Source organism: Ammospiza caudacuta, chromosome Z, assembly GCF_027887145.1.
Source record: "Ammospiza caudacuta isolate bAmmCau1 chromosome Z, bAmmCau1.pri, whole genome shotgun sequence".
In the NCBI taxonomy this organism is placed as follows: Eukaryota; Metazoa; Chordata; class Aves; order Passeriformes; family Passerellidae; genus Ammospiza; species Ammospiza caudacuta.
Window position 1 is genome coordinate 59,512,429 of NC_080632.1, and position 72,089 is coordinate 59,584,517.

The 72,089-nt window shown below is 38.4% G+C and overlaps 1 protein-coding gene across 1 annotated transcript; it reads right to left on the bottom strand.

Annotated features, from left to right (window-relative positions):
* Positions 1–6,030: 6,030 nt before the first annotated feature.
* On the bottom strand, positions 6,031–43,941 carry TMEM161B (transmembrane protein 161B). Its single transcript, XM_058823560.1, has 12 exons — positions 43,875–43,941; positions 36,733–36,836; positions 32,166–32,246; positions 27,742–27,839; positions 25,932–26,070; positions 21,160–21,311; positions 20,585–20,645; positions 18,741–18,881; positions 15,557–15,670; positions 14,307–14,481; positions 12,166–12,262; positions 6,031–11,265 (listed from the first exon to the last, which is right to left on the bottom strand). Exons 1-12 carry the CDS (start codon positions 43,875–43,877, stop codon positions 10,988–10,990), a joined length of 1,443 nt encoding a protein of 480 aa, XP_058679543.1. The 5' UTR covers positions 43,878–43,941; the 3' UTR covers positions 6,031–10,987.
* Between the last annotated feature and the right edge of the window lie 28,148 nt (positions 43,942–72,089).

The following is a 72,089-nucleotide window of genomic DNA, read 5'->3' on the forward strand; positions in this document are numbered from 1 at the left end:
TAATAGTTTTGTAAATCTGTAATTACAGATCCATGTAGGACCATTTGTGCCTGGTGGACTTCTTTGTGGGAGACAATGACAAAGGTACAGGATGCAAAGAGAAATGGTAAGTATATACCTGGGCTGCCTGGCCCGCTGTGTCTGTGGAAGGACACAGCTGGCACCTTTGGAGATTGCTCCACTGAAAGCAACACTCCTCAGCTAAAAACTGTGGTCAATGGAGTTGAATTCAGCAGCATTTAGAAAATTAATTTTCATAGAAAGTTTTGCCTTTTAAGATATCATGGTCTTTAGACAGAGCAAAACTTTTGTATTACCTTACTTTATTTTCAAATTTCTATTACCTTTTTACTAGATGCCAGCAAAATTTTAAAATCTCTTACCACTAAAACTTTTTGAAAGCATTAAAAGCAGTTCAGTATAAAAAAAGGACAATGCATAGTCTGTGTTAAAGAAATTAGATTTGTGCCTTTAGTGTGGCAAGCCAGCCACAGTTGTGCCAATCCAAAAGTTAAAAAATTCCAATCCTAACAATAGAAATTGATTAAATAGTCATTTATTTGTTGATTTGTTACCCTAGTTTTCCTAGAAAAACACATTAAAAACAATACACACCACCTCATCCTGCAGTTTTACAGCATTAGTCCTACTTGTTCTGCAGTACACAACATCTACTCCAGCTTGCCCCTTGTGTTTTTAGTAACTCTCATTCCTCATATGGAGGATGATGTCTAGCAGCATGCATTGAAATGACAGATAACCACATTGTATTTTCCTGTGGAAAACAAATCCCTGTCCAGAACAACTGTTTTCATTTTGTAAATTGCAGCCCAAATTTCTTGATATATAACTCAGCTGATGGGGAGCCATGTCCCTTTTCTGTGAGCTCATGCTCTCTGTGGAATAGCAGCAACAGCTTAATCTCACTCCATGAAAAGAGGAAATGGCAATCCAGAAAATGTTAGGGCTGAGGATTTTTGTATTTTTCTCTTCTTGTCAGGCTGATACCTAGATTTCACTCAAAGAAAAAAACAGATTGTATGACCAAATCTTGAAGGTTTGTCCTACTCACAATATAAGCCAAATGAATAGGAAGCAAATGGACATTGCTGATGCTTGAAGACCAACCTAACTCCAACTAAGAGCCTGGATCCTTTTAGTTTCTGACAATGCACAAATTCTACACAGTATATTTCTATATACCTATAGAAATGACAACTTTGGGAAATCATACAAATTTTACACTTGTTAAAAAGCTGCTTTAAAATCTGACAGTTGAGAGGGATGAGAATTTGGTTATCCAGAACCACTCAAAGTAGCTTGTAAAGCTCAAAATTCAGAGAGAAAAATTCTTTATTTTCCTGTCTGCTTTAAAAAGAGACATATCATGCTCCCTTTTCATAAAAAGCTGACCTTCCCTCAGAGTCAACGGTGCTGCACCCCCTGGAAAGCAACACTTTAATCTCAACTTGAGAGTTATGTATAAAAAAAACTACTTTCTTTTAACATGGAATGGAGCATGAATACTCCTCTAAGAGGGTTTTCTGGTCTATTTCATGATTCACCAGGTAACAACCTATTAAGGATGCAAGCAACAATAATTGTGTTTCATATTCTTTGAAAAATTGTCAAAAAATCCAAATCAAACCACCTTCAACATTTTCAATCAACATCTTCAACATTTTCTCAGCCCTACCTAGAACAGACAGCACTGGACAGGTGCCAGATGCTTACCCTTTTTTCTGGAGGATACTTCCAGGCTTTCCTCTCCCACAGCACATACTCAGCTAAAATAAACATTTCAAAAATTTGAATACTCCCTGTGGAACTACACTGAATCATGCATGTTTGCATATGACAGCAGAGGTCAGCTGAAGACCTTTTAAGTCCTTTGAGTTGCAGAGAGTGGACCTGGTGGATTGAAAAGCAAGATTTCATGTGACCCCAAGGCTAGCTTTTATCCCAGAAGCATACTGCCAAACCTTTCACTGTTGTATTTTGGGCTAAACCATTCTACTGCAAAGTCCAGAGGACTGTCGATTCCAAAGGCAGCATGAAGCTTCAGGCTGCATGGAGAAAGCAGAAGGCTAAGCTGCCTTCTGAGACATAAGCAGATCTCCCACTATAGTTCTGGTCTTTCCTCTTAACTATCACTTTAACCATCACTAAAAACCATTTTTACACTTTCAGGAAGGGGTCCCACAGCTCAAATGCCTTGTAGACTTTCAAATTCCCCTCCCAAATGTCAACACTGGCTCTTCTCAACACCACACCACACTTGGCTTCTGCAACACAACTGATGGCTATTGCTGAAGGTGTCTTTGGGTTTAGGCTAAAGAAGGACGCTTCCTCAAGGATTTTTTTTGCAACTGTGGAACTATTTGAACAATTTTGGCATAATTCACCTGCATTTGTTTCACACATGGAAAGAAAATACATGCATAACCAAATCTGGTATTCCAAAAATCAAATTCAAGATGGTTACAAGTATTAAGATTATTACGTATACTCTTTCTTAGTGCTGCTATGATGAAACAAATAGGAGAGACAATGTAATGATTTTAAATACAATTCTTTTTATAAGAAGCAAACACAACCCCTTTCTAAGCCCTAGGAAGGGCAACAGTCAAGAAGGGTGACAAATCCTTTGAGTGTAAAACCCAGAATTTCCTCCACTTATCATGGTGTACAACCAATCTTTCTCTAGAAATGGTTCAAAAATATAAATACTTAAATACATAAAAATGGAAACACTCATACAAAATCTATAATGATTCTTTGTGATTAAACTGCCATCCACATGAATAAGACATTACCTGCATTTAGACTCAAAAAGTATTTATTCTGCTATACCCAAAAGAAGGAGGGAATAAATGGCCTACTCAATTACTTCTAAAAGAAGTAAAAAATTTACACTCATAGAAAAATTGATAAGAAGCCTGGTTATTACATGCTCTTTAGAGATTTTGCAAGCTGATAAAGAGTAGCATATATGACAAAAAGCAGGAAAAAAGCACACTGGTAGACAATAAAACATTTATTGATCTTTGGCTTTAGAAATTGTCTTATCTTGGATATGGGAAAACCTATGTAAAATAATGAGGTTTTTTAAATTCTTTACAGTGCACAAGTGCAAGGCATGCAGAGTACATGTAAGGATACTAAAATACTATAGGAACATTACTGCAGTAGACATTATATGTCCAACATGGGTTAACGCTTTACAAAGGCAAACAAGTTGATGGAGCCACTTGATAAACAGCATATATCAGTTTCTCTTAGATTTGCTGTGGTATTACCATGAGCAACTAATAGATATAAATTTGCATACATTTTATAATTTTATAATGTATGCATTATGAAAGCGGAGTTAAACTGTAACACTTCAACAAAATGAATAGGGAATAAGAAAGTTGCTTCAGTTTTCATTTTGTAAATTGCAGTAAAATTCAGTGAAATTTACCGTTGTTAAAGAAATTTAGGCATTTAAATGACAAACCAATTCTTATTATTTTCACATTAATATAAAATGACCAAGGCAAAACTATCTTCTTAAATGCTCTACAGTAAAAAATGTAATGTAACTTCTTAAAAGTGCTGTAAGGAAATATTTAGCAAGCTTACTGTAGCAGGTTTTCCCTAAGAGTGTACTATATACAGTACGGATTTCTACAGCCACTTTTTAGAGCTAAAAGCTCAACATACTGTGACAAGCCTTCCTCAGAAGAGGGCTTCCTTTGGTAGATTTGAATCAGCAACACCATCTCAACTTACAAGCACTTCACATGCAGAATGTATCATTAACGCAGGAGCAGGGCCCTGTTGTTTCCTCACTTTTTTAACCTCCTTGCTGAACCAGTCAGGTTCTACCTTCAGCTCTTGCATTCCTGAAGGTGGACAAGCAGTTTTAGAGTAAGGGTGGTTTCACTATTGAATACTCTTTAACAGAATTCTACAATATTTTACAAGGCTCAACTTTTGGAAGCTTGGTGTCAGTCAGCAGTATCACAATTGGTACTCTTTGTGCTCCAAATCCATAAGGATTCAGCGGCCTTCAATGTTGCTTTTCTGAGCCCAAGCAGGACTACTTACCTGGCTGAAATCACCCATGCGCCTGGGGTATAATTAGTGACACCCAGGTGTCACTACAGAACTTTGTAAGTCAAACCATTCCAAATCCTGAAAATACTTGCCCTCAGTCATAAAGAAACCAATGCAGAGGTGGCAGGTGGCAGAGGGAGGGGTGTTAATTTAAATTAGGGGTGTTCAATTATCAGTCATATATGGGCAAAATCGTTAGCTTACCACTTAAGTAAGAGGAATGGAAAAGATTTCTTCAAAATCTTATTTGTTTCCAATATGTAAATAGCAAAAAACCACACATGGATATTACATAAGCCAAAAACTGTATGAAAAAAATAATTTCATAGCAAACCCTATTTCAAAGGTTACCAGAATCACCCACAATTAGGCACTTTACAATGTACAAAAAGAATGCTGGAGGTTGTTTATTAGCTGTAGTAGTTGTACCCAAGTATTATCCACACCACTAAAAAAACCCAAATATAACCAAAAAACACTCCAAAGTGAGATTTTTCAACTTGTGCTGTGCTTTTCTGATCACAGATCCTGAAGAACATTTAAAAGCATAGAAGCCAATTTGGTTTTAAACAACAGGTAATGCAGCACCATATCCATTTAACGCAAACACCACTTGACACCATCCTCATTGTGAAGCATTACAGTGTTAGTACTTGTAAATCTGTAACTATAAAAATCATTTTAACAGTATTCTAGTAGTAAGAGGAAGCTAAAATTTACATATATAACACCAGAGTCTTCTCCATTTGGCAAATACTGAAATGAAGGTAGGGGAATCTTTTTGTCTTAGGTCTTTATTCTAGAGCAGAAAGTACTATGTGCTTTTCACTTAAAGACAAAAATAAATAAGACTATTAACTGATAAACAACATTGAGTTTGTGTGTTCCCAGTAACAATGAGACAAGTAGAAGATTTAAAGTAAATTATTTATAACTTGGAAGATGTTCCCTGTGCAAATGTGTAAAATGTCTACTTTATGAGAAATTTTAGGCTGAAATTATTAAATAGCATCTTTGCATTAATATTTCCTCACATAAATAGGAAGACTGAAACATTGGACAGCTTTCAGTATCTTCTATTACAGAATTTTTTTCCAAGTATAATCCTCCTAGAAAGCCTTACATACTGTTAACAATGGAACAAAGAAATGACCAAAGATAGGAAAAATAAAAACTGTTGGCATATCATGACATGGGTATGAACTGCAGTTATGAAATATAATTTTTGGTGCCTTTTTCTTTGTCCTATGCTTTTATGAAAAATACTGTGAATATGTATTCTGGAAGCTTAGAGCACATACGGGAAGCAGAGTTACTATGAACAGAAGAAGAGAGAATAAGTCTGACTTTAAGGAATTTTAAGCCAGGTTTTAAAAAATATATTGCAGCACAATAAAAGAATAATGGCTTACTACTAAGGAATTTGTAAAAAGCCATTCAAACTATTTTGAGATATGTATTTTATAGACAGCAGGGTCATTATGGATAGTATGTTGTTGTGAAAAAATGCTGCAAGTACAAATTCTAAGGGCTCCTGACTGATGTGTAATCACATGGAAAAAACCTGGTATTTACAGGCTATTAATACTTCAGCCTAAGCAACAAGCTTTAAAAAAAATAGCATAGAAGTTTTTGACTTCTAGTTGCAGGCACTGATATTAATTTTAAAAAATGAAAATATGAGCCATGGTATTAGGATTAGAAATAATTTCCAATAAAAACACCATTGAAATCAAAGGTATAAAAATACATATACACTGGCATGCAAAAACAACATTCAGTGCAATATTACTCTCCTGGCAGTCCACAGTGAGAGAATGGAAAAAGTTAAGTGCAGCATATACAGATGTCAGTAAAATCAGCCTGGAACATGTTGGCTTCATGATCTCACCTAGGAGGAAGACCTTTCAATCTAGTACTCAGGAATGCAAATGAGACACGCCATATACTTCATCATACAGTACATGACTGTATGTGCTGCACAAGTCACAAAGCATGGCAGGCCTTCCTAGAAAAGCAGTTGCACAAAAATCACTCTGAAGCAGACACCAATCTGTATCAGCCTGCTTGGTGAGATCAGACATCTGGCTTCTAAGCATCTGTTGCCTAGATGCCCTTTAGAGTAGGTATCTGCGAGGTCAAAATATTGCTTTCTTTACCATTTGGGATTCAGGCTGTAGATGCTAAAAATAACAGTCTTACTCATAATTCACATGTAATATTTTATTTGAGATACAAGTAAACTGCTGCTGCCTTCCTCCATTAAGATTTTGCTCAGGCATACAGATTCCTCCAAGAGAACACAGAGTATTCTTTGGCCTTGTTTTGTGCAATGTCTCCATTTTGTCTGGGTACTCAATTCTTGAAATTTTAGTTGAAGTGTCTAGGAACTTTCTAGTGACAACATTAACTGTGGGGTTAAGTCTGAGTGCAGAGGTGCTGTGTGGAACAAATTAATGTGCAAAATGTGTCATGAGAAAAATCATGAAGCATAGTATTTAAAAACTGATCAAAATTATCTCCGTGAAAAGCACAGCTATTTGAGAATACAGAAACATAAGGCCTTTTACCTTGGAGGACCTTCCAACAGCTTTAATATCAGATGTGCTCAATTTTCTATTTGATATATCCCAAATGTCTATTACCACTTAGGTGTAGTTACTATAAGGAAGCACAGCTCTTTGAATTGTTCCTTGGAAGTTAGCTGAAATTTCCTTACTTGCTAACCCTACACATAGTGAGGTGATGCTGCCTAAATGTTGTGTTGATGTCTTGGTAGCATTTTTGTTCTTAAAACAAATTTGACTTTACAATCCAGGGAAGAATGCATTTCTGTTTAAACACCTTGCAGTACTTGTGACCCAAATGAGAAGAACAGCTGCAACAGAAATTAATTTTCTGCAAGTATCTTCTGTACAAGGATGTTCTCTTGTACTGATGCTACTATTTAATCTGTGGATCCTTTATGCAAGCGAATTCTGGAGGAGGGAAAGACTGTGCAGCTAAGAAAACCTCAAAAACTGGCATAACCTATAGTTTGAGAAGGAATTAAAAGAGGACAAGTGTAGCCTGAGAGTGTCACCTACAAAGTGTAAGAATAGGCTTTCTATAGTCTATTCTCCTGTTCTTAATCAATGTCTCTTAGCTCAGAAATAGCCCAAGTGTTATGTTTGGACCTCCCTGAACTTGCTGGAAGACTTGGATTTTTTGCTGTCTTAACCCTTTTTCTAAAGGGACCCACATAATAAAAGTGCAGAGTTTAAACAAATATCAACAAGTTTGTTCATATTGCAGATGGAATTTTAAGTTATTTGAAATATTTAAAGGAACTAATCCTTCAAAAATAGATAAATTTAAACTAAACAGAAGTCAAAATACAATCTTGAATTAGTTTAGCCTACTTGGTTCTGAGAAGGGAACACAGGGACAGTGCTGTAGATCAGCAATGGAAGCCACATCACTAAGAGAGGAAAAGAGATCAGAATTTAAGAAGAAACAGACATGGACTCTTTACCACAGGAACATTTCCTTCTAAAATCTCTCAGAAACTAAGGGAGATCTCACTGTGGCCTCCCAGTACTCAAAGAAGGCTTATAAAAAAGAGGAAGAATGACTTTTTGCACAGGCAGGAAGTTATAGGACAAGGGGGAACACTTCTAAACTAGAAGAGGGGAGATTTAGATTAGGTATTAGATGGAGACTCTTGCCTATGAGGGTGGTGAGGCATTAGATAAGGTTAGCCAGAGAAGCTATGGCTGCCCATCTCTGGAGGTGTTCGAGGCCATGTTTGATGAGGCTTGAAGCAACCTGGTCCGGTGAAAAGTGATCCATTCCAGATTCATTCCAACCCAAAACATTCTACAATTTTTTTTATTAAGTAGTGGGCAAAAAGCAAGACAAAATGTTTAAGAAACCTGAGTAACACCTACCAACCTTTCAGTCACACTTTATTGCTTTTCCATTTCTGCAAGATGCTTTCCTCTCATTGCCAGGTGCCGCTAAAGGTCTCCATGAAACAAACAAAAAAGGCATTTGCCAGCTGCTGTTTCAAAGGAACTTACTACAGAAGTAAGCAGATATTCCTTTGACCCTTACACAATATATATGGAAGTCAGGACTATCAGGGTTGCTGATTTTCTTTAAAACACATTTTTGATCATATCACATACTTGTCTGAAACACTGCTCACAACCTTAGCAATATGGTCCCTCTGGTTTCACTGTCACCACATGTTTCAAAGGTTTTTATTAGCATATTTTAGTTTTTCATAAGCCTTCTGGACTCATGTCAGGATTAAATGGACCCAAAGAAGGACCGTCTCCCACTCACTGCTGACCGGAAGGTCAACCATTCAATTCTGCACAACAATGGTCTGTAGAACAATGGAACAGCTCAGCGGCTACAAGTACTGATCTTCATGTTTGTAACACTAGGTGCCTATTTTTCACTGTGATCAGTATAATGTCTGAATTGTAAGTCAGCATGAGCTCTTAGCAAAACCTTTGTGCAGCTGAGCTACACGATCCTTATTACTTTTGCTGAATGCATTATTATATAACTACAGTTCACTTTTGCTTATAAGCTTTCAGAATGACTGTTAGCAAAAACTGTTAACATTATTTTGAAGTATCTCCAAGTATCCAAAATTTACTCCTTCAGATTTCAACAACAGGTTACATCTCCTATATAGTGAGCTTCATCAGGCAAGTTCACTATCAGAATCAAACTGTTTTGCATTGTTTTATTTTTCTGAATAAAAGATTGGCATTGAGCACCTAACTCTAACTTAAAAGCTGGCCTTACTAATTCTGTTAGTAATGATGTATCTCGCAATGATATATCTTGAACTAATGTGAAAGCGGGTGCAGTGTTACTGGACCTGTCATATTTTGCCATTCAATTATTCATCTGAAAAATACTTCCCAATAATGACTGAAATTTGAAACTATGAGGTCAAATATTATTCTTTAGGCCAATTCACAGTTAAGCACTTGTCCCTATTAGTTACAAAAAGTTGGTGTGAAAACAACAAAGCTTGCAGTCCCAGTCACACTGAAATACTGCAATGAAACCAGTAGCATCATGCAAGGTGTTCTCAGATGTCCCAAACCCATGCAGTAGGTACTATGCTGGTGTACACAAACCTTTCTCCAGTAAATGCAACTTAACAAATTAATAAATAACTTTAAAAGCTTTCAACACAGCAAGATAGTTTATCACCAGCTTAAAATCTTGACTTTCTGCATTCATTGAGTTTGTTCTCCCATATGGTAGGTTTGCTACATATTAAAAATTAGTTAAGCTTTTCCATTTATAAATGCTTATTATATGCCAAAGCTGTACACAAATTCAGGAGAAAAAGAACAGTAACATAAAACCAGCCAGTATTAGCTAAAAAAACCCACTGACCTCTGTGAAGTTTAATATTAACTGTTTAAAAAAGCTACTGCATATAAATCCCCATTCCTGTTTTGCAAATACACAAAACATCTGAAAAACTGTAATTTTATGACTGGAATATATCTATCCAGTTAAGCAAAAATTGTAAAGTTAATACTTTGCTCTTTTTCTTACTACATGGCTGTTTTATTATACAGAAAATCTATTTCTGAAGCCAAGATATATTAATTATCATTATATGGTCAAGTTAGCACAGATTAAAGTGGAAAAAGATGATGATTTGACAGAACAGAAATTTAAAGATTAACAGTTTAGGTAGATCTTTTCTTCCAAGACATAGTAAGTTCTTTAGTATAGTTAAGTACCTCTAAAGAGGCACAAAAACCAACAGCCCTTTCAACTGAACTGAAAAAAAAAAGAAAAAGAAGAAAATTTAAAAGTTTAATTTCAAAAGGGAATCTTGAAATTATTAGAAACATATACACCCCTCTCCTATAGCTCTGTAAGATACATTCAGGAATTTAAAATAAAGATTCCATATTTCATACCTTCATATATATTATATATTTGATATATAATATATATGTACATTACACATATACATACACTAGCAGTCAGCAGGATTAAACTGTTTTGTTTTGAAATGTTTGACTGGTGTCACTAATTATTTTCTATTCTTTTGTAAACTCAATGGAATTTATCTACTACCTCAAAAGAAGAAATTTATAAGATCCAGATGCAATGTGTGGATCAATACTAGCACCAATACAGATGGCCATTAATTCAAAATGACTGCAGGGACTGAAATAATATAATTGTTATAACTCTCTTCTTACTGCACAAGCACTCCTGCAAAATATGTAGGCAGCAATACCTGTCAGGTACATGCATCTACTCCTCTTTAGTTTATATTTTATACAACTTTCCTTACTGTAATATACAGTATCTCTTTTGTCCTGTTGGATTTTTAATTTTCCAAGGAGAAAAGTGATCAATAGTTATCCAACAGATCTATTTTTTAAAATCCCCTCTCTCTCCTTTCACTTGTATGGCTCAGTTTCAGCACTTAATTGATAGGCAGCCACGATCACTATGTCCAGTACCCTTTGAATACAGTTCAGTCAGTGACTGTTGATGCTTAAAAACCAAATTTTTGAGTTTGGCTCACTGTTTATGGAAACCAAGATACCCAGAGGTCATATCTTTTCAGCATGCTTATCACCATCTACAACACAATAATGTCAGTCAGTCCCAGGACTATAACTGAATTAGTTACCTACCATTTGGGTAACAAGAATAACCAACCCAGTTGCAATTTTAAACATTTTAAGATTATTCACCCTGAGAACACCAAGGAAGTCTTTAAAAATAATTATGACATGTTTTCTCTTCACATATATAGTTTTCTTTTCTCTTCATCTCCTCTTGGGTACCTGGGATACCTTGTATCTAGAACGTGACCTCACACTTGCTCAGTCAGTTGACTTCATGCCACAGTCAGGTACTGGTGATAGAAGAGACCAAAAAGGCTTGTAGAAAAAAGGCAAGCAGCAATCCACCAAGTGAGGAAAGACAGGAGTCCCCGGAACAGGAGAGGAGTGAAAATATTCTTTAGGCTTCCCAGAGCCATCGTTATTTGTACTACAGTTACTTTCATCTTTCCATCAGCAGGTGGAGACTCAGAATAAACAGAACTGGGAAGCAGACTGCTTTCTACTGGAGTGTCAGAATTCAATCCTGGGTAGATGCCCCAAGAGTAATTACCTGTTAAAAATAAACAAGTAACAGATTTTTGTAGAATTAAATTCAACTTATGTTAATTCAATCACTCTACACGTCTTTGATATATTTTTAATACACACACACACACACACACACACACACAAAATGCTGTTTTTATAACTTTGTAAATACAAAGTATATTAATCTGGCTTCCTGGTCATATCAGGAAGTAGGATGAATCAATCCTACTTCACCGTGGGGTAGGATTCATCTTGTATTTTGACATCCTAACATCTACATGTGATATAGCTGCCTTGAAACCTCTGTATGTCCTGGGTATGAGTGATCTTACCAGATGGAGACGTCTACTCTAAGGCAGGATGAATCACAACTTAATAAAGCCGATCTCTATCCACTGCCTTTTTGCAAAGAGAATGATACAACCGCATGGCAGGCTATGAAATACAAGTCTCACAGGAAAGAAAGAAAGAAAAAACCCAAACCAGAGCTACTTCAGATCTCCCATTAACTACATGAACACTCTATCTCACAATTTCCATTCTAAAAGCCTACTAATGATAAAAAAGCTGAAAAATTCATGTATGAGATGTTAATGAAGTACAGTCAATCATACTTTATACAGTCCACTTTTAAAATACTTCTAAAAAGATATATATTTCAACAGAAGTAAACAGTTTAATTGATTGCATTACACAATCTCTCAGAAATAAATAAAACAAATTAGCATGTAATTGGAAGATATCAAAAGCAGCAACAGAAATAACTACTTACAAGACACATATGAATGTTTTAAATTACAGGAAACTACAAGATGTTTTTATATTGGAAGTACTCATGAATTCTAATTCTCTTTAGTCAGGTGAAAATAAAAAAAGCCCCCTGTAGAACAGAATAAACTACTGTTGATCCAATTTTGCCTACCTAGTGTTTTTAAGAGCAGAGTTGTGTGAAGAAGCATTACCAATGGTGCAACATACTGCAGTGCAATTACACAGAGATAATAGAATACCCGAGCCACCTAGAAAAAAGAAAGAGTATAAGTTCATGATTCCTGGTTCATCAAAGCAGACTTTTATGAACATGTCTAGAAAAAACAATTTATTTTAAAAAACAGTATTTATGCACTAAAGCTGTTTTAAGAATTTTCTAGTAACTCCTGGCATGGGACATATTGTCTTCAAAAGACCTAATAAAGAAATCCCCATAATGAATTCTAGTTTCAGGACATTTACAAAACTGAAAAGAAGGGCTGAAAGAAAATAATTAAAAACATCAAATCTGTTAAAAAATAGAGAATCAATTTTGCTTCTGCAAACTGTATGCCATTATTCAATGACTCCTACTTTAATATACCAGAAACAAAATTAAATATATATGTTTAATTTTTCAAGTTCCTGGCCATTTACAAGCTAAATCCTATTTCAAAAATGAAGTAGTAGTCTAAAGCCCCATAAAAGGTAAATGAAAGCTTCATTAATATTACAGTCCTTTTTCAAAAGTGAGATATTTTTAAGATTTCCAACTGGAAAACATTTGTATTTTAGAAACAATGATAACTTGAGTTTTCCTTAGATCAATAACAGCATTTAAATGATCTTTATTTCAGTCATACACCATGGTTCATCAAAGTCCATTCAGATATATCCCTCCCTCTACTCTCCCACAGGTTCCATTTTTCTCAAGATTGTAACATTACGTATTTTTATAAGTTATTGACCAAAAAGATTAAATTAAATAAAGATGGGGAAAAGTGATAAAATAAGAGTAAGCAAGCAGTGAAATAAAACTACTCATGTTTTATAGAAGAAGAGAATGCAGGTTGGCAAAAATGATGAAGATAGATGTGATAGTTTTGGGAATACCGCTCAACAGGCTTCTTAATGAGCATGCATCAAAAAATTAACATGAGAAAGAAAAGTAGTAAGACACTGACAGAAGAAAAAGCATGAGACAAAAAAAATTGTCAAAAAATTGATGGAGTATGACAAAAATAACAAATTAAAAAGTAACGATCACTGTAGAATGACAGACAGGAAAGAATTCACTGGCACAAATTCCTAAAAAAGGTAAAGCAGATATGATTAGTAAAACAAAACAAGTCATAGGCCATCTAGTAACTATGGCCTTCTCAAACAGAATATATGAAGATGGAGAAATGGATATAATAAATGCCACATGGAGAAGACATTAATGTTTTACAGATAGGAATAAAATTCCCAGTATTAAAATAGCACATTTACAGCAACTGGCACAGTTCCATCCTAACCAGCTGCTACTACATATACTTCGTAGTTTTTTTTCCTGGAACAAATTCCTAGCCACTTTGTAAATAACTACTGCACCTTCAGACTATGGCATTTAGACACTTAGTGTAACTACATGTAATAACGACAATCCTAGAAGAGGAGTCTCTGTCTTACGGCATGCTTCAAACATGCTGCCTGAAACAGACCCCAACTCAGCAGAATCATTAGACAGCACTATCATACAACAATAGAAATGTAAGTTTATTTTGCAGACAACACACAACAGCCATTCTATCTCATCCATTTGTTCAAGGTATGGTTTACTACTTTTCTTTAAAAAAAAAGAAACCTTGGAAAATTTGTCTTGTCCACAATATGATAAGTAATTTTTTAACTAGGCTGGTGCACTTCTAAATGGTCTGACAGAATCAAAAATCTGTAATTTTATTCCAAAATATAACTACCTTGTCATAAATTTTCCCTCAATTTAAAAATCATAGTTGGTAACAGTATATTACCCTTCAATAAAAATTCAATTTTTTTCTTTCCCATGTTGTAGTTACAGATCACCACTCCTTGGAAAGGATCTTTTATAAAAACTTCCAAATAACCCAGGACAAACTACCCGCATAACAGAGATGATACATCTCTCTGTATTTTGGTTTGCCGGATTTTTCTGTATTTTTATAGGAGATATAGTCTAGAAAGCTTCATTCAGATTTGAGCTCTGCTGCCACAGAATACAACAAATTAGAAAAAAATAATTTCCACAGTCAAAATACTACAAATATATAATCTAAGTGCCACCATACTTACCATTTTTTGTAAATCAACCATACTTATTCTACCAGCTTCCTTTTTCATCTGGTCCACGCTTTTCTGGGCTAAATTCAGATAGGCCTGTAAATGATGACGCATCATAGCCAACCGTAAAACACACAACAGGATTATAATCCACAATCTGATGGTATCAAATGTATCTTCTGACATTCTGTGGATAAAGAAAAAGGGTAATGCTGTTTTCCAAAGACCACCTACTGCTACAGTTATTTGTTTTTATCATGTGTAAAGTAATCTTGAGACAAACTGTCAAAAACAGTTAACACACAAACTATAGTTACGAAGTTCACATGCAAGTAATGCCTTCTATTTTTCTTTCCCATTACTTCTCAGTAGCCCCACAGCATAGATCCAAATTAGTATTCGTTTGTCTGTAAACAATAGCAGTTCTTAACTGCCTAAATTCTAAGAAATGAAGGCTGGACACTAAAAACAAAGATTTCTCAGATAATTAGAGGTTTTTGGACACACAGGACTAGACAGTAAATAGTACTAGATTGTAAATGGTAGCACTAAATTGCATCTAGTACTAAATTGTATCTTCAGTTACCTGAGATACCCAGTAAAAGCTCAACCCTCATTTTAAGACAAACTGAGAAACAGAAGACATACAAAATATGTATATCTGTTGTGCTTCATGTAATAGCTCAATAGTCACAGGATCACTTAAGAAGGTTATCTCATCTCTTTCAAGTCTATTTTGAATTAGCAAGACTAATTGTGACAATGACAATCAACTCTACCTATACATCATTTCAAACACTACTCTTCCTGGAAACTCTCTCCCTTTCTATATTCTAAATATTTTACCTATCAATTCAATACCACTTCATCAGTATGTAATATTAAGACAAACCTCCTAGCTTAGTTCTCATGCCAACATATCTTGACTGTTTTCACTGAAACCACTTCTCTCCTACACCAATATGCAAGACATAAGGTTCCAGCAGGTAGCGAGGTGGTATTCCACCCCCACAAAAAACAACAAATTACTGCCAAGGAGTCATCAAGAGACAGCAGTTTCTTGGGAACCACTACCTTAACACTCAACATTCTGCAACTCATTCTTTTGAAATAACAGATGCTCCTTATAATTCAGCTGCATCTTCCACAATACCTCTGACAGCCAATGCTATTAAAGTCTTTCACATTTCTTCAACTTGCAAAGAGCGCTAAGAATGTTTTGTTCTCAATACCCCAGAAAGAACTTTTAAATGAAATCTTACAAAGGAATGCTCTCTTTGCCCAAAGGTGGGCTCATAATGTAGTCCTTAGTGATTGGTTTTACCCACAGTAGAACCATAAATAAAGGTGCCAAGAAGTTTATATGTAGCAATGTTCTGAAAAAAGAAAAAAACCAGGGAACTTAGTAAATGAAAACAATGACCATACTGTTGAAAGTATATACAGATTCAAAAGGAGAAATATTAACTTTAAAATAATTGGAAGAAAGATAAATAAGAAAATTTATTCCCTATTTTATAGGTATGGCTTACATTTCAACAAAACAGTAACATTATATATTGTGAAATCATACTGGATTTTGGCTTTAAAAAGAAGAGGATAAACAGTTGTCAGAGGTCAGATTACACAGTTTAATGAAGCATTTTATTTAGAAACCCTGATTAAATTAAAGGTGGTACTTACATTAAAGATACTCAGACCAAAAAAATACTGTATGAAACTGCACACCAAAAATAAAAGTGGTACTCTTTAGTAATTTTTGAGTACAACCTAGCAGCATTTTAAAAGGGGATACAGTTTCTGGAGTTCTCCCTTAAATTAATATCCTTCTTTATTTCTAAACTTCTAAATTTTCTTCTCTATTTCTAAACCCATTTTCCCCAATAATTTTTCATTACTAAAATGAAATGAGAACAGTTGAAGGAATTGGGTTGTTAGCAGTGTTTCCTCACTAATAGTATCAGGTTTGTCTCTACCTTCACTACAGTACTTCTGCACTACAGAAAAAATTATGTAATCAGAAATTGTTCTAAAGAACACAAGACCTTCTTGATTGCCAACTATCAAGCTTCCTAAAACCACTAAAATGTTTGCATAATACAGAAGCTGTCATCAAACACAAATTTAGATCTACGATTTCAGCTGAAGAAATAAACCCTGCTAGCTATTAAGTGGTGCTTGGGAATGCAACAGCACCAAGGATTGGCCCAAAACATTTAATTAGATTGTGAAAGCCTTTTACCTGAGCTTCTACCTATTTAGGAGATCCTACCGAGTTAACGGACTGGAGTAATGGACTGCAATGTGCCAAAGGGTGGTGGGAATCTCTATTTTTTTTTGTTCTTCCTTTTGTTTTGTTTTTGTTTGTGTTTAATGGAACAGGAAGTAAGGCTGAAATACTCTTGATGCAGACTCTGGCAAAGGAGGAAATGTGTATGAAAATTGTACAACTTTGTTAAGAGGACTCCAAATATATGCAAGTAAGGATACTACTGCCAAAGAAAAAAAATCAAGCCAGTTCTCAAAACCGAAAGGGACACCAGATGATTTCTATTCTGTTTACCTAAAAACAATGAACTTACTCCCTACACTCATAAAAGAATCACAATAATAATTTTGAACATATTAGTAAAATAGTTCTTGCTCATTAACCTTTAAGTTTTGGGGCTTTTTTTGGTCAGTGCTCCCTGCAAGTTAAGGGTTCCATTCCATTAAGGAATAGATTTTGAGTTGGATATTTTTAAGTTGTTTTGTTTTCGTTCTTTTGTTGGGTTTTAAGAGAGATTTGTGGGTTTTTCGGGCAGCTTAAGGGATGTGGGGGCTTTTAGTTTGATTATGGTTTTTTCTTTGGTTTAAGCTGTTTTTGTATTTTGTTTAGTTGGTGAGCTTTTTCTTTGCAGTTGTTTTGGTTGAGGTTTTTTAAGTAGAGTATGTATTTGACTGCAAAGATAGACATTGTTTTAGTACCCAACTTAGAGAGCTTCTATCAGTGACAAGTCATCCTCATTTACAACCCCCCCTCTTTAATCACTGTCAAACAAGTGTAGTCAATAACACTAGCAAAAATGCATCAGCAAGGACAAGTTATGTTCTTCAGGTTTGTTAGAACCTATCACTTGACAATATTCTTTATAATGGCTTTATCTAATTATATGGATACCTTATCATGTATCCATTTAATACTCATTTAATGTAATTTTCACATTGTTCCAGTTGAATAGTCTATTGGTAGACTTTCAAAAATAACTTGGAGGTGTTGAACAAAGTTATCTTCAACAACCAGTTCTGATACCGTCTAAAGAAGCTAGAGAAGTTTTAATTTTCATAACCACACTTCAGTGGATATTAATTGCCCTTTAGTTCTTAATTAATGGATTTTTGTTTCAGAGGGTTTATATTTCTGCCTAGGATGTTATGTCCATTGATCAAAGAAGATGCTGGAATACTTAGAGAAAAGAGACAAAGAATTTTAAAATAGTGAGAACTATAGCAATTAAGAACTAAGGAGTTTATCTGTCTGGAAAGAACAGATTACGAAGTGACTCAGTCACAGTCTACACACAGACAGAAATGTAACAGCAGATAAAACAATCCGGTAGCTGGCTGCTACATAGAAAATTACATTGAGTGCAAGTGTACTCAATGCTTATAAATTACCAAGACTGATGGACTCACTTCAAACAGATTAATTTTTAAGCTGGGCATTCCTGAAGGGAAAGGAAAAAATATGCAATCTGAACAAAAATTATTTTCCTACTGGAAAACATAGTGGTTCTCTTAGGAAATTTACCACACTGAATACCTAAACTGCCCTATGCCGCAGAATCTGTCATTATCATGTACTAAACATCAACAGTCAAGATCTCTGAAAGCCACTTGGAGTTTCACCCTCTCAACCAGAGAATGTTCAAGAGAAATAGTTAAATTGGACAGAACATTTTACTACCAAATGGAAGGGCGGCAGGAAATGAAAATACTCCTTTAAATTGGTATTAACATATGACCCTAATTAAATATTCTGGGTCATTTTTGCATTTTATCCTATGCTAAATTTATTAAAGGAATAATTCCCATCTGTAAGTGTGGGTGAAAAAAACCAGTCTGTGGTCATATTTGTATTTCCTGAAGATTATCTTAACTTCTGGAAAGACATGATGGTGGAAAGAAAGCTGGGCACAGAGACATTCATGGTGGAGTTTTTGCAGGAGGAAAGGAAAGCTCCTTTAGTTGAGACTCTTAATTACAATGCAAAGAATGTAACAGACTGGCAAAGCACAGGTTGAGCAGAAAGTGGCAGGTGGCAAATCTGCTCAAGATACGAAAAGCAGGCAGCAACAGAAGTCTTAAGTCACTACCTTCTTGTTGGAATAGTTTGCTTAGACATTTTTAGACATAAAAGATTTAAGACTGAGTAGCATATACCTATTTGCATATATTTTCTCTTACTGTGTTATTTTTTCTGTAGCTAAATTCAGAGCATCCAGATGCATTTGAGCCAGTCGCAAGCCAGGGAATGTCAAAAAAGCACCAATAAGTGAACACAGAACAGCCAGGAACAATTTGAAGGTTAGTTTAGACACAGGACCCCTAAAAGAAAAGAAAGGAAGTAAGCATTTTCTTGCTGAGGACGTTGGGGGAGCGGGGAGTATCAGAGACTACTTTCAATCCAACAGTATCTAACATTTAATAAAAAAGCCAACAGTATTCTATAGGCTTCCTCCAAAACACTAGCATTATTAAAAACCAATCAGAAATTAAATTTTTTAAAAATACTTTCAAACCCAAACCAAATAATCTATTTATTTCCTAGAAAAACAGAAAACCTAATTTACTGTGAGATATTAATTTGTTAGTATAGAAGAAAAAAAAGAACAAGTTTATATTGTAATTAGCAACAAATTACATAACAGAAATAGCTAAAATAGAAAGAATTTCATGATTGTGTTTTTAAGAGGAACAGATGTTTCATAAGTTTAACTGCTTGAAGACAAAATGGATACTTTATTCTACCATTATCCATTAAAAATCTCTATCAAACTGTTATTACTGCAACTTTTCACAGATTTATCTGAAATGTACACATGGTCGATAACATGTCTCTTCTAAGTGATTAATATTGTACATAAGAAAAGCTACGGGAAAAGTATCTATGATCAAAGAAATCACAGAATAATCACATAATTAACAAAAACAGCTTTGCACAAAGAAAAAAAGAGAACAAAACAAAACCCTCAAACAAATAATAAAACCATCATAGTTACAGTGAAATGTAACTAGCAGATCAAATAGGAACAAAACCAAATCTAGTGATTCAAATGAGTTTCAGATCCTTTTTTAATCTATGTCACCAAGACTAACAAGAGACACCATCATTAACTCGGGTACTGCTAAAAAAGGCAAAGCACTGCAATAATTTATAACTAAACAAACAACATGAAAATGAATACAGAAGGTAGTGACTTTGCAACATTTTAGGAAAGCATATTAAAGAAAGGCTAAGAAACACATGGGATTCAGTTAATGGTTTCCCATGAGTTTATTCATAAATTACACTGATCTAGTTTGAGGAAGCTTCTGTTCCTCAAAAATAAAGATATGCCATGGCTTCTGCATGATACTTGAGACCTACCAAGCAAGACATTCAATGTGCTCCCAGTGATGAAATGGTCCCTTAAATTTCAGCACACAAGTATAAGGAACTGTAACAGAAATCCATTTTGCAATATACAAAGCCTGCCTATTGTGTATTTATGTAATATCACAAGATGTGGCATGCTCCTTTAACAGTCTATATGAGGCTTGGATGCCCTGTAGCAAGCAGATGTTTTTGCATGACAGGAATACAGCTATAACCTGAAAACATGAATAACACAATTTATTCCTAATACAAAATTTAACACAAACTCCATCTTGTAGCTTTTGCACACTCCTCTTATATGCCATAGGAATGACAAAAAATACTTCTCTATTTAAACAATCCTTTTTGAAGGGAAATACTGTGAAAAAAATGTTTACAGTTTTGAGCTATATTTTATGAACTACAATCAAAATGTCAGTAATTATCTCCATATTAAAATGAAAACTTTAATGCAACTTCAGTTACTTGTGGGTACTTTTCAGATCTTTCCATTAATCTCTTTAAAGTGTTGTAGGGATTATAACCATGTACAAAAGCAAAACATACAAGACAAAATCTTGCAAACAAAATCCAAATGGTTCATAAATTCACATATAGACAGACAAGTTAAAAATTCACATATAAACAGACAAGTGTATTTTCAGAAACTTACTGGGATTCCAAACCTTGTTTTTCGAGAAACTGCATAGCACTCTCTGAGAAATTCGAGAATCCTGCAGGGACATATATATTTCTTTCATTACAGTACAAACAAAGAATCCTTTTTGTGAAATAAAGTGTTGGGTAACAAGTCATTTTTTAAACAATTTTTCATATGTGTAACAGAGTTCTTTCATGTGCTAATTAGTTGGCACAATAAAGTAAAGCTTGATTAACAACATCTGTAATATTTGAACACTTCGGGAAGATGAAAAAAGATAACTTTTCAAATTCTTTTCTAGTTAGGGAGCTACACTTTACTATGGAAGTCAAAGGGGGCTAAATCTGTAACTGGAAGGCAAATACAATTAACAAAACAAACAACCTAGGCAAAAACTAGACTATTTAAGAGAACAGTAGGAAAAGGTACAGGATATTATCTAGAATCTTCATTCCGAAGCAAATTTCCTTAGAAGCATTTAACTTACAGCATTCATTTTAACACAGCTTCTCTCAAAAACTCTGGAAATAATTTATTCAGATCATGCAATCACTACAGCTGTTTCAAACACTAAAGAAAGGAGTTACCTGATTCCAATCCAAACTCTAGATAGTTTTCTGTCACAATGAGTATTGCCATGGCTTTCACAAAGAAGAAAAAACCAAAGGTGACACAGACTGATCTTTCACCTCCATCTTCAACTTTGAAATAGTGCGTAGTCAATGAAAACAGTACCTTACTATGTAATGAAAAGGTCAAGGAAAATCAAGTTTGTAAAATAACAAAGAATCTTATAACTAAGAATTATAATATTTTATTCTGTTCATCCACAGGTTTGTTCTATGATGTGTATTTATTTCTTTGGAAGGTATTACGTGTTCAGTCGATTTCAGGTTAAATTACAGAACACATTAAAGCATAATAATCTCATAACACATAGCCAGGAATACTCTGGAGTAGCATTTTGATTTAGGCTTACTTATAGTAGAAAAGAAGACACATGAAAAGAACTTATATTTCTCCCCTTTCAGATAAATCCTTTTGTTTGGAAAATACTTTTAGGATCAAATCCAATCATCATCCTAACACCAGCAAGTTCACCACTAAGCCATTTCCTCAAGCATCCTTTTATCTAGCCCTACTGCTATGAAGACAAACATTTAAGACATCACGTGCTCTGTTATCAGGGTGTTTTAAAAATATTTTTAAAGTATTCTTTTTTACACATTTCTAAATCAGTTCTCAAGTGTAACAGATTAGAATAAACTTTTCATTATACACTCTTATTACTACAAACTGCAGCTCATTATAATTCAAATGGTACGCAATATCCAGCCCAGATTTAAATAAAGTATTTGGAGATAATTCCAGGCATTACGTTTTGAAAAAATGTAATTTACGATTTGAAAAAAATACAGACAAAAAGGAAAAAAAAAAAGATTGTAAGTGTAATCTGTAGCACTTTTTTCCTCCACTATGCAATAATGCAGTTGAATTTGCCTATTTCTAATACTGAAATAATATTAATATGAAGAGTACATGAAAACATTTTTGGGGGTATCTATTCAGTAAAACATATGAACAGTCATCAGTCTCTCAAGAAACAATGATTATGCTTCAACAGGCAGCACGCATTTAATATACACACTGCTGAATTTCATGTACACGCAGAAAGATTCTAATATACACTATGTGGTCTAAGGACAGCATCCAGTAATTCTAATCTCATACAGTAACCACCTTCAGACCCCTCTATACTTTACAGAAAGAACTCATACATTAAAAGGAAGACTTAACTCATCCCAAAAAGATGTACATTAACAGATCATACAGACTGTGTTCTGGATGTTGTTTCTCTAATAACACATGCTTAAACCAAGGCTCTTTTTATAGCTAGCGGCATTAATCACAAATTGAAAACACCCTGAAGCTATACAAAGTACTTAATAAGTTTGTGATCAACAAACCTAATCTATCATCAGATTTATGACCCCCCAGATACTTTATGACTTCAAGTATGGATTGTGCCTGAAGGATTTGGAAAATTCAAGGAGGAAAAAGAAAGCATTCTAAAATTATAGTGCAGATCCATGATTATGCAAACTACACACGACCACTGCTCCTGTTTTTGGGTTGGAGAAGATTGAAGCATTATGGCTGGCTTCATCACTTCCTTCCATTGCAAGACCTAATATTCAGGATGTACTGAATGAATAATTTAGGAGTATTTAGTGCTAAGTTAATAGAATGCCTGCACCAGTTCTGCCCTTCATTTAGTTTTTTTTTGCCACAAGAGGCATTATAGAATTGTATACTTTGCATTTTGTATTTAGTTGCAGACATTGTAGAAATCACGGTATACCCTTTCACAAAAATAATTATATTTTTTAAACTGCTGCGATTATTGAATTCTTTAATTTTATAGTTCATATGTTAAGGTGAAAGAGATCCATCTTCTGTTCCTACTAAAACACATGAAAACTCCGAATTCACAGAAGCAGAGAACATTCTGAGTTGGATGGGACCCATAGGATCATCCAGCTCCTGGGCCTGCACAGCACCATCCCCAAGAATCACACCATGCACCCGACACTGCTGTCCAAATACTTCTTGAACTGTCTGGCTTGGTGCTGTAATCACCTCCCCAGGGAGCCAGTTCCAGTGATCAATCATCCTCCATGTGAAAACTTTTTCTTAACATTCAATCTAAACTTCCCTGACTTACCTTCAGGCCATTTACTTGAATCCTGTCACTGGGCACCACAGAGAAGAGATCAGGGTCTGCCCCTTCTCTTCCCTCACAAGAAAGCTGTAGGTTGAAAAGGCCAAGTGACCTCAGACACTCCTCATACAGCTTCCCCTCCCTCATTCTCCTCATGGCTTATTTAGACGCTTTAATAGCTGAATGTCTTTCTTAGCGCAGGACAAACTGGCCAAGCTTAGCACAGGACAAACTGGCCAAGCTGGGCCAGTTTGCCCTCCTGGTTGCCAGGGCACTGATGTCTCACACTCAACTTTCTGCCAACCAGCAGCACCAGTGCTTTTCTATGGCCCTACTTCTCTGTTCCCTGGTCTGCCCATACAACCAGGGTTGCTCCATCCCAGGTGCAGAATCCAGCACCTTCCCTTGTTGAACTTAGAATGGTTGGTGATTGCCCATATCTCTTTGGGTTTGATTTTGTTGACGTTACTCTGCAGGGCCACCCTGCCTTCAGGGAGTCAACAGCTCCTCCCAGTTTTCTATCATCTGCAAACTTGCTCTGTATCCTCAGTACAACTTTTCACCTTTTAACACACTGGCATGAAACAGAAGAAACACTTGTCAACAAAACACAAAATTGCTCTATATTTAACTTTGACATATCATGTTGACTGCTTTCTGTCAAAAATATGTAGGCAACCAAATTTTTCTGAATCTTCCATTATCATAGAATAATTTCTGGTCTTGACATATTGAGTTAGTGAGTAGTTGAGTAATTTTTAAGTATTCTCTGCATCCCAAAAGCCTGATGTCACAATACAGGAATGAACCCCTTCTGAAACCTCATCTAACTAGGTTCCACTGACCCCAGGAATTGTTACCAATACCCTCTGTATTGTACGTCTTCCTACAATATACAATTCACAACCCTGTTTCACCTAGAATTGCAATTACTATAGGGTTGTTTAAATTGATTACTCCTGAGATACAAGAGATGAAGCAAACAAGGCATTGTCACCGATAAATCTAAGAGTACATTGTGGCTTTTGTATTAGAAGCTTTTTTTTCCATTAGTTCTATTAAAATCCCCCTCATCCTTAAAAATCAGAGTGAAAGGTGTTGGCTATCTTCTGATTTTGAAACAGTAGCCACCTCTTTCTCCTTCCTTCTGCAGAAACTAAAGTAAAATTCTCAACCTCACACCAAAAAAATTAAGGATGTGCAGTAACAATTACTCATTACCTATACTACAGCTATGATACAATTAAAAGGTGCCCAAGAGCCAGACACTGATTTTCTTCCACAGTAGACTAGAAAAACCACCTTTCGGACCATGGATCTGTTCACTGACATGTCTAAGGGCAAATACCTGATCTGGAAGTATGCTAACAGACATTCTTTTACCCAAATGTGAGTTGACCTTCTCTTCTAGCAAGTTTTTATACATTACAAGGAAAAAACTCTGGAGAAATTCCATGATTTATGCTCCAGTATACTTAGAAAAGAACCCCTGTCCACGCTATAAAGGCATCACACATTTTAATAATTATCAACGACAGGCAAGCATGAAGCATATTCAGAACTCTTAGACAAATGTAACCAAACATTAGAGTTCAAGGTTTTATATAACACCAGCAGCTACTGCTGATATTACAAAACAACTGACCAAACCACAACACATTAAGAATCTCTAAAACTGCCATTTATATAGAGGAAACAATTTTGAATATTCAAGACGTTTATCAACTGTAACTTAGCATTTCATCTGTTCTCAGCTGCTGAAGGAGCAGAAGAGCTGTAGCAATTCACTTCCCAGTTCACCTTTCTATAACATGCTCTTTTAAAAGCCCTTATTCCATTCTACTGCTTTATCTCCAATCATATCTTTAAACTGTAACTTTCCTCCCTAAAGCAGCAGTCTGGATTCGTATGTGGTACACAGGTAATTACCATGCAAGCATCTATGTGTGATAATGCCTTCTCCAGTAAAATAAATTTAAAAAATTAACTGCCTCCTCCATAACAAAACAAACATTTTATGGTTTGATAATGCCTGTTTCCTAAATACTCCATTTCTGTTTCCCTCAGTTTCAGAGGTGAGTTTAGCTTTTCACAGACCTCAGTTTCTACAACTGTTTACATACCTCATTTTCTGTAAGAATACCTTGAATGTGTTTTAAAATTATGAATTCACACATGTATTTTTGCAGTAAACTAGTATACACATCACTGTGCTATTCTGATCAAGAAGTATCAGATTAAACATATTGAAAAAAAGAAGCACACTAAATTTCCAAACTTCTTCAAAAGCTGTACTTTATGTACACATAACCATTTTTGATTGCCAAATTGAACAAAATCAAGTTAGTTTAGAACCACTACATACTACAGATCAGCACTAACAATCTTTGCATACATGCATTTTTCTCCTAAATGGTCTGGTATTAATGTTAGCAAGCTAATGATACCAGCATTTGCAAAGAGCACGTACAGCGTGTATATTATTTAACAATAGCATTAGCTTACAGGACCCTTTTTCCAAATGCCACATATTTTTGTGTCCCGCCCATCAGTGGCAGGGAAATTTATATGAATTGCAGAATTATGTAAACTATTCAGAACAGGTAGAGGGGGATTCAACACAACAGAAAAGGATACACTGCAAAACCCAAGACAAGCAGACACCACACTATGCTGATATTCATTTCTTGTGAGGGCTTCATAATGCTGTAGTAGACCTCTGTCACCACATACACAACTGTAGCTGCAACAGTGAAATCCACCAACCACTGATATTCTGGAAAGTAATGCAATGCTGAAAAATATATGTTTGTGAATGTTAAAGGTATGTTTTAAGGCAGTTACTGATATATATAGAATGGAGCAGCAATTAAAAGAGGTTTTCAACTGTGTATTAAGTGTACTGAAGTCAAATTTAGGTAGATCAAGATCAACCAAGTGAAATGTAACAATGAAAAAGTTACTTAACAATGTGAACATCATTCTTTACTTCTGTCATCCAATACTTAACAACTACTCGAATTTATAAGGCTTCAGAGGTTTTACTATTTTATCACCTCAGTTTTTATACATTAACATCCTCAATCCAAAAAGCATACTTAGATTTCACAACACAGAGAGTAAGCAGTTTTCCAGTTGAGTCTGGCTGCAATTCCAGGTAAGAGGGTTTGTTTTGACTCTTTGTTAAAGATTGAAATCTCACTGGCTATCATTTATTATATTACAAATAAACAGTTATTTTTATTTTACAAACCCCCCCATCTAAGATACCTGATGGATTGCTCATCAAGATTTTGTTAATACATCCTATAAAGCAATAATCGTTGTGTAAACTTCATTGTAAAAATTCTGGGAATCATACTGTGTTGCATATAGGCTAGATGTTATGGAGAGAGTTCCCATAGGTATTGGAAACTCCAAAGAACCATTTGTGACCACACAAATTGTCTCCCCCAAACACCTTCCCTACATTCAAAAGTGAGAAAACACTACTGAACGTTTGACTTGACTACAAGCTACCTGTTGGCAAACTTACGAAACTAGGCAAACTTAAGAATTTCCAAGTCCTACACTTGTTATTTTGAAATAACAATCTGGTTAGATTTACAAACAAATTGTATATTTTGTTTTTCAAACACAGTCAAACCCTACCTTGTATCATTCAGGTTGACAATTACATGACACAATTTCAGGTAAGTAACACTAATTGAAACTTGTGAATGTTTTGTTTATTTACTTCAAAAAATTTATGCTACACACATGCTGTCTCCTACAATTTAAACTGAGAATATACATCCTTTCTTTCTATATTTGTCTAGAGTACACATAAATATAAAAATGTGTAGAAAGAAAATATGTATCACATACATACTCATATATGACCTTTCTGTACAGAATGACAGATTATTATTTAATAATCAAAAATTACCCATCTAAAAAATAATAGTCATACTTTCCACTTCCACTTAATGCTGCATATTTCTGTACTATCGCTTGCAATTTTTAAACATTTTACCTGAATGTTTGAGATGTACAGCTGAAAGGGCTTAGGTTCCAATGCTACAGCACATACCCTATGTTAGATGAGTAGAAAGTAATACTTGACATCTACCCATTGTTATTTTCTTGCACAAAGTTAAAAACTCTATTTTGAATAGACAATTATCTGATTGTTTCAGTGCTGTCTCATATTGCTATAACTGATAAAGTTATGCTTTACATTGGCTGTCATCTACTCATCCTTTTCCACAACACTGCTATTAACTGTCACTCATAGAACAATAAAGGAGACTCAGCCCTACTACCCGCTTTCTCATTTATGATCAGTTTTGCATTCTATTCATCCACATTCTACAAAAAAGACATGTCAGCATTAATTACAAATACACACTTGATAGAAAGAATCAGGATATATTCGAAATAATGTATTATTGTTGCATACTCTTACCAATAGTGTCCCTTTCTGTTACAGATTTTGTTTCCAGATGAAGATCAATATCTTTTGGAATGGTTAAGGGTTTGTTTTCAATATGACCATTATATTTTCTGTAAAAGAAATAAATAAATAGATAGTACAAGCATGGGTATGACAAAATATTTTTTTTCAATATAGAATGACATTTCAAATTTTAGAAAAATGCAGAATGTTTTTTTTTCCAAATACAAGTATTTTTATCATTTTAACTAAAAGTAGAACTTCAAGTTAAAATCTTGGAAAACAACCAGATATGTCAATGGCTCCCATCTATAACTTGACAGACTCTGATATACTACGTGGTATGGATTTAAATGGCTTCCAGCTCCTTCAATCTAAGCATGTATTGGATAAAGGTCCAGAAGACAGTTTATTTCAGCCCACTGATTTTATCTATTCAGAGCTACAGGTTGTTACCAAGTCAAAAAAAAGAAAAAAAAAAAAACACTTGCATCAGTCCTTCTTGTCACAACAAGCAGGTACATCACATGAGCTGAACTAACCTAGATCTTTGCAACGTCCAACCTACTAGCCATCAAGTGAAGCAATTTGAGGTATCTTCTAATCTAAAAGGATGTGTATTTAGACCAAAAGGTGCTTTTCATCTGGAGCTCTCAAACTATACCAATATCATGATTTTCACTTCCCTGAAATTAAGTCATACTAGACGACTTTAAATTAAAAACCCAGCACACTCTTAAAAGAAGATTAACAAAGTTAAAGAATTTAATCTGGTAGACCAGCATTAATAACTAATGTAAAACTTCCTTCTCACACTATTTAAAAAAAAAATCATTAAAGGAGATCAGAAAATGTTTTGCTACATTAAAAAATCATACCTAAAACTTAAGACCTCTAAAAGGCTAGAAGAAAACAATAAACTGCCACATTTTACAATATCACCTCTGAAATTAGAAAAAGAGAGGTGGGTTTTCCATAGGAAAACAAATTACTGCAATATAAGCATTAAAAAGAAATCAAATCAATCATGAACTTAGTTTTCAGGAATGCTTTCATATCAGCACAAATGTGAGAGGAAAATACAAGCACAAAACATTAATAAAACTTTTCAGGTTATATTAATGGACAACCTATAGATAGGAATCTATAGGTATTACCCAAAAAATTCAGTTATGCAAATCTACAAAAGAAGTCCCAAACACTGCCCAAGGACTATACTACCTGCAAGCTCCTGTGTACTTCCATGCCTGCAGCTGTACTCCTGATTTTTTTCCTACTACCTGTATCCAGGAGTACTGTCATCTTGAGTGACATGAGCATTTTTACCACTGAAGCCATTTCAGATCAACAAAACTTGGTGTTCCTACACTTTAATTATCCCAGAGCCCCACAATCCAAGAGGCACAGACAGAACCCACCTAGGACCACTGAATGCTTTAGTTCAAAGTAATTCACAGTAGCTATGGACCTTTTCATAAGCCTAACAATTTTGTATAATACAGACAATTCAGAAGCAGAAAACCTGCCTCATATTCTTGTGTTCCCAAAGCCTACAGTATAATACACTGAAGGGTAATATGTGCTGAATAAAATTAACTAAAATTTCACACTACAGCTGTTTCTAAGGCAAATTTTCAAGCAAGCTCCTTGTACCTCCTTTAACCATTTCTCTTTAAATTAGTTCAGACTGAGAGTGTATTTAAGGAGCTGGTATTTCCAAGACTATGGTCCTGACAAAGCAGATTCTTTATCCTGCAAAGTATTCTTTATCATGGGGAGTATAAAACAGATGCATGTTTATTTCTCTCACACAACCTGTTTCACATCTCCTTGCTGGGATGACTCAGAAGATGTACATTCCATTTCGTGCAACCTAGATCAGTAAATCCAAACCAACTCAACAGGAACAATTCCCACTTAACCATGGTTCTTCACAAACCATAGTCACTTCTTTCAAGGACACAGAAGTACACTCATTCATTAAAAAATAAATTATTATTCATTCAGCAGTTAAACAAGTAAAGCAAACAAAACATCATTTAAGCCTCCACATTACCGCTTCAGTTTCTTTGAAGTTTTATATTCCCCTTTGATTAACATTCACCATGATACAAACCCCTACTACTACTACTGCAAAAGACTGGCAAGGCTGAGGAAAGGCAATAAGAGCAAAGGCACAATTATTATGTAGAAGTACAATTGTGTTTTTCAGTTTAAGGCTCCTATGGGTGGACTTAAAATTACATAAATTAAGTTATTTCATATATTAATAAATACCACTGGTTACATGGATAATTATAAATTATGTTCTTATTCACAATTATTTTGCTTCATTTTTGTCACAGAAAACTGTTAAGATAAAAAGACATTCTTAATTTTAAGGAATGTTGTAAAAAAAAAATTACTACTTTACAAGGAACAACTTAACCCAGAGAATGGCAGTGAATGATGCTGCATCAAGTTGGCAGCTGGTCACTCATAGTGTTCCATAAGGCTCAGTTACTGGGCCCCATCCTGTTCAAGATCTTTATAGATCATCTGGACAAGGGGATGGAGGGCACCCTCAATAAATTTCCAAACACTAAATTGGATGGGAATGTTAATCTCCTGAAGGGCAGGAAGGCTCTTGGGAGTGATCTGGACAGCTGGATTGGGCTGACAACAATGGCATGAGGTTCAACAAGTCCAAGTACTGGTCCTATACCTGAGTCACAAAAACCCTATGCAGTGCTACAGGATGGGGCAGAGTCACTGAGAACTGCCCAATGGAAGAGGATCTGGGGCTGCTGGTTAACAGTGACTGAACATTAGCCAGCATGGGCCTGGAGGGCCAAGAAGACCAAGCACATCCTGGCCTGTGTCAGACATAATGTGGGCAGCAGGACCAGGGCAGTGACTGTATTCTGTAGTCAGCACTGCTGAGGTCATACCTAGAATCCTGTGTTCAGTTTTGGGCCCTTCACAACCAGAAAGACATTGAGGGGCTTGAGCAAGTCCAGGGACACGGAACTGGGGAACGGTCAGGAGTACAAGTTAGATGAGGGGAAGCTGAAGGAGCTAGGGGCTATCAGCCTGGAGAAAAGGAGGCTTACAGGGAGCCTTTTTGTTCTCTACAACTGCCTGAGGGAAGGCAATAGGTCCGTGTGGGATGGTCTCTTCTCAAGGTTAACTAGTAACAGGATAAGAGGACCTAGCTTCAAGCTGTGCCAGGGGAGGTTCAGGATGGACCTGAAGAGGAATTTTGTCGTCGTGGAATAGGAATGGGCTGCCCTTCTTGGGCAGTATTTGGTGGAGTCGTCATTCCTAGAGGTTTTCAACAAATGACTGATGTGGCCCTCAGGGCTGCAATTAACATGTGATCAAAGGCTGATCTCTTTTCCGACCTAAAAGAGGCAAATACAATTGCTAACCACGCTGCTTAAGAGCTAGGAAACAGGAAGAAAAATTAGATTACAATTAACATTATATGAGCAGTGCACAGATTAATTCAAAACTTAAGATTTATAAGGGAGTTCATTCTGGGATAGAAGAAACAGAACTAGGAAAAAACCTCCTGTGTTGCCAAAAAGAAAATCACAGTGGATTGTCTGGTTATAAACAAAGCAAATTTAGACATATTTCATCAACATGGGCAGTTCCACCACCTCAAGATGTCTCAGTTCTTGATGCAGCTGTACTTTTGGTACAGCTGTTTGGAACTTCATGTCTGAATACCAGAAATCTATTTCCACCTTAAGCTGGTAAGACAGCTATTCAATCCCCTCAGTTGTCTTTTGATAGATTCAGAAAGCCTAGCTCTTTTAGCCCCCTTGAGTAAGAAAGACTTTGTTTCCTGGATGATCCCAGCAGCTCTCTTTTCCTGTTCACATACAAATGTTATTTTTCTTAAACAAGTGATCAGAACTGTACACAGTAATCCAGATAAAGTTCTACATTGGTGTCTTGTCCAAAAGGATTAATATTTCCCTCTCTCTTCACTAGAAACATTTAATGTAATATATCCTAAGATCCCATTTGCCTTTTTCACAGCTGTGTTAAGAGCAGTGGCTTACAGTAATCCTATGGTAAACTAATATACTCAAATCTTTCTTCTCTCACTTCAAGATGAAAAGCTACAATCCTAAGATTTGTTTCCACAGCATCTACATGTATACATTCACTAAAAAAACTTGCCATTGAATTAGCATTTCACAGACCGTTTTGTGGGCAGAAATTACCAGTTCTGCACAATTTGGGAATGTCCAACTCTGTTAAACTGATAAAACATGATTTAATAAAGAACTGTGACAATTAATGCAAGCAGGGCATCATATGCAACTAGCAGTTTTTAACTTATGCTAAGACAAAAGGTAGGCTGGTAAAGTTACTAGATGAACCATATAATGCTGAAAAAACCCCAAAAGATGGGGGAAAACAAGCTTAAAAAAAGTATTTACCTATCTTTTTTACTTTTCCCTCTTTGCTTCCCTGCAAGAATCCGCAGTTCTTCTTCAGTGGGATGTTGATACCACCGTAAGCTAAAGAAAAAGAAAACCTCAAGTAAAACAATACCATTATTAGCAATTTAGAGCATGGCTTTCAAAAAACTGTATAACAACACAGATTTATATATTTACTAAGACACCTGTAATTTGTCACTCCTAAGCAAGACACCTTTGTATATCAGTACCAACCCTGCCTGAACTGAACAACAGCTAGAGTTCAGTTCTCTACAGCAAATGAGGTTTTTATACATAACTAGAAAGCTTTGCCACTTTGTCATTCACATGAAAGCTCTTCAGTCTCTGAACACCAACTTATAAAGATATCATCAAATACAGCAAACAGTCATACAAGGTGGGAAAGTTCACTAGAATAATTATACCACTACAATTACTCATTAGAACCATATTCTAAACAACTTAATAAAGCATATTATATCCCCGCCAAACCCAGCAATTTCCCAGAATCTGAAATATCAATTATCTAATAATCATTACCAAACATAATCAAATGTTTTTTCTTAAGCAGAGCACATCATAACCCCTTTCCTTAAACATCTCTCAGTGATATCTTCAACTTCTACTAGAAAAAGTGCTATTAAAAAAATCACTAATTTACACATAATTGACCTACAAGTCTTTTCACTTTCATAGATCAATGCACCATTAATTGCTCATTCATTTAAAAGGCAACAAATGGCATGGAAATTTTGAAGAGGACAAACAGAGATGGTTAAGTGTCTAAGATGGTATATTTTACCTAAATTTCTAAGTATGGCAAAAATCTTAGTAGCTGAAACAAGCCTTTTCCACATTCTGTCCTGATGCGGGAAGTCACTATGATCTCCACGTATCACTATGATCTCCACTCTGAAATGCTGTAGTAAAGGAGACCAAGTATTAACAAGGACAGACATGAGAAATGTGTGTGGAAGTAGAAGGCCACTAATTGTCACACATAGTGACACAGGTCAATACGTGATAAAGGAACCCTCAACCACCACCTCTCATAAAGAAAACTTCACCAAGTAGGACCATTCAAATCCATACTGGTGAATTAGAGATGACGTCAGATGCAATTTCAAAAAGTTAGCAAAGGCAAATTTGGAAGGCATCAAAACTCAAACAATCTCAAGCCATTTAATAACACTTGATTCCTGGCTCCATTTTAGAAAGGCTTCCTTCATCTCGGGAACTCTTCAAGAGAAAAGAACGCTAATACCAGCCAACAAACCATCAAACCATTGCACACTGCAAATTTCCGTTGAAAGAATTCACTGCCAGTTCCAAAACTGAAAATGGCAAATATTACAAAGTTTGCACGAACAGTTTTGGATGGGGAAAAAAATGAACTCAATTTTGTATAAGTAAGAGTGAAAGTTACTTCATTAATTTATTTTTATTCATTATAGTACAGTTGAGGCATCTGTGATTTGCAAACTTCGCTGCAAAAGAGACTTTAAGACTGAGACACAAATAAATCAGAGAAACAAGCTTTGCATCCAAGTCAAACTACTCTGGAGATGGTAACTTCTGTCCTTCACATGACCCAAAGCAACTGTGAAAAAGCAGATATATTCTTCTGCTTTGTCATTTACCATATCACCCTGATCTGTACTTGGGATGCTAATGATGAAAGCCACCTATGTGGTAAAAAAACTTCTCAAAATCTTTCCTGCACAGACAGAGAAATGGTACCAAATGCAGCAGAACAGACAAAATTCTTGTTCTGTGTAGCATGCTAATACAAATCAAACCACAAATTATACCACAATTTGCTCCTAATTTTACTACAAAATGACATTGCAAGTGATAGCTAATTAGAACTAATAGGACAAAAAGTTTTGGTATTTTTCAGTTGATAAACCCCACACATCTTACATTTAAAATCTCAAAACCAAAAGACTTGGACAAACATTTTCATAAAGACAGAGATAATAAAAGGTAGTTTATATCTGTTTTAGCTTACATATGCTTAAAACTGAAATCCCACAACCGATTACCTTGTGGCTTTGACATATCCATGTCAGTCTGAATAGCAACAGACACACAGACATGCCCTAGTTAATTTGAATAAAGGTCATTAACGAATCTACAACAAAACATCCATTTTCCCCTGTATCCTGACATGCCCTGAAAACATAGTAGCTGAAATAGCTGAGTGACTTAAAAAGCAATGTTTTGGTAGAGAATGTTTTATTACTTAAAAATGATGCAAGGCCTACGCAGATATTTAGGCTGGCAAATGTTTCAATAAATCTATTTAATTGCATTCAAGTTCTGAAAATAGCACTGACTGAAAAAGTTCGTATTTCTTAACAAATTTATGTAAATTGCTCTTCAAGAGTCAGTGATAGCTATTTATTCCATTAATAAGTAAAATAAGTAACTACCTTAAATCTGTCTATCCTAACAGTTCTTTTAGATTTTTAGAAGTCTTCGTTTCCTTTTAACAAACTTCCCATGAACACAAACAGCCACCTTTAAACAAACTAGTCACTTAATGTTTCTGTCTTGTCTGATAACATGCTTATCCTCCCTCCCATTTAGCAAGGACTATTCACAGACATTTCAGATCTGTCTTGCCTGCTAATCCTTTGGAAGCAGGACACTCAAAGTCACTTAAAAACCACTGTTAGATACCAAAGATTAGTTGAAGTTTACTAATGAAGGTAAGGAGGAGCAGGTGGTAATTTTTCCTTAGATAGATGGATTGCTTTAGGAGTGTGCCCGTACCTGCACACTTACGTGTGTAAAATCCTCTATAAAACCTACCCCACCCACACAGATCTGTCATATATCACTGGCAAAAAGACTATGGAGAAATGGGTTAAAGATAAAAGATAACCTTAGTTATCAGGTTAACTAAGAAAATAACTGCTTTTCTTTCTACCATTAAAATTCAGATTCTTGTTGCAGCCAATCTTCTGACTTATTCTTTTTTCTAGACCACAGGCTTACTTCTGATTCTTCATACAATTCCTGTATTCAGGGAATTATTCAGAGTGCCTGAAATGACAATACACTAAAATAGTGCTATCAGATACATAAAAGAAACTGAAAAGCAACAACCAGCTACTAAAATGGAAGGCAATAATAAAATTCCCACTGACTGCAGTAAGAGCAGAATTACCCAAGCACAAGTGCTGAAATCCTGCTTGAAGTATTTATCAATCTGCAGATGTACCAAGATAAATGGAGAAATGGATTTGAAAAATATTTGAACAGCAAACTTCTCCCTATCGCTGGCATGTGGCATGCCTTAAAACAAGGATACAGTAAGTGAAAACTTCACAAAAATGAAGAACACGGGCATAATACTGACAAATTATTTTGCAAAAGCAATTAGATATTTAAATTTTCAAATAAAAGTTTACATCAATCTTAGACATAAAAGGTACAATATGCAATTTGGATAATTGCTGATGAAAAATGACTCTCACGGTGACACACTTTAAAAATAAATGGTAGCCAGTTTCATATTGATTAGTGTCATGCTCTTTTTAGAGCATAAGAAAGGTGATCAATATCCTGCCAATATAGTTAACAGTGAAACTTCACACAACATGAGTATGGCCTACGCAGGAATCATGAGTATGATTCCTGTTTGTGTCATCCACCTGACAATTACTGTTTTCTGTTATATCTAACATACATCTAAACAACATTTACAGTCACTTTTCATTAGAACTTGATGGGTGATGAAACCTGGAATATTAAAAAGGAACAAGTTGATAATTATGAGATGCAGAGAAAAAAGACAATGCAAAGACTTGTTAATACTCCTATGGAATACATTATTATTCAAGGATACTCCTTCAGAAAGTAGGCAGTAAGGACCTGACATGCTTAAAATTTTAACAGTTAAAAAAGACAGCACACTACCTGCTTATCATACAAAGTGTTCCTCTTACCAAATGAAAAGACACAGTATCTATGATTCCTTTTAATATTTAACATAGTGGTTCATATTCAAAACAGCTGCTGTTTTAAATTGTTATTATGGATACAGCGACACAGGGAATGCTCCCCTTGCAACTCATTATGTCTGTTTGATCTATTGCTACAAGGAAGTACTCTACTGAAATTTATATTAATCCTGTCCTTTGACATATTAAAAAGGAATAGAATTTTTATTAAATACCTAAGCACTCTTCATATGCAAGGCTAATCAGGAGGTAGATTATCAACAACACAGAGACAGTGCAGAGGAAAAGAAAACCCTTTTATTCTTCAGTATATTGTATTGAATTTAGCTTTTTAATATTAAAGGATGAACCTTGTACCTTTAATATAAGAGCTGAACAACAATTAACTGTGACTGATACAATTAATAGCAACAAACAAGTAATGTTCTTTTACAGCAACACTGTCATTTTGCCTTGAGCCCACAAATCAGGTGTAACAATGCTATGGTAATAAATTTAATAAAAGTCAATTACTTAAAAAAGCCCCAAACAAGATCAGTATGTATTACTTTTACTACCCACGTGCATAATTACCATATTCACACTTATCTTACCTGCCACTACAGAGAAGCCAACGAGCAAGAGAATAGTGAGGTATGATCTTCTGTATGACACTAGCCATTACCATGGTAACCACCAACTGTACACCTATCACACCCTGTAGAGAAGTAAGTTAATAACAAGTCAGTATGTGCTTCAGAAAAGTGTTGAAGTATCTTTAAAAAAAAACAAACCTAGTAACAGTCTGTAAAACAGGCATGATAACACTGGGGAGGAATGGGGGGAGTGAGCCGGCAATACACTAAAGCTGTTAAAAAAAATTCTCTGAAACTTGCTACAATAACTTACAAACTTCCTCAAAGGGAAAAGGCATTCTCAGGTCACCACAGCTAATCTCCCCGAAGAGGTCTAAGATCCTCCCCCTCATAATGCTGACCCCATTAAGTATGTACAGACATTTCCTCTTTGTTTACCTAAATCTGTGGATTTCTATCTTCTCTAATTAGTCATTTTCAAGGACTCCTCTCCACATCATCATCATCCTTACTTTACCAGCTCAGTTCACCACCTTTTCCTCTTGACTTAAGGGTCATCAACTCTTTCCTCTCTAAACCCTAGTCTAAATACCAATTTGGCCAGACTATTGGCAAAGATGCTCTTGTCCCACTTGATCTGGTGGATACTGCTCTGTCTTACCAATCCTTGCACCTCAACAGTGTCCCATGGTCACATAAGCCAAATCCCTTCTACCAACACCTGCTATGGAATGAGCTGTTAACCTGCAACTCTACATCAACCCTTCCCCTCCCTACCAGCAGTATAATCTTTCATCCTAAATAATGCACTAAGGAAAGTGCATGCACTCTTTTCTTCCTTTAATGCTTTCTCCCTTAGTAAAACACAAATTGTGCAGATACTGCTTTTATTAAAAAACATAGGCAGATGAAATGTTTTGGATATACATTATTATCTGTAATTCAACACAATTGAGGGAAATAAAGACAGAATAAAATGTTCTTCAACTACTTATAAACGCTTTCAATATGTTGCCACATGTGTCACAAAAAAGTGCCATGTATCAATAACAGGAGGTGCTACTTTTTTATACTTTGAACTAACACCTTTCAAGGGCGTCAGATACCAGCAAGTTTCTTTGGTGCTCAAGAGTCTCCACCTCCTCCCTCTTTGGAATTTCTACTGCTTCTACACTTTGGTGCCATCAACCCCTTGAGGAATCTCAAAAAGTAAAATCTCACTTTTGTTTAAGTTCTGTTTCACTGATATCAGGATCAGGAGCTGTACGTATTTGAATGCTCAATCTTTATTAAGGATTATGCATAGTTCTGCACATAGATTACTCAAACCAATTCCACCAGCTTCCTAGCTAAGAGAAGTGCACTCCTAACAAAAAAGTGTTACCAGCTGCATGCATAAAATACATGGTATACTTACATTACTACACTGCTAAGTATATACTCTTTGAGTACAAAACAAACCATTTTAAAATCAAATGTTTCTTCTGACCATCTCACACTAAGCCCTATTACCACTTCCACCCAATGTAAGCGAGAAATCACTGTCCCTTCATCTAGCCTCTCCACTAAGCCATTATTCTCACAATTCACTCTCTCAGGGTGAACTTACATTAATATTCCTCTAGAATTATGTATTTATTAGAAGCACAGCCTAATCAGATGCCAGTATGTCTCTTCATTTACTCCTAGAGCTTCCTATCTGTAAGGGAAAGAAATTGCCTTAAGACAAGAGAAGGGAAAAAGAAGCAAAAGAGGCAGTTTTTTTATATAGGGCAGCAGGTCCACTAGCTGACCTAAAATACTTACAATTCAAGAGACTACTTAAAAGTGTACCAATAAAAACTAATTTCCTTACTCAAATAAAGCCTGCAGATTGTAACAGAACCCATCAGGAACAATTCCTCTTAGCCACTGAATGCCTTGCTGCACCCTATATACCCGTTTCCAGTGGAAATTTATAGTGCTCAATCCCATAAAGTTACTGATGTATTTGATAAAAACAGAAACACCTGCAAACCTTTCTGTGTACAAATAAAAATAACCTAGCAAGTTTTAAGCCACTTGGAAAAAAAAAAAAACAACCAAACCTAAAACCCCAATGATATCTCTAAACTCAATTTTGACTTTGTGGAGGAAATATCCTAATAACCTTCTGGTATTTTTCTACATTTTAAGCAATTAAAAAATGTATATACATCTATATATACACATATGCCATGTGTGGGCATTTTTCTCAATTCCTGAAGGTTACTATTTAATCACAAGCAATATACTAATAGAGAAAAGCTGTCACAAGAAATTTTTTTAAAAATCCACTGCATTAATCTTCCTGCAATCCACCAAGAACACTAGTCACAGGAACACATTAGACAATACAATGAGTCAAAATAACCAGCTATGTGCACAGCACAACTTTTTGCCAACTCTACCTTTCTGCCCGGATGTGTTTACACTCTACTTGTAGGTTAATTAACACCCTCCAGAAAAATGTACAACACCCCAAACTACCCCCATATTACAACACTAGAACACATTTTCCCTCCATCCCCAAATACAGGGTTCAATTCAGACTCTGTCTAGATCCAGTCTCCCCCAACTTCTGAGTCTTCACTTTACACTAATAGCAGTTTAAATTCAAAACAACTGATTTCAGAACTATAAATGAAGATTAGGTGCTGGTTTCCACCAATATCTTACATCCTCTACTTGCACATTAGAGGATACAGGATTCAGATCTTCATCAGAAATCTACAACATTAAAAATCTACAGTATGAGAAATACAGTGATATGTGTTTGAGGAAGATGCTCAATGTCAAAGCTGACACTACAGGGCGTTTTGAGGACCTCTGGTAAACAAACCCTGGAACCTACCACTTGATCTGTATTGAAGTAATAACCACACAGTTGGTGACTGGGTTGACTCAAAACTAAGAGAAACACTACTCACTGTTAAGAGATGAGGAACTGCTGCACAGATTAAATAAAGTGTCTACAGTTACAGAATAGTTTGTGGAACTGAAACCATTCCATAAGGCCTCCAACACTGATTCCACATACATCCATGTCCTTATCATGCTTCAGCTTTGCAGTTTGAAACTTGAGACAAGTTCAAGACACTAGAGAGAGAGGTCTGCACTCTGCTGATCAAAGACATTTTTGTCAATCTCTCTAATACTGGGAAGCATAGGGACCAAGGCTGACTATGTAAGTCAGTTTTTCTGCAAAACACAGGCTGGCAAGCAATCTCCTGGTCAAAAACAAGACTGAAATGGTACAGCCATGAAGCAACAACACAGTCTAATAAACTGCAGTCTGTCTGTCTTTCTGCCACAGAGGAAGATCTTTGATGAGAGGTGTCTCAGAAGTCTTGAGGACTATGTTCACTTCCTGACCCTCCAGCAACCATGGCATTCCTACCTTTGTTTGAGTAACATAACACACTTTACATAAAAGCTTTAAATAAAACATAGCAGAGAACACATTAAGTAGTCCACAACAATAGTTTAAGCAGTCACACTAATGTGAAGCTTGACAGATTTCTTAAAATTGGTAGGAAAGAAATGGCAGGCTGAAAATGCAAAAGTGTAAGGTTGAAAAAAGTGTAACCTGGACTTTGGTTTTCAGTCCTTTATAGTACATACCTGGAGACAGACTTACTGATTAGTAGAAGGACAAAAACTAGGAATAAGTAATTAAGATAAAGTTACAGTACTCTTATCTACACAGTAAGTGTACTTATAAAACACCAACAGCTACCTCACAGTAAGAAAAAAAATCCAACAAATTTTTCAAAGTACTTCTACCTAAAGTACATTTTTTCTTTTCATCATTACATGATTTATAGAACATGAAATAAAAAGATAGACAAGGTTGATTGTATTATGCAAAGACACCACTCCAGTCTCCTTATTTTGACCTTGCCCAAGGTTATTCCTCCTTACCTGTAGTAAAAGGGCATGGGTTTCCGTCTTTTCTTCCTTTTATCACTTATCTACCTATTACAAATAATTCAAATACCAGCTTTACACAGGACTTTGAAACTACTTGTTCTCATGCAGTAACCATCTCCTCCATTACAAGATGAGGGCCTTGAGCTGAAGCCAACTGCTGTTGCACCAGGACTGCAGTAGGGATACAACTGCACCACTGAGAAACAGCTGGTAGAATCCCATTCACAACTTCACCTTAAGAAATTTAACGCCCACTGCTTATTTTCTGAAGTGGCAAGTCTTGTAAAAACAAGATTTTAACACAACTGTACTTGAGCATCCTACAGATGTTAATACAGGCCATAATAATATCTTTCAGTGGTAGCACACAAACACACTAATATGGCTGATGATTTTTCAAGTAAGAAATTGAAAAGGTATTGTAATAGTAGTGGCCACCAAGATTTTTAAGAGAATATAACAAATACTCCTATCTCCTGCAATTTTAAAAGTGCAATGGTATTTGTGAAGTCTGGAAGATAAATCCGCTTTGAAATGCCATTTAATAGCTGACACATTACTGCTTTTCCTATAAATGAGACTTCCCCGTATAATTTTTTCTTCATATGAAAATTTTTCTCCTTATGTTCATGCTAAAGCTCCAGCTTGCAAGAGCAAAATAGTGTTCCCCTGAAACATAAATGCAATTCAGAATTGTTTCCTAAATAGTAGAAAATATTATACAGGATGGCCAAGAAAAGTGAACTTGCTGTACAACATCTTAAAGTGAATGCTTCCTGTGAAAACTACTACTTTCACAGATATCTTTAGTCATTACGATAATCAGCATCCTGAGGCAGTTCAAATCCTACGGTTTGTAGAAATCAGACATTCATACAGCTAATTTTGGAAAAGAAATCTACGATAAGAGAACTCTTTAAAAAAAAAATCAGATTTTTACTGTTTTTTCTATTCTCATGACCAAGGCTTCCCTGAATTAAAATTTTCACGCACATATCATTGTTTACAAAAAAGTTGCTTAAACGGACATGAAGAATATACAAGGTGTTCAATAATATCACTTAACTGCTCACCCTCACAGAGTCTTTCATACCCAAAGGTCACTTCTCTCTTGACCAGTGTCCTTCCACAGAGACAAAGAAGAACCATAAACTGGTGCTTAGAAGGACTCAAACATGCATGACTCCCTTTGAAACAAGGTGATTTGTTTGAAACCAAACAGTTTTAGTCAGTGAACAGCATTTTACCTGACAGTCTTGCTTCATTTACCACTGAGGTTCTCTAAGTACAAGATTACAGAACTAGTGGTCATTAGGCAAACCACATTATTGCTACAGAAATCTTAGGGACAGAACAAGGGCATTTATAAAAATGCAAATTTATCATTATTACTGAAAAGGCAATACAGAATACCTGTTGCAGTAAACACCAATATACACAGAATATATTATTAAATTATAACTAAAACTAGTTCAGAGAAATTATGTACTACACAGGGAAAAGAAGGTTATTACTCCATTATTACTTTTCCAAGATTTTCTAAATTTAGTTTGCCCAGTATTTCCACAAATCAGACAAGTACAAACTACAGAAGTTCCCATTCTCTAAAAGACTGACTTTTTAAAGAACAGGCTCCATCATTACAGGAATCATTCCAAGTATAAAAAGTGCAAAGACGTCAACGCCTCTGCTGAACAGTCTAAAACACCATGGTCTTACAAAGTGTTAAGACACTTGTGCAGAGCTTAAAGTCATGGCCTAACTGGCACTGCAACCACACAGAGGAGTCCTGGCAGTCCCATCCCCAGGTGCTGATGTTTATAACCTGATTTCTAAGCTTTTGGTACAAAAGAAACTGATCAATGTTTCATTCTCCTGTTGCTTTGGAACTTGAAAATACAGCTTCCAAACAGCACAGAAGCAGACTACCATCTTTTGCCTTCACTTGTCATGGAACCACACACAAAGGTTATTTGCCCGCGCTGCCAGCACACAGTAAAGAAAACTGGACCTGATCTTTCAACCCCATTAGGCCACACAAGCAAGCACTCAATTACTTTAAATAAGGACCTACACTGAAAGGAAAAACTTTTTTGCTTGCAATTTTCCAAATGTAGCTTCCCATACTAGACCACAGCACTCACAGACTCCTACAAATGAGAAGAGCATCTCAAGGCCTTTTGAATAAGTATTCTAACCCCTGTGGAAAAGAAAAAAAAAAAAACAAAAAGAAAAAAGGAAAAGACTTCATGAGAAAAAAATCATAAATTTTTTCAAAAATCATAAAGAAATCACAATTTCTTTCATATACAAGAATTTACACTATAAAAACTACTTTAGTGAAACAACATGATTAAACTTCTAAGTAGGAGAACAGTTAAAAGGCATATTTTATCAAAAAATTTACTTGTAAAGTGCATTTCTTAAGACTTAGATCAATGAACAAACACTGGTGCCATAGCTAAAATGACATATTGACACTTACATTCATACATACACCCCATTTACAGAGGATTTAAGGAGACCCGACAAGACAGTTCTACTCATAGAATCAATGCTGAAAAGAACTTAGGATCATCAAGACCAAATGGCAACCCAGCACTGCCACTGTAATCCCTGAACCTCTAAAACACATCACCGAGCACCAGGTTCAAATGTTTCTAAAACACTTCCATGGATCGTGACTCCACCACCTCGTTGGGCAACTTATTCCAATGCCTGACCACTCAAACAATGAATTTTCTTTTTTCTAGTATGTGTAGAAATTTGTATTTCCAATCTCTTCGCTTGAGGCCATTTCCCTGCATCTCACTGCAGGCAGGGTAGAAGAGACCAGCCCCCACCCCACTACAATCTCCTGTCAGGTAGTTATAGAGAAGGAAAAGAATCTTGTGCATTTATACAGAGACATCCTAACCCCGCTACAGAGCACTAAGTGCAGTGGCTCACTCTACTTCCCAGCGGAAAAGCAGCAGAGAGGGAAACAACCACTGGCAGTGGAACCGTATCGACATTAGACCGCGGAATGCCGCAGACGCCGCGGTGTTCTGTTCACGAGTACCAACTGCAGAGCTCGATGGTGTCACTCCGCTGCCTCCCTGCCCCTGACGCGCCCAAACCCCCGAGCTGTCCCAAGAGCCAGGGACCGGGGCCTGCAACACCTTAGCCCCATTTCAAGGGAGGCGAGCGGACTCAGCCGCCCCGCTCACCATGGCGCCCGCCTCGGCCCCGCCAGCCGCCGCTGCCGTCCAGCTCGGCCCCACTCCCGGCACATATATCCGCCCGCTCGCCGCTCCCGACAGCGCACCCCGAGGTCACGCCGAGATCCCGCCGCCAACAAGGCCCGCCAGAGCTGTCCGATCAGCTGCCTGCGCGGGCGGGGCTCCGGAGCGCTGGGACGGCACCGCGACGGACAGCCCCGGCCTCACCGCTCCACCCCCGCCGGCCCGCGACAAGCGGAGAAGGGAGAGACGCCTGCCACGGCGCACGGGCCGCGGGCCCCTTGGCGACAACCCTCTCAGGCGTCACCGGGCCAGCCTGTTCCGGGAACGGCGCCGCCGCGGCCCCAACCACGTGACGCGGGAGGTCGCCCCGAGCGCGGAGTTTCTCCAACTCGCGACCCCCCGCGTGAGGCACGGCACCGCTGGAGCACCGGAGAGGAGCGGGCGGAGCGGGGAGGGGTCCGACACGGAGGCCGCGTGAACGGAGTCCGGCGGAGGAGTCTTGGGAAGCAGGAGATGCGCATGCGCCGAGGTCACATCGCTCTCTCCCCTGCCGGCGCTGCGCATGCGCAGTGGTGCGGATTGAGGTCGGAAGGGTGGCTGGGCCGGTTCGCGGTCGTGGCCGCGGTTATCGGTACCTCAAGGGAGTCCCTCCGAGGAACGAGGCGGAGTCGCTTGGCCCGAGGGAAATAGGTGTTCTCCTTGCAGAATACTCAGTACTGTGCACTACCTGGCTCGGTCCGAAAGGGATACACCTGGATAGTCCCTCCCAAAACAGCCACGGGGAACAGTTGCTCAAGTTTTGTCGTAAATGCTGCGGTTTTAAATGCGTCGCTGTGGTCCTTTATGCATGAGGTGGAAACAAATAGGAGCCTTCTGCTTGAATAGATAAATAGTATTTCTGTAGAAAATATTTAACGTCTGTTCGTATTTTGTCAAGCTTTATCTGCCTTCTGAGAAACCTAGGAGGGTTGCAAGATGGTTTGAGCTGGAAGGATCTGTATGGATGATCTCATTCCAAGCCTGTACCATGTCAGGGACACCTTTCATCAGAGCAGTGTGCTTAGAGTCCTGTCCAGTCTGGCCTTCCAGGGATGGAGTGTCCATCCAGTTTCCCTCACCACGCTCACAGTAAGGAACTTCTCCTTAACATCTAATCTAAATCTCTCCACTTTCAGTTTAAAACTGCTTGTCCTGGTCCTGTCACTATCTGCCTGTGTAAAAATTCATTATTGCTCTTATAACACTATCTTTAGGTGAAGGGGCTCTAAGGTCTCCCAGGAGCCTTCTCTTCTCTAGACTGATGATTGCCAACTTTCTCAGCCTGTCTCTTTTGCACAGGTGCTCCAGTCCTGTGATCACCTTTGCAGACCTCATCTGGACTCACTCCAGGAGGTTCCTGCCTTTCTTGTGCTGAGGACCCCAGAGCTGGACACAAAACCCCAGGTGAAGGTCTCAGGAGGTCAGAACAGACCTTCTCATCCTTCAATCCTCCTCCTCCTTCCATCTGCTGACCAGGCTGGTTAGGATGCAGCTTGGGACATGGCTGTCTTTCTGTGCTCCACATGCAACTGGTAGGCTCATGTCCAGCTTTTCGTCCGCCAGAACCTTGAAAGAAGGATCTCTGCAGGGCGGCTCACAGTGAATCTAAATCTTGCTTCGCACCAAATCCCTAGGGAAAGCTAATGTAGTGAAGTCTCAACAACTGTCAGGAAGTTACAAACTCTCTAATTCTGACATTTTAAATTCTTCCTTTGAATTATGTTGCAGCTAAAAAAACACCAAAAATAACTCAAAATCACATTCTAAAACAGTAGAACAAATAGATTGCAAAGCAAATCCTCTCTGATACTAGAGATTATACTGCCAAAGACAAGATGATTCTGAGCTATTCAAACCATTCAATTTTAGTCAACAAGTAGGTCTTTGGCCTCCAAATTTATTAATGCTAATTTTGTCACATTTATGGGAAATGTTGCATGTCAAGAAAATAACAAATTCTAAAGGCATTTGTTCTACTCCATGTGTTTCTTGCACACAGAATACTAAAGAAAATCAATAAGCTCTTTAAAAGGCAAAGTTACAACAAAAAGGTATCAATCTTATTGCAGAGATGGTAAGAGATGAGATGCATTTGGAGACCAACTGATTTGAGGCATGTTTACTTGTGGAGGTAAGAGTCTCAAAAGTGTTTTAAACAAAATTCTTAATCTGGAACTCTTTGGCATAAGATTTCATCACTGATACAATTTGGTGGCATATTATGAAAAATAATCAAAATTGGAAGTGAGCAGAACTGTTTAATTAACTGAAACAAGAATTAGTCAGCTTGAACTCTAACAATCACAATTTCAGAGCTCTAGTATTTTAATTCTAGTGTTGTTTGAATTTGTATTTCACACAACAAAGACAAGGCCAAAGTTGTTCTAATCACTATGGAAAAATGTATTTTTGGATGGATGTATAGGGGCTGAGTGGACCTTTGCAGCAGCGAGGTAAAGAAAACTGCGTTACTGCCAAACACCACTACTGGTACAAACACGACCTGACCTGTGAAGTTGCTCTCTTGAGTCCTCTTGTCTCAAAGAGTGAGTAAGTTTTAAGAAAAGCATTAAAGGAGACACATTTTTACTGCCTGTGCCAGCTGAATACAAGGCAGTCTTAAGCTGGAGGTTTATGCCTCATTATTCAGAATGTATGAAAGTACATATTTTTAATACATTGGTTCACACAGCTAAGCTATGCACACAATATTGATGCATGCATGCACCTCTATAAGCATAGAAAAGTTAACGCTCTCTAAATGTGCTGTTTCAAATGAAACACAACATAAAACAGACAAATCAAATATATCACAGCTAAAACTAGGCACTCCTCATTTTATCTACTGTGTGACATTTAAGTCATTACTGCTCTGTTCAATTAACTTGAAACATGCTTTCTGATAGCACTTTTTTTTCCCCTAAAAAATCATGTTACTGAGCAAGTGCCTTCTTGCTGAGCAGTTCATTCGTGCTAAAAGGTGTGTTGTGATTTGATTTAACCACTATTAAAAGCGGATAAAACCACTTGTTAAAAGAACTTAAAAATACATGTCTCTGATGGTAGTATTTCATGTTAAAAAGCACAGAGAGGTTTTGATGCATTTTTCTTTGTATTGTGTCTTGACGCTTCATGTACATTGTTTTAACATACAGTAAAGTATCTTACAAACAAAGTCATAACAGTATAATCAGAACATAACTATATCAGCAATGGGCTGGCACATGCTGCGGTGTCCCAGAGTGGCATTTGTGTGTAAAAAATCTTGTCCTGAGTCAACAGGCTAGAAATTGGCAAAGCATTTCAGATGTGTAATGCAAAAAAAAGGGGAAGTTCTTTGGGATGTTGGTACTCCATAGTAGATGATGAGTGGACTGCAATCTGCAGGGCAGTTGGGGAAAAGATCTTATGCTTGTGTGCAGGAGCTGGACCACTAAAGGTCTTGCAGGTCAGAACCAGAATTTTAAAATTAATCTTCTGCTTCTCAGAGAAGCAGTGTAGTGGGCAGAGTAACTCTGGTATGTTGGAAGCTTGGAAGCAAGCTAGCAATCTGTCAGGAACATTCTTTAAATACTTGGGGATGGTGCCACAAACCTTTATCTCAGTTCCTCAGGCATACTTAGGAAGTATATCCCAAGCACTTGTAAGTATTACAAACATATTAAACAAACGAACAAACAAAACACTGACTAGAAGAATATTCTCCATCTACAAATCAGAATATAAAGGCAGCATTTGTAAGACTCAGGACTAGGAATTCTCCAGCCCCTCTTGATGCTCTGATCACATACCTCTCATTCCTTACAAGAATGATTTGTACAGCTCTAAACCATAGCAGGGGCCCCAAATAGACTGACCATGAGTGGGTGGTGATCAGGTAATTACTTATTCTAGTCCCATGGTGTCAAAGGGGAGATGAGGGTCAGGTTGCAAGTTCTGCACCCCCTCCCAGTCCCTCTGACCTCAAGGTCAGTGATGAATTTTTTACCTTTCTATGCTTTCAGGGAAGGGAACAGGTGAGGCTTAGTCAGCTTTGTACAGAGGGCTACATGCACAGAAAACCAAACAGCCTCTCATTTTTTTCTGTTGTTTCTGTCTACCTTTCAATGCATAAACAAATCATATGTGCAGTCCTTTCTTCAGAAAAATCCCCAAAAGGCTAGCACTGGGAAATCTGTCGTACAGTCAGCCCTGAAGAAGTTAGCTGTTGTTGTAGTGCAAAGCACTGCACTAATAAACTACTGTCTAATAAGTGAGAATTAATAAAATGAAGTGGTAAACCAACATGTGAGTTATGAAGATCATCTATCACTAATGGGTGTTATCTAGTGTCCCATAGATGCTCAATATGTGTTGTTTATATCAAATAATAAAGTCTTGTGTCAGTAGCATTAACTGGAAATGGTGTTCTGTGATCATAGAATAAAAGCTATCAAGGAGTTTTGTTTACTGTACTTAGTTCTCTCTCCTTTTTTTCCTTGCTCTTCTCTCTGCTTCCTATCAGAATGGTATTTATAGGAGCAATTCTTCAATTAGTTTTAAAAAGAGCTTAAAAACATCTTGATACAGATGAAGACTTAGGGATGTTAGTGCAACAGGCCAAAGTAATCCCCATTATAAATCCATTTTTTCAACACAGAGTAAATCTGGGTCCAAAATGTCCAAAAAAAATTTAGTCAAGATGTAAAGCTCAAATTAAAAAGTGCAACAGAACAATGCATCTGTTGAGTGTTTTCAAGTGTCTTTGTATGCTTTATTGTGATTCCAACATAGCCCTGTGGTAAAAATGTTAAGAACTCTTCTATTCTGTAATTTGAAGTGTCACATTCTTCTGTAATGTGAAGGCAGAGTTACCACTATATCTCTGGTAGTAAAGGAGAGATAAATTAATTTTATAAACTGGCTTTGGACAAATGATGCTGAAACAATCAGTGTTTTGGTGTTAACAGGAGTTACACAGTTTTGAATGCCAGGATTCTTAAATTTTGGGACATATTGAAAAAAGCTGAATGTTTTCAATTGTGCCCTACTGTTTCTCTGAGATTAAAGGGAATAATAAATTAAAAATTGAAAAACGTTTATATTTAAAAAATTATTCTGTCAAACTCTGCTATAGTGCTCTGAAGTGATTCTTAAAAAGCCAAAATACTGTGGGGAACAGGAAGACTAAAACATACTTAAAGTAAACATGTTTTTATATCCTTTAACATTTTGGTCTATTTTCTAAGGAATTCTGGTGGTTTTAATCATTCTATATTTGCATATGAGTGTGTGCATGATAATGTCATAGTTATTTCACCTGGTTACTTTAGGCCTTGTTGTCCAGTTCCTACCTAAATGCCCTGAAACATGCTAACTTCTTACAAGTCTGATGAAATTGTGAACCCTGGGGATTGTCAAGGGGTGTGTTAGTTTTGGATTACTTGATTTTTTGGTGAGGAGGGAAAAAGCAGGAGGCAGGAGATGCTCTGGGCACCGGAGCTGAGATTCTTCTACTAGCCGTGATGAGGACTAACACATCATTACAGGGAAACATCAATTGTTTCCCTGTAATTCATAAAGTGCGTGCATGGATGCAGAGACTCACTCGCTGCCTTTGAGAAAAGGTGTTCACACTGGAGCGCATGGATGCTGAAAGGCTGTATTCTAGTAGGAAACTCAGAGAGAAGATAGAGAAGGAGAACCCTTGCTTCCAAACTCATCCTTAAAAACTTACAACAAATCATCCTTAAGAAACTACACCCCATGAACTAAAATGACCCACACCATGTAGTTCAAGAAGACTATTTTGCCCATGGGAGAGATTCACATTACAGCAGGTTGGGCAGGACTGCTACTCCTAAATAATAGAACCATGTTGGAGAAGTCCATGGGAAGGACCCTATGAAGAGACTCTTCTCACTAGGTGAACTGAAGAAAGATTCCCGAAGTGATAAACTGACTAAAACCCCATGTTTTGTCTCCCTTCACTATCGGTGGGAAGGAAAGTAGGGCTGGGAGGGGGGGAGGCATTCTAACCGTTTGTTTAGGTCTCTTTATCCTTTTATTATTGTAATAAATTTTTCTTTATACCTATTAAGTTTTGAGTTGATTTTGTCCTTAAAGTGTTTTCTCCTAATCCTTATTTCGCCCCACGAGCCTTTTAGGGTTTTTTTCCCCCTCCTCTGCTCAACTATAGTAGAGGAGTTGGTCCCTAGCTTTTAGCCAGTGTCAAACCCCAACAAGGGGAGACCCTTATTATTGCTACAAGCAGACATAGTGCTACAGTGTGAACTCTCCCCTTATTAAAATTTATGTCTAAATGCAGACAAAGCATCAGCTGGCCCACATATCTTATTCAGACAGTAGCAAATCCAAGCACAAGAAACAGACACCAAGCAGATGAGGGCTCATTAGCTCCACTGCTAATATGAGATTTATACTCAATTGAGTTTGAGCCTCTTGTTCAGTAGCACCCTGGACAAGAAAGTTTACTGTTTCAAAGTGTTTCTGACAATTTATGCACTCTCTTTAATGCAATAATCTCTAAAGTGTTCTTCACAATTGTTATACAGATGGAACCTGGCCGTGAAGATTTTCAGAAGTACAGAGAAAGACAGCATACATATATATATGTATATACACGCACAGACACACACACGTGTGTGTGTGTGTGTGCTCGTCTATAAATATACATACATTTGAAAAAGTCTTTAGATATATGTATATATGTGTGTACACATATCTAATGTGTGTTTGTGTATGAATATGTGAGTCTATATTCTATGAATGTTAGTACTTACAAAAAACTTGGTAAAATGGTATTGTGTCATTCTCAATTAACATTCTCAGAATTAGAGATCCTCAATTAAGGACTTCATAGTTAGACTCCAGTGAACATTGATGAATTAAATATTTTAAAACTCAGCAACTAAGGAGACCAAAAAATACATTTACCAAAATATATTTCTCTAACTATAAAACAAATATTGGACTTCAGGCAGAGGGACAATGTCCTTCCCTTCCCTTCCCTTCCCTTCCCTTCCCTTCCCTTCCCTTCCCTTCCCTTCCCTTCCCTTCCCTTCCCTTCCCTTCCCTTCCCTTCCCTTCCCTTCCCTTCCCTTCCCTTCCCTTCCCTTCCCTTCCCTTCCCTTCCCTTCCCTTCCCTTCTCTTCCCTTCCCTTCCCTTCCCGAACCTTCCCTTCCCTTCCCTTCCCTTCCCTTCCCTTCCCTTCCCTTCCCTTCCCTTCCCTTCCCTTCCCTTCCCTTCCCTTCCCTTCCCTTCCCTTCCCTTCCCTTCCCTTCCCTTCCCTTCCCTTCCCTTCCCTTCCCTTCCCTTCCCTTCCCTTCCCTTCCCTTCCCTTCCCTTCCCTTCCCTTCCCTTCCCTTCCCTTCCCTTCCCAACCTTCCCTTCCCAACCTTCCCTTCCCAACCTTCCCTTCCCGGAACCTTCCCTTCCCGGAACCTTCCCTTCCCGGAACCTTCCCTTCCCTTCCCGGAACCTTCCCTTCCCGGAACCTTCCCTTCCCGGAACCTTCCCTTCCCTTCCCTTCCCTTCCCTTCCCTTCCCTTCCCTTCCCTTCCCTTCCCGGAACCTTCCCGGAACCTTCCCTTCCCGGAACCTTCCCTTCCCGGAACCTTCCCTTCCCTTCCCTTCCCGGAACCTTCCCTTCCCGGAACCTTCCCTTCCCTTCCCGGAACCTTCCCTTCCCGGAACCTTCCCGGAACCTTCCCGGAACCTTCCCGGAACCTTCCCGGAACCTTCCCGGAACCTTCCCGGAACCTTCCCTTCCCTTCCCGGAACCTTCCCTTCCCTTCCCTTCCCTTCCCTTCCCTTCCCTTCCCTTCCCGGAACCTTCCCTTCCCTTCCCTTCCCGGAACCTTCCCTTCCCTTCCCTTCCCTTCCCTTCCCTTCCCTTCCCTTCCCTTCCCTTCCCTTCCCTTCCCTTCCCTTCCCTTCCCTTCCCTTCCCTTCCCTTCCCTTCCCTTCCCTTCCCTTCCCTTCCCTTCCCTTCCCTTCCCTTCCCGGAACCTTCCCGGAACCTTCCCTTCCCTTCCCGGAACCTTCCCTTCCCGGAACCTTCCCTTCCCTTCCCGGAACCTTCCCTTCCCGGAACCTTCCCTTCCCTTCCCGGAACCTTCCCTTCCCGGAACCTTCCCGGAACCTTCCCGGAACCTTCTCTTCCCGGAACCTTACCTTCCCTTCCCTTCCCTTCCCTTCCCTTCCCTTCCCTTCCCTTCCCGAACCTTCCCTTCCCGAACCTTCCCTTCCCGAACCTTCCCTTCCCGAACCTTCCCTTCCAGAACCTTCCCTTCCAGAACCTTCCCTTCCAGAACCTTCCCTTCCCTTCCCTTCCCTTCCCTTCCCTTCCCTTCCCTTCCCTTCCCTTCCCTTCCCTTCCCTTCCCTTCCCTTCCCTTCCCTTCCCTTCCCTTCCCTTCCCTTCCCTTCCCTTCCCTTCCAGAACCTTCCCTTCCAGAACCTTCCCGGAACCTTCCCTTCCAGAACCTTCCCAGAACCTTCCCAGAACCAAACCTTCCCGGAACCAAACCTTCCCAGAACCTTCCCTTCCTGGAACCGTCCCTTCCTGGAACCGTCCCTTCCTTTCCCGGAACTGTCTCTTCCTGGAACTGACCCTTTTCTTTCCCTTTCCTTTTTCCTTTCCTTCTTACTTTCCTTCCCGAACCTTTCCTTTCCGAACCTTTCCTTTCCGAACCATTCCCCTTTCCTTTCCTCTTTCCTCTTTCTGTTTTTTCTGAGTGGAAGCCTGAACAGGGGTTATTATTCTGAACCACTACAATCATTAATTATCTGTGTCCTCTGAGTTATTAATAATAATTAGCACTTCAATGTGCTTTGCATTAAACAAAATGCCGATGAAACAAAATACTAAGCCTAATTAGTGTTGTGATTCTATTTTACATTTTAGGCCTTTTCTTTTCCTTTTTTTACTTTTTTTTTCCTTTGGAAGGGAAAAGTTTTCTCTTTTTCAGCAAGCTTTCAAACTAATTTGAACTGGTTACGTTCAAACTACTACTAAAAGTTAGTCACTAACTTGCCAATACCAGCTTGATCAATTACATCTGGAGCAGCTGATGCAGAACTGAACAGTATGCATGTTAATGACTGTTGCTGACGGCATTAATTTCATTGACAAATTGCTTTACACTCTTATTTTCAGGTTTCTGATGGCCAATTCAAATTTTAACTTTTCTTCTAAAAAAATCTAACCAGGTAGGGACATCATAATACTTATTTATGAAATTACTAAATTACAATAAGCAGATTTTTTGGGGGGCTTGACATTTTATTTTTGAGACTACATCTTTAAACTACACAGTATTTTAAGTACAAAGATAAGAATTGCATTAAATATTTATTTTGTTGAAATATAAGCAACATTAACAAGTATCAAATCTCTTCAATTTTCCACCGTGACAATGTGAACCTTTAAAACATTAATCATTTTTTTTTCGATACATTTTAGCCAGAACAAAGATAATTAGGGGAGGGTTCATCCAGGAGATTTCCAGGAACACTTGTTTTAGTGTTCCTGAATGGCATACTTGCACATTACTTTGCAGGCAAATTGATCTTGTTTACAACAGTAATATTTTGTCTACATATTTGCTTTGTGCAAATACATTTCCACAAAGGGCCACAGAATGCAAGAATTATTAGATGTAATTTGTAACCACTAGACAGTGACTGCCTGAAGTGTCAAAGGGGAATACTTCTATTGCATATGGACCAATTAATTTGGTTTTTTTTCATATCAAGTACTATCTTTGTGGTCAAACAAGGTAAAAGCAAACAAAACAACAAAAGAAAAGAAAGACTCTGTGGAAAAGAATCACAGAGTAAAAGTGCAATATGACACCTACAAGATGGCTGCCTTTTCATTTTTTGTCCATGATTATAGACCAGTTTCTATAAGAAACTTAATGGGAAATGTCCACTAACAAATGTCCTAGAGGAACTACAGCTACATCCTCCTAGCACTCTCACAAAGAGTAACAAAATACATTAAACATATTAAGCTATATACACACACAGCAGAACATCACATAGGTTTGTCTGGAGGAACATTTGCACATGAGTCATCATACTGATATCAACAAGTTTAGGTGCATAAGGAGGACAGAAAGACACAGAAGAATATGAATAATATAAAAGAAATCCCTTCACAGATGAATAACATGAAAGAAATTCCTTCAATATAATAGGCAAAATTGGCATAGATTTATCCAACAGTGACACCATTTTAGCAGATGATTAATATATATATATATGTACAACTAATATATATATAATGTGTTAAAAAGATCTTTAGGGAGGCTTCTCAAATTTGCAGAGAAAATACAACTTTGTATGAGTGTATCAACTCCTCTGCTCTTGGTTTAAAAGTTATGGAAACAATATAAAGGTAATGTTCAACATTGTATTATGAACTTGCTAAAAAAGACCAAACAGTCTTACAAAACGTTAGATCAAGTCCAGCAACAACTTTGTGGACAAAATTAAGGTTTCTTAAAAACTGTAAATAGTTTGGATTTTAGTCTATTCAGCAAAAATTGGTAGGTTACGAGGTTACTCAGTGGGCTGAGATGAAGAACAAAGCAAATGGTTCAGTTTCAATAGGAAATATAATAAAACCCCCTTTATCTAAAAGTCATCAGGGACAAGCACTCAATACAAGTTAACAAGCAAGAACTGATAAGATAACATTTATGTGAGGTCAGAAGTCAAATGCCAGTCAAAAGCTTTTAGCCTCTTGGGTTATAAACAAGAATAGATAAAACACATAGATAGTTACTTATTGGATTTTAAAGGAATCTGATAATAGTGAGTGAATAACTTGATGATTTATATAATTGGGACTTACAGAATAGGAACTTCATCATTAATATAAAATGCAAGGCTTCTGGTCTCTAATTTTCCTGGGGTTTTGGCTTTTTCTTCTTTTAATTCACTTTTCTCTCTCTTGTTAATCCATACAACCCAAAGCAGACAGGGAATCAAAACGATAATAATTGTCTTAAATCAGGTGCATATTTTGTCAATAAGATAACTGATCTGTGCAATCCAAGGTTTGTCTGAGCATTCAAGAGGCTAAATATTTACAGTCAGCATATATAAAAGAACAATAGTCACTGTCCCCATTGGGGTGTTAGTGCCAGTGGAGTTCTGTTTGGTTGATTTTCTTTGAGTCCACTAAAATAAAAAGCAATCTCATTTCACATTAAAGGGATGTCCCTTTAAAGAAATGACAATAAGAAAAAAAAAAATCAACCAGCATCTGATATTAAAAGAAATCTAGTTTTACATGCATAAATGTTTCATGTGGATTTACAAAAACTTTAATTATACTTCTAATATATCCAGGGAATAGTAACTTCTCCTCTATGTACTACTTCATGTAGTTAAAATCTTCAAATTCTGTATATTGCCTGTATTTTTGCTCAAAAGTAATTTTGAAGGTAATGTTAAAAAAATACCAAATAAACTGTAATATCCACCATCCAAGAAAGAAACAAGGATTGACAGAAGGCCTTTCTAGGCCTACTTACTGTTTCTTTAAACAGAGTTCATAATACACTAGGCAAACACTGTGGATTTAAAATGATTTAAAATATTTATCAGAAGAATTTTATCACCAGATTTAAATTATACCTGGAGCGCATTCACCTTTATTGACAAACTCTGTTCCAAATCTCCATTTGTTCCACAAGAGATCCCGAAGCAAAACAACAAGGACTAACTGTTTTGATTCAATGTTTAGTAAAAAAGCCAAGCAACCCTAATCACCATATTGATTGCACTGTCAATCAACAGATCTGCGCATTGCATGCCATTAAAAGCTCATTAAAATTTCTGTTCTACATTGGGAGCTTTAGCTTTTGAGCTGCATGCTTTTTGCTCCAAATTATTGTTTAATCCACACTTTTTTCACTTCCTGACTGTCCCCCTGTGCCCCCCTCCCCACATCATAGACAAAAATTTCAGTACCTAGATACATGAAAGCAAGGTAAATAGAGCTCAGATTTTTATTTCTTTTCTGAATTCAAGCTGTTTGGGTGTCACAAGTGATCAAGAGTGAAACTACTTTGCTAGATTCTCACTCTGAGCAGTTTAACTTCAGTGAAGCACCCCTCTTCCAAGGACAGGAATGGTAGGTGATTTAGGTATGGGAGTACTTTGAATAATTTGGGGGTAGGGAGAGAAACACTTATGACAGCAACATTTTGTCCTTTAAATTGGAAGTGATTGCTTAATGAGAGAGAAAAGAAAAAATTGTCAAAAACCCCCAAACCCTTTCTATTGTATTCATGTAAACACTGAACATAATAAAGAAACCCACCCTTTAGGTTACAGAGCACAAAATTTCTTGTCTGTCCCAAATATCAAGGACTGCAGTTAGGACACTTTGGTAGGGCTCAAAGGGGAATAAAAAGTTTATCTGCCTCAGCCTTGCATACTAAGGAGCACATAATCATTATTAAAATGCAAGCAAATGTCAGCCACTAAATTAAAATACATCTCTGGATTGCTAATTGTGCTTATTGCAAATTTGGGTCATTTTGCATGAGTGACGACTCTAATGTAGGGCTGAGATTGCCATGTAGCACAGTGAATTCCTGATTCCCTGCACTAATCCTGAACTCAGTGATTGTGTCAGGTGCAGTCCTGTATGCTCTAGCAGCTGGTTCATCTGTATCAATACAAATAAGGCAACTCCTACAATCAAAGCCTCGTGAGTCTAAAGCCTGATTGCTGAGAGCAGGCTTAAGTGCTACACAGGCTCACTTTCAAATCATGCTAACTGGCAAAACAGCTGTAATATACCCCTGGTTTCAAAGCCAGCCTTTTGCCAAAAAGGACCGAACAATGCAATACAAGCTTAGAAAATTAATATATATATATATTTATGAACTTGAGTGAAAGTCTGCAGTGGTGATAATTAACATAATATTTGAATACTTATGAGAAATATACTTATCCCCAGCCAGTGATTCCTGGCATGGCCCACCTCTTTTCTCAAGGACAATCTTCCAGGTGTTGTGGTGTATCCACTCCTGCCACCCCCCCACCCTGTGCATTATCCCTGCCGCCCATCCCAAAAAGGAGCTGGTTTTGGCATGTCTCTCACTCAGTCACCTCTTCCTCCTGGCTTTCAAGAAAATCCTAAGGAAACCCCTTACTGAAATCTTCCTTCTGTCTGCTCCCCAGTTTTTAGGACTTGTTCTGTCTGCCTTTCCATTAAGACTATGAAGCTGGAGAAAAACGCTACCTTGAAAAAGAATAAGGCGGTGAAGAGGTTATAAAAATCCAAAGGCCACTCCTGGGGATCTGTATCAACGTATGTAATACGTGAGCATACCCTATAAATATAATACATACAGTACTATAATTGTAAAACAGGAGAAAAAATAGCCTTTCCAGCAAGAGCAAACCCCTTGGGCAGGGCAAAGAGGAGACCTACATCCCAAGTACCCCGCCCATAAGCTAAAAATTCTGTCACAGCCAACAATGGTTCCAGAAAACCAGAGTTTCAGGCAGCAGGAGCTGCACCGCTTTCCTCACTCTAGGCAGAGAGTGGCCACTTGTAATCATTGATTTGAAGGATCAATTTTTCAACATTCCACTTCATCCAGAGGCTGGTAGCATGGCAGCCCAGGCCTTTACACAAGGCTTTGAGATCACTTTTGGATGGGAAACTGAGCAAAACCAAACAACCTCTGTAAAGTATGCAAAAGGAAACACCAGACTTTCCTTTCACACTTTCCTCCACGTCTTACCCCTTCTGTTTAGTCTGTTCACGGGTCTTAGGAGGCATGGGCAAGGCCAAAAGGGTGACAAGTAAATCCAACCTCAAAATCCTGCATTCCCACAGTGGCTGCAACCAGACAGCTGGTCCCTGCCCACTAGTGCCTCACCCTCTCCCGTCCCCATAACAGAATTAACAGATATTTTCTTAAGAGCAAATCAGAATTTGGCAAGTTGTGTGTGACAGTCGATTTGCTCACAATATCCACTCTTTCCTAGTGTTATAGAGGATAATGAGATGATTTGCTCTCACAATTAAGGGATGAATATTGTGTGACTATTAAGAAAATCTTGAGTGATGTATAGTTATGTTTATTGTAGTTTAGATGTCCTCTGTTCTCCCCATAGTTCCCTTTCCACCCACCCCCATATTGTTGCCATCAGACAGTCTGGGTTGTCTAGGACGGGTAGAAAGAAGATGTTTCTTCTTCTTCACATATGTGCCCCTTACCTGGGACAGCTGGGAATGGAAAAGCTTGTTGCTTACGGGGTGCAGCATGGCAACACCTGATCTCCAATCAAGTTACAAGAAAGCAGTTCCATTGATAAATGGCAAAGAAGAGCTGACTGACTGACTTTGGGAGAGGCCAGGGCTGTCTGATGCAACCCCCCCGGGGGTATAAAAGACTGTTGCGTCCATCTTTAAGATGAGCTAGCCACACAGTAGCCAGCCATAAGGGCAGCTTCTAGGCTTGATTTTCCTTATGTGGTCATTCTGTTGTATTTTTGTTAAGGTTTAATCAACCCTTTAGATTTTCAAAGTGAGCAGTCATTTCTCACAAAATGGGGGCTCGTCTGTGAGCATCTGGAAACGTCAGACTGAGGGTCACCAGATTGAAGCAGTGTTAGAGTGATGGCAAAAGTCACCATTCAGTAGAAATGGTGCTCATGTTAAGGCAAGTAGTCACAGCAGGTGGGGATGGGACGGAAACCGCTTAGCTACTCCACTTGGAGGAGCAGGGTGCACAGCGCTCAGTGCAGTGAGCTTCTGGTGCACGAGCACCACAATAACTTCCAGAGCTCACCAGCCGAGACACATGCCTGCCTACAGTGACTTGGTGGTGGCCGGTGCCAGCGGGGCCGCTGCTTGGGGTGGGCAAGCGGGTTTTCTCAGGATGCCGTGGTGGTTCTCCTGACCTACGGGCATGGAGGAGGCCAGGGGCCAAGTCTACATAGAGTCACGTTCGTGGCCACACTTGGTAGGGCGGCTTTCATGAAATCAGGGCATTGGGCAGCTGGCAGTGCCCAGAAGTGGTGGAAAACCATGGGAAGCGGGGAGGCTGCTGGTGGCAACTATTTTTCCAACTATTTTGCTCTTGCCAAGTGCACAGAATTTCCAAGCCAGGGACCACATGGGCCCACATGGCCAGTGGTGTGCTGGGGGAGGTGCCTGGCACAGGGACTTTCGGTGCTGCCAACCAGTTTGGAGTTGGCTGCAGCAGTTGGGGGCGTTGGAGCCCAGAGTCACCGGTGTGGGACTGCTGGTGGCGAAGGATGTGCTCGTGGACCAGGGAAGTTTGGAGGCATAGGACCACCAGCGGCAAGAGCTACAGCCACCAAGAGCCTTTGGGCTTGGCGCTGCTGGGGATGAAGCCACAGCCCCTGGCCCATCGGTGCAGGTTGCTCTCATTGTGGGGGCTGTGCTCTCGTTGACCGAGAGATAGGGAGGCACAGAGCTGCAAGTGGTGAGGGGTTTTTTAAACCTTGACAACAAAAGGACTATGTAAGGGAAAAGCTGCAGCACTGGGAACTGCCCCTCGTGCATACCACATGGCTAGCTCATCTTCAAGATGGATGCAACAGTCTTTTATACCCCTGGGGGTTGCATCAGCCAACCCTGGCCTCTCCCAAAGTCAGTCAGCTCTTCTTTGCCATTTATCAATGGAGACTGCTTTCTTGTAACTTGATTGGAGATCAGGTGTTGCCATGCTGCACCCCCTAAGCAACAAGCTTTTCCTTTCCCAACTGCCCCAGGTAAGGGGCACATGTGCACGTCTTCTCTCTACCTGTCCTAGACAACCCAGGCTGCCTGATGGCAACAATACAGAGCAGGGGGGGAAAGGGAACTTGGGGAAACAGAGGATATCTAAACTAGAATAACATAACTATACATCACTCAAGATTTTCTTAATATTCACACAATATTAATCCTTTAATTGCGAGAACAAATCATCTCATTATCCATCTATAACAAGGAGCAGCACCAGCTCAATGGGGAGGGGGCGGCGGCGGCGACTCAAGGATACTGCTCCTGGCAGGGCTGGCCTGAGGGGACCAGGCTGTGGAGACTCCCTTGCAATGTTCACCAGCATGCAACTGTGCTGCTATATGTGGATAACAATATTTGCAACCGATGGTCTTTGGTAATTTGGGGTTGAGGGAATGAGACAGGTACATGTAACCAAAATGACACATTAACTTTTGAAACATAAAAAAAATAGAGTGACCCACATTTTCTGAATAATTCACAGTGAGATGTCAGAGCAGGAGCTCCATAATCTGCAGTTTTGAAGAATGTGGTATAAAGGCTTTAACCATGTCTAGTCAGAGGAAACAACGGTGCATGAGCATGTCTTTTAGCAAGGGAGTCCCCCACCAGCAGCAACCTTCTAAATCCATTTGAGTAGATAACAGGTAACTCTTCACAACACAACCTGAGAGCTGTTTGGCTAACAGCTTTCCAGGACTAGTAAACAGATGGCAAATGAAATAAATTCCTCCTCTCTAAGAAACACCAAAAGTTACCTTATACTCATCTCCAGAAGTCTCTTAGTGGGCTTGGTAGGCTCCTTGCAGCTTGACCCAGCCCCCAATCTTCCTTCTGACTAGCGCAGAAATAGACACTTAGCTTTCCCTGCTTTTTATACTATCAGCTTAGCATTTCTGACTTGTCCCACAGTAAAGGCTATGTATTCCTTTTTCACTGGGGGGGAAACATGGTGGCAGACATTCATGCCATTGCAAACTCAAAAAAATTAATCAAGAGCCTGCTCATGATCAGTGACTGTCCTCAAAGAGGTTACCTAAAGGTCTCTTGTTAAGCAACCTATTTTAATAAGGCTTTACATTTGTACACTACTTACCTGTCAGAGCCGTCTTATATAGGTGATGTTCATAGCAAAATCTCACCATGTTCTATTGTGTACTCACACTCCATGACTTATCACAGGCATTATGCTTTAAGAATTGGGATGTCTGTTCAGTACAGGCTAAACAAACAAACCAGAGAAACTAAAAAATAGCAATATAGCTAAAAAACCCTCAACAAACCACAATCAAAAAACCAAAACCACAAATAATGAATATATGAAGATGGCCTAATGTTGAATGTCTCAGAGACACACACTAAACACACTAGTTCTAGATAAGAATAGCATATTCCATGGTAAGAGTCATTGTTTTGGTCAACACAGGTTATTGAACTGGAGTGAAACATAAACTTGAAGCTAAATTTAAGAAGACAGCTGCCACCCAACCTCTCAGCTAGAAAAAAAAAAACCAAAACCAAAAAACAAAACAGCCCTGTACAAGAAAAAAGGAGAAAATACATGCCAGAACATAGAGATCATTTAGGTATATATTATAATCTTTAAGATTATAATCTTTATAAGTACAGCCACAATCCTTATGTATTCATGGAACTATCTCACTCTTCCAACTGATAATTTCTACTGTTTTGAATTTATCCTACTTGTACACGAAATTTTTATTTGAAATTCAAATAAAAACGGTAAAGTGATCACATAATAACTGTAAAATCATCATAATTTTAAATGTGCCAATTCTGACCATTAAGCAATATACACTCTGAAGATAAACAAAGAGGATCAATTATTGCTATGAAGAAGCAATGTGTCAAATCAGAGCTATCAAATAAATTTTTTTTCCCATGATATCCTAATTTTCTTCTTTTCCTTGTAGAGACAAATCATGAGTATTTAAAGGAATATGAGATGGTGAAGCTGATTGTAGCATATTTACTCAATAAATATGTACTTGGGCATTGTAATGAATTTGTTTTAAAATATTCATATCATATAAATGTTGAAGTTGACACTAATTATTGAATAGAATGTATCAAAAGGGCAGTATGTCATCTTCACTTCTCTTGTGTTGTGTAACATTTGGGCTGCTGTTTGTTCTGGTTGTATACATTTTCTTATGGAAAATTAATTTTTTAAATTTGTACCGAAATGATGATTGAATATGACAGATGAAGAAAGAAGGAGGGAGTATAACAGAGAGAGTTTAGAGACTGAGCCACCCACAAGAAATTGTGATAAACTTCCCAGGGCTACTGTTCTATTTGCATCAATTAATACTATTTAGTTATTAAGTCTCTTTCGCCGGACATTAGAATGGAAGACACAAGGAAGACTGAGGTTTAAAGCTATTCCAATTTTTCAGCACAAGGGAAGAATCAGGAATATGCTGTTACTAAATGTCTTGGTTTGGAAAGACAAGAGTCTGCTAAGGGAGGCAGGAGCCTCCCCTGAAATGGAAAATATAAACCCCCTCCCTCCAAATTGTTGTAAATTTGAAATTAAGGCTCTCAGGCAAAAATATGAGATCAGGAAGAACAGTTTTTTACTAGGGAAGAAAATAAAAAGATAAACTAAACAACACTGACAGAGTCAGAACTCAACCTGACACTCTGTTGGTCAGGGTGTTGGTAGCAGTCCAAGTGGAATTGTGGCTGCAGTCCTCCTGGAGTGTCCGGTGTGGTTCTGTTGGAGCAGGGGGTCCTGTAGAAAAGGATGTTGTCTTCCTCTGAAGATCCAGTGGAAGAGGCAGCTGTTCCTCTGGGAAATTCAGTGGAGAAGCCATGATGTTGTTCTAGAATCTCAAGATTATATCTGGGTAGGAATGCTTGGCTCTTCCCTCTGGGTGGAGCATCTCACAATGGGACGCTATTGTTCTTATTAGTCACGCAGTGACATTCAATAGCCTGATATCAGCATATGGCTCTCCAAAGGGAGGATTGGGTGTGGAAGAGATAAGGAAAATTGCCCACTTAACACAAGACAACTGCCATACAAATGGCAAATAGAATGCAATTTGCTTGGCAAATCCAGGACACTAAAAACCCCAAAAACTTTCAGGATTTTTTTTTCCAAGTGCTACATGACAAAGAAGTGTTTCATAAGCATTTGTGCCAACATGACTAAAAACAATTGGACTAAAAGGGTTGTGAGAGAGTACGTCAGCTCTATGTTTTCTATATGTCTAAAGATGGTATTCTGTGGGAGAAAGCCAGGGAGAAGACAAACCTGGAGTGCCATGGGAGGACACCTCTGTTTAGTTAGGGTGAGAGGCTGGCACAATTCCCTATAGTTCTTTGCTTGTTAATGCTAATGTGCTGTTGTCAATTGACTGCTGTTCATCCCCCAGTTACAGAAAAGTTCTGTGTTCCTGTTCCTCCATTGGTTTTCCCTGAGAGACCCTTCCCACTTTGCTCCCCCATTGGTATATCCTGTGTCACTCCACCTTAACTCCACCCCTGACTCCCTTTCCAACTGGATAAATTGCACTCTGTCCCCTCCTACCTTCCCACAGTTATATACCCTGGCCCCACCCAGGCTCTTCATGCCTGGTTGCCTTCAGCAGAATTTGTATTCCTGCTTGCTCTTGTTTCTCTTGTCATCCTCACCTCACCTGGACCTTTGGATTTTCCCTTAATAAACCCTGCTGGATCTGCTATGTGAGGAGTCCTCTCATTTTGTCTGGTGAGGCTTTGATTACAACATCTGGGCTCAGGTATCTGGTGGGCTGGGGGAGTTCTCAAAGCAGCCCGAAGTGGAGACACTTTAGGTACTGCAGGCACCCTGACAGTGGGTGTGACAGTCTGAATTCAAACAATTTTTGTAGAGAACTTAGTTATAGTCGTTTTTTTCTTATTTTTCATCCTCTAAACGAAAATAGCTTGAAACCAGACAAGCAAACCAAAATACCATGAAATATTACAAAATCCTTCCTAAAGGAGGAAAAAAGCCTCAGATGGTTGCAGTTAATAAATGAGTGTTTTGAAAGTCAAGAAGCTATTAAAGCATTGTCTTAACTCTTCTTTTTTTCCTACAAAGTCTGCAAAGTTTTACTGCAGTAGAATTCTAAAAGAATTCTTCACTCCAGGAACAGCTTTGGTCGGAGACCTGCTATTAACCTATAGTCTTCCAACTGTCTTAGACTAAGAGTGGATGTAGAAGCACATACTTGTCTGGAAATAACACATGGAGCAAAAATTATTTGTCCTGGGCGGCTTTTGCAACTAGCAATTTAATAAGTTTTGAGTGTTGGATTTAAACTATTTCTCAGCTGATACACATGGTTGTATTCTTTAGGCTGTAACTGAGAAAATACACATTCTTTTGTAAGTATTTTCGTGCCAGAAAATTGCCAAACTCTTCTCTCCTAGCTTACAACACAATGATCCAATTCTCTGCTTGTTTAGCCTAGAGGAGATAGAAGATTAAGGGTGGGGAAGGGAGTTCTGGGAAGGGAAATCATGGGAAGTTCCAGGGAAGGAAGTGGTGGAAGAAAGTGGTGGAAGTGGCAGAAGGAAATGGCGGAAGGAAAGAAATGACAGAAGGAAGGGGAGGGAGGGAGGGAGGGAGGGAGGGAGGGAGGGAGGGAGGGAGGGAGGGAGGGAGGGAGGGAGGGAGGGAGGGAGGGAGGGAGGGAGGGAGGGAGGGAGGGAGGGAGTGGCGGAAGGAAGGAAGTGGCAGAAGGAAGGGGCTGAAAGAAGGAAGTGGGGGAAGGAAGGAAGTGGGGGAAGGAAGGAAGTGGGGGAAGGAAGTGTCGGAAGGAAGTGTCAGAAGGAAGGAAGGAAGTGTTGGAAGGAAGTGTCGGAAGGAAGGAAGGAAGTGTCGGAAGGAAGGAAGGAAGTGTCGGAAGGAAGGAAGGAAGTGTCGGAAGGAAGGAAGGAAGGAAGGAAGGAAGGAAGGAAGGAAGGAAGGAAGGAAGGAAGGAAGGAAGGAAGGAAGGAAGGAAGGAAGGAAGTGTCGGAAGGAAGTGTCGGAAGGAAGGAAGGAAGTGTCGGAAGGAAGGAAGTGGGGGAAGGAAGTGTCGGAAGGAAGTGTCGGAAGGAAGGAAGGAAGTGTCGGAAGGAAGGAAGTGTCGGAAGGAAGTGTCGGAAGGAAGTGTCGGAAGGAAGGAAGTGTCGGAAGGAAGGAAGTGTCGGAAGTGTCGGAAGGAAGGAAGTGTCGGAAGGAAGGAAGTGTCGGAAGGAAGTGTCGGAAGGAAGTGTCGGAAGGAAGGAAGGAAGTGTTGGAAGGAAGTGTCGGAAGGAAGGAAGGAAGTGTCGGAAGGAAGGAAGTGTCGGAAGGAAGTGTCGGAAGGAAGTGTCGGAAGGAAGGAAGTGTCGGAAGGAAGGAAGTGTCGGAAGTGTCGGAAGGAAGGAAGTGTCGGAAGGAAGGAAGTGTCGGAAGGAAGTGTCGGAAGGAAGGAAGGAAGTGTCGGAAGGAAGTGTCGGAAGGAAGTGTCGGAAGGAAGTGTCGGAAGGAAGGAAGGAAGGAAGGAAGGAAGGAAGGAAGGAAGGAAGTGTCGGAAGGAAGGAAGGAAGTGTCGGAAGGAAGTGTCGGAAGGAAGTGTCGGAAGGAAGTGTCGGAAGGAAGTGTCGGAAGGAAGGAAGGAAGGAAGGAAGGAAGGAAGGAAGGAAGTGTCGGAAGGAAGTGTCGGAAGGAAGTGTCGGAAGGAAGTGTCGGAAGGAAGGAAGTGTTGGAAGGAAGGAAGGAAGGAAGGAAGTGTCGGAAGGAAGGAAGGAAGTGTCGGAAGGAAGGAAGTGTCGGAAGGAAGGAAGGAAGTGTCGGAAGGAAGGAAGGAAGTGTCGGAAGGAAGGAAGGAAGGAAGGAAGGAAGGAAGGAAGGAAGGAAGGAAGGAAGGACATGTTGGAAGCACGTGTCGGAAGGACATGTCGGAAGGAAGGAAGAGTCGGAAGGAAGGAAGGAAGGAAGGAAGGAAGGAAGGAAGGAAGTGTCGGAAGGAAGGAAGTGTCGGAAGGAAGGAAGTGTCGGAAGGAAGGAAGGAAGTGTCGGAAGGAAGTGTCGGAAGGAAGTGTCGGAAGGAAGTGTCGGAAGGAAGTGTCGGAAGGAAGTGTCGGAAGGAAGTGTCGGAAGGAAGGAAGGAAGGAAGGAAGGAAGGAAGGAAGGAAGGAAGGAAGGAAGGAAGGAAGGAAGGAAGGAAGGAAGGAAGGAAGGAAGTGTCGGAAGGAAGGAAGTGTCGGAAGGAAGGAAGGAAGGAAGTGTCGGAAGGAAGGAAGGAAGTGTCGGAAGGAAGGAAGTGTCGGAAGGAAGTGTCGGAAGGAAGGAAGGAAGGAAGGAAGGAAGGAAGGAAGGAAGGAAGGAAGGAAGGAAGGAAGGAAGGAGCTTACAGCTGCAGATATGTAGGTGATGTGAAGGATAAAGGAAAATGGGATGTATTTCCTATCTAGCAGGGACATTTGTAGATTGAGTAAAATACCAAGTGACAAACCAATTGTGTAATTGAGATAATAGGAATAAATAATTCTGTGAAGTTTGTGAGTTGTTTTTACAGATGCTGTGTAAATACATTGTGTTTCATTCACTCTTACCTCTTTATATTTTGTTTATATAAATTTCCAAAATACATACTCTGCTTCATCTTTTGAATTGATTGAAGCAGTTTTTTCATTTATATATTCCCTCTGTTGCCAGAGAACATGGAAAAAAAACATTTTCTCATGTAAACCACAAATTTACAAGCAAAAGGAGGCCTGCCAGTGAAATGAAAATCTGCTAGCAAAAACAACATTCAAATTAATTAATGAATTCATTTCTTGTTTTTGAATACTTGGCTTTTTTCAATGGCCATTTTAGCAGACATGCAGTGTGTGAGTACTTGAGAATCCTCATACTTACACTGACTCTTAGGCAATCCAAATTAGTACAGATTTATACCAGTGTAAGGGTATTTAAACTCCACTAACTTTGTCTACAAATGTGCACATGGAGGGATGTTACTCAGACTCAAAAATTAAGAAAACAAGGTGCATAACTTCTTTATTTTCAATTATAAAATACTGAATTTATATAGCACAAGAACATATGTAAATGTAACACATGCTTTTGCTGGCATTCATGCACTTGTATAAACTTATCATTTAGTAATACCTACATATACATGCACACAGATATGGGGGGACATAATGCAAAACACAGCAGGTAACGGTCTTCATTAAAATGACTGCAGGACCCCAACTTTGTCTGTAAAGCATTACTGGAATTTCCTTCATTTTTCCTTCCAAAGTACGCAGCATGTAGCTAAGTGGCTTTTATTCACTTGGAGATATTTATGTCACCAGTAGCACTTTACTCAACCAGAGTAAGTAACAGAAAGGAAAAAGATAATGCAGAGAATATATGATTCACATAAATGAAGAAGAGACATTTTGTTTTGAGGTTTGTTTCCTTATTTCTGGTGAGCTTTTTGGACCCAGTTATAAACCAATAGAATCCTTTTTATGTATTTATATTTTGTTTTTGTGAGGAACCAGTTCAGTTTTGTTATGCCCCAACAATAGTTGTCAGAGGCCTTTGGGGGAGGACTTGCCTGTATGCCATTTTCAGGAGGCAGCTAGGAGAAGATGGAAGAAAGCTTTGTCACTGGGGAGACTTTGCCTGGCCACAAGTTCATGTCTCATATGGGACAGGCAGTCAGCAGGGGAACAGTGAAGACACTCTATCCTCCAGACATACTCTGCAATCAATAGCAAGAGGTCTCTACCAATGGACCACAGTGGGACATTGGACTGGGCCAATGGCCTCCTGTCAGCAGGCAGATTTTGGGAGGAGCCAGGAGCATAAAAAATAACTGCATCATAAGCCCTGGGGGCTCTTTGGGGGCTGTTCTGTACTTTGCCTTTTTATTCTTTGGGGGCTTTTTAAATTTGCTCTTGGAGTCCTGCCTTTTTTTTGGCTCTCCTGCCCTCACTGGCTCTTGCTCGCCCTCACATCTGTCCTCCCTCCCTGTGTCCCTGACCAGCGTCCTGCCTGCTTTGTCTCTGCATCCCTGCCTGAGCCACCTGTGTCCAGCCTTTCCCACCTCTGAGCCTGCCCACCACTGTGATGCTTGCTGCGAACCTGTCCAGGCTTCTAGACCTCCTGCCCGAGCACCCCCTCACCTTGCGTCTGGTCGCCTGTCACCGCAGGTGCTGTCCACAGGCAGGCAGTGTGCACAGCCCTGCCTCGTGGACATCGACAGCACTCCTCACTGCCCGGTAGTAATGCTGTCTTTTGCTCTCCCCTCCCACTCTCCCATTTTTCTTTCTCTTGCTCGGTCTTTTCTAGCCCTCTTTCACAGGGTAACTCCTTTTTATTTTGTTTTTTCGTTACCAGTAAACAGTTCTCAGATACAACATTTGCCTCATTTGGTTTAATTCCTTTCCTGACCATCCATTATTAAAATACCTCCTTGCTGTTCCCCACATTGGAATAATACAGTTTTACTTGGTGTTCAGGAAAATCCTAGGAGAGAAAAGTATCTACAAACGTCCCTTATGAAAATACTTGAAAATACAGTTCAAGCTGATGGATACAACTTAAGTCTGGCCCTCCAAATACGGCTTCACTTCAGCCCTTCCCCAGTTTGTTACGCTACTGGCTTGCTGCTCATTGGTACCTTCTTATGGCGTCATGGAGTTAAATATAGAATAATTTCTTTTTTATTTGGTAAATAATCCGTGTTGACTTAATTGGTATCAAAACCTGTGCGGAGCTTATTCAAAGTATCTCTGTTTCTCAACCACTGCCCTCACTTGCATGAATTATTGGTCTGTTGTCCTGTGGATTCATCAGTGACTAAAAAAATGCAATCTGAGTACAAAACCTTTTTATTCTGATTGCAAAACAAGTGGTATGTGCTCTACATGGAGGTAACTGTCAAAGGCAAAGAAAGGGTATTGTTTCAGTGTGAATTGCAATTATAAATACTGTTGATTTTCCCAAGTTTCCTTTTTCACAGAGGTCCTTGGGAGAAGAGGAAGGAGAGATGATGCCTTATCAACTCAAACATTTCCTAGGAAGGTACATGAAGTCTAATAGTAAGAGGCTTAAGCTGGGCTAACTCTGCTGCTCAAAGGCATAAGGAAGGTATAGCAGCTGGAACATCTCAGTGAAGCTCAAATTGACAAAACTCCAAAACTCAGGAAAATCAAGGACCAGAAAGAGAAAACTGATAATTTAGTAAGAATACATTGGATAGGGTTATGGACAGAAGGAGACTGGAGTTTATTTCTCAGAGTCTGTGTTTGCTATGGTACTTCATAATGAGGAACATTGTGCAAGTTAAAAATAACTTTCAATTATGAAGAAAATTAATTGGCGATATGTTGCAGTGCATTTCTTTGTTTAGCAGGTTCACTGCTTAATTTGTGGTTTTGTTCACTGTTTAATCTGTGGTTTTGTAATCCCCCTGTATTGTCTTCCCCCTGTCTTTGGAGTGGCATAGGCTCCTCATTTTGTATCTTGTGTTTCTAAAATTAGACGTACTCCCTGGTTGTTATTCAGTTCAGTTAGGTGTCAATCTTTTCGTTTGTCACCCAACCATTCCCTACCAAGTTTTAATCCCCAACCTTTCCAGTTGTCAATCCCTCCTATCCCTGCCCTTTTTCCCCAGAATCCTCCTTTCCCCCCCCCCCCCCCCCCCGCAGTGTCAATCCTCCCCCAAACCTACCCTCTCTTCTGAAGAATTCCCTGCCTATCCTGTGTCTTTTAGAACCCTATTGGTTTGCCCAAGTTATTCCCCTCCCTAGTGCTCCCTTATTGGTTCAAGTGTAAAATATCCTGCCTTCAGCCTCTCCCCAACCATACCCATATTGGTTTGCTGCCCTAAACCTCTCCTCCCAGGTGATGTTATAAAAGCTCTTGTTTGCCCCAAGTCTTGTCTTGGGCAGTGGTCATGAAATAAAGCTACTCCTGTTTCACCCCAAGACCTATGCTGCTGCCTTTTGTTCCTGCACCGAACCATTGCTGGTAGCTGGGATTTGCAGAGCTTTTGAGGGGGATCTATCACACCCCTGTTGTCGTCATCTCCTGGCTGGGGCATAGTTCATGCTGTGACAGAGATAAAAAAAAATCTCCCCCCATCTAGTATATGCAAGGATGCAACCTCTTGTTCAGGATGTTCCTCAGCCACAAGATGCTGATAAAATGTTAAAATACACTTGCCAGTACTTACGCTATTTCCTAAGTATCTGCTATTGATCTTGGCTAGAGATAGGATAATAGGCTAGATGGACCTTGGATTTGACTCACGAAAATCTGTTGTCATGTTCTTAAGGCACAGAGGGAATTCAGTTATCACCACGGACATAAATGATGTCTGGAAATCGTTCTGTAAATACAATAGTATTGAGGCAGATAACAAAGGGAAGTGTTGTTTTACTGCTCAGGGGATTAAAGGATATGCTAACAACACTCCAGCAAAAGAGTTTAATTTGTTTTTCAGTCATTGCTTGACTGAAATTAGTTATTGTGGTTTTCTGTAGAAAAAGAGCAAGTTAGGGAAGATGTAGTTTAATTTACCTTTCCTGTGAAAACAGGCTGAGCGGGTTGTTCAGCTTGGAAAAGGCTTTAAGGAGAGCTTAGAACCCCTTCCAGTACCTAAAGGGGCTACAAGAGAGATAGAGAGGGAGTTTTGACAAGGATGTAGAGTGATAGGACAAGGAGGAATGGCATCAAACTGATTTAGATTGGATATTGAGAATAAATTATTTAGACTGACGGTGGTGAGGCACTGGAACAGTTTGGCCAGAAAAGCTGTCCCATCCATGGAAGTGTTCAAGGCCAGTCTGAACAGGAATTTGTGCAATCTGGTCTAGTGGAAGGTATCCCTGTCCAGGGCAGGGGGCTTGACACTAGATTATTATTAAGTCTGTTCCAGCCCAAACAATTCTATTACTCTACTTGTTTTTAAAGTCACCCAAACTGAGGAATTTTACCTTTACGGTACTAGGCAGTTGGCTGAAACAATTTATTTGTGATCTTGGAGGAGTCAAGGAACGACAGGCATTGATGACTCCTGTACAGTTCAAATATCAATATTTGCCACTTCTCTAACAAATCTTCAAAGCAGAGTAGATGCTGTGATCTTACTGCAGGATCCAGCAGGACATGAAATTGATTTACAAGGGAGATCTTAAGTTTTGAAAACTAAAACAGAAATGTAGGGGGAGGGAAAGTGGAAATCACAGAAGCCGCTGTTTGATTGTCCTCTTTAAAGTTTGTTCATGTTTCTACTTTCTTCCCTATAATGAATTTGCCTCCCTCCATTACTCATCCTAGTGAACATCTGTGTTGAGTTCAAGGTATAACGTCCATGCAGGACTGTGAGAGGTGTAGAAAAAACAGAGCTTATATTTTTTTATCACCATGGTGGCAAATGTAGCAGACTCTCCAGAAACAATTAAAGAATTGTATACATTTGAGATTATTAAAGTTGTGATCAATAATAATGAATTAGCATCTCTTTTTTACTTAGGATCTCTGATTGATACCTATTGAGATTGACAAAGAGGTTGCACAAAACCAAACTTATTCCAGCAGCAGAGTCAATTCCAATGTCTTCCAATTTTTTGCCCTTAAATAACAATAATATTGCTCAAGAGTGAATTCTATATGTTGCATGCTGAGGTTTAGGAGCTGATAAACATTGAACAATGGTAAGCACTGGAGTCCACACATTGACATGCAAAGCCAGTTATGACAGCTTGCTTCTTTTAAATAAAATGAACATGGAAACAGTGTATAAGTAAACTCTTCTGTGTTACTGTAAGAAAGCAAAAGTGTAAGGAACCAAATGGTGGGAGACATGGTTAAATTGCAGCTCTCTGCTGTTTAAACATGACATTGTCATCAGTCTTAAGACTGACTACAATTTTTTAATATGGAAAAGCAAATGCAAGTCTTATGTTATTTATGTTTAGGTTGAAAGAAGCACCATTTTTATCAGCATTTTATTATGCCTATTGCACAGGAACATTTCCATGATATTAGATAATTCAGTGTCAGATTAATTTGTAATTCCAAATGGAATAGTGATGTTTGATCTGAATGCAACTATGACAATCACTGCTAAATCTGTGTTGGATTATATTTTCTTGCATGATCTATGCAATCAATTCTCCAAATCTACTCTTCAAAGAATACATCCAGAATGTCTCATCATTAAACATCTTCTTAGTGCTTGTTCTATTTCCCACTTCAAACTGCTGCATTTTGTTGTGAAATGGTCTCATGCAGGAGTGGAATTCTATTAACTCTTCAACCTGATGGTATGGAGATGAAAAGGCCAGTGAAAAGGGAAACATAAAATGTACAGCTGTGGGCTAGCTCATATGGTGGA

Bases quoted from the DNA above. Each gene is read 5' to 3' on its own strand.
- TMEM161B (XM_058823560.1), bottom strand. The intron at 26,071-27,741 runs GTAAGAGTATGC...ATTACTTTCCAG, and splicing joins AACAGAAAGGGACACTATTG to AATATCAGTGGTTGGTGGAT. The intron at 20,646-21,159 runs GTAACTCCTTTC...ATGTCCCTGCAG, and splicing joins AGAGTTTGGATTGGAATCAG to GATTCTCGAATTTCTCAGAG.